At 40.6% G+C, this 72,089-nt stretch overlaps 1 protein-coding gene across 2 annotated transcripts; it reads left to right on the forward strand.

The window, feature by feature from the left end:
* Nucleotides 1–11,454: 11,454 nt before the first annotated feature.
* TNFRSF11B (TNF receptor superfamily member 11b) lies at nucleotides 11,455–28,062 on the forward strand. 2 transcript variants are annotated; one of them, XM_064706576.1, is made up of 5 exons: nucleotides 11,455–11,977; nucleotides 21,276–21,645; nucleotides 25,127–25,321; nucleotides 25,671–25,895; nucleotides 26,917–28,062. In XM_064706576.1, exons 1-5 carry the CDS (start codon nucleotides 11,948–11,950, stop codon nucleotides 27,303–27,305), a joined length of 1,209 nt encoding a protein of 402 aa, XP_064562646.1. In that variant the 5' UTR covers nucleotides 11,455–11,947; the 3' UTR covers nucleotides 27,306–28,062. The 2 variants fall into 2 exon arrangements, with proteins under 2 accessions (XP_064562646.1, XP_064562647.1); XM_064706577.1 differs by having other exon boundaries at nucleotides 11,461–11,977; nucleotides 25,671–25,771; nucleotides 26,917–27,093.
* Nucleotides 28,063–72,089: the final 44,027 nt, after the last annotated feature.

Raw genomic sequence — 72,089 nt, forward strand, 5'->3', positions numbered from 1 at the left:
TTGATCTTGAACTATTTTCATATTGGTGCTATTTGATCTATATCTATGTGCCTGTTCTTTCCTTGATATGAGCTACTTGAAAAGATTGCCCATTTCTTCAGAGGGAAAGAAGTTGTGTTTATCTGTGATTTTTAAATAGAGCCATCATAAAGAAAAAAGTTAATTTTCTTGTTATGTTTTGAAGACTACTAAAGGTTGTTAGCATTTGCTAACTTCAAGTATTTGCACAGTTTCCATAAAAAAGAAAAATATGAGGTATTATTAATTTTCCCGTAACCTGTCATATAAAAATGAATTCAATAACATGTGAGCTCTGCCAAGATGGCTGTATATTTTTTTCAGAGAAATAACGTAGCTGTTCAGACCAGCCTACATTTTACATGGGGTTTGAATTAGCACTTTTCAATGGATCTTAAAAGCATTTTTTTCTCTGCTATTCAACTCAGTACTGAAGCTCCAGTTGAGAAAGGTACTTCAGTGTGAGTGTGAGTAATTCCCAAGGCAGTGGGCCACTGACACCCTCAGAGCTGCACATGTACTTACATATCCCAGGAATGAGGCCGTGGCTTACAATGAGAGCAGCTGGAGTGTGGGGGACCCTCTCATGCTTTGAGTCTCATCTTGTCTCAGATGGAGTTGTGAGCTTCACTTGCAAGGCAGAAGCAACAAGACATTTTGTTGGTGTGGGACAGTGAGTCACCAAAGCTCAATGGTAAATGTGACAGTGGCTTAACAAGGTTCAATGGCAAGGTATGTGCTGCACAGGGCACAGAGCCAGGCAAACTGTCAGGAGACCCTCCCTTGAGTCATGAGGTTCAGAAGGGATCCCCTTGCATTCTAAACTCCCTCCCAGCAGGGATCTTCAGGTGTGGCTGAATTCAGGCTTAGTCTAAGACTTGGTCAATGGTTTATGTCTGTATGACCATAGATACACAATAAAGCCTTTCTATGACACAGCTAAGACTTCAAAGTTTCAGTACTCCTATTCCCAATTCACCTACTAGGTGTATCTGGTGTGATAAGGATTTTCTCAGCCTTGAGGAGTAACCTTGAGAGGCATGCCCACTCAAGGAGAGATCCTGGCACACAACTCTGCAGCTGTGCAGGAGAGTTCAACAAGTCCTGGGCTGTCCACCAGTTACGGGATAACTCGATTGCCTTATAGTGATATCTGCATACCAGTCATATTTTGGCTGGCATATGCTGAACTAGCCCTAGGCTGCTGAGCAAGATTTATAACCCTTAGCTGTTTTGTTGTTGTCTGTCTCTCCAGAGTCCAACAAACATATGCAGCAATTCTGACCACTACTGATGACTTTTGCTTAAGTAGAAAAAGGGTGAGGGAGTGGCATAGCACCATACACTGGAGTTTCAATCTGATGTTTAAAGCAGTGCCTGACACTCTGCTCTTCATGGGTGGGGTGCCATTGCCTCATCCTTGACCTTACCTAGAACTTATTTATTTGGAAGAAATTCAAGAGGTCACAATCCCATTGTGATGAATGTAAAACAGGGAAGTATGAAATGCAAACAGTCAAGACAGGCCCCAAAAGAGATGTCACAACTTGCAAGGAAAGTGAATATGGTAGTAGCAGCAAAAAAACATCATAGCTTTATACTTCTTCCTTTTTGGATAGAAAGTGGAGTAAGGTGGGGGAGGGAGGGGTGAAAGAAGGGAAAGAAGGTGAGGCTGTCTGAACATAAACAGAGATAAGGAGAGGGAAGAAACAGCTCTTCACTGTGGGACAATGAGATTCTATTAAAGAGATCATTAATTTGGATTCTGACCTCCCCCATTGTTGAATCAACTCCAGCCACCAGGAGGCAGGGAGAAGGGAGATGGAGAGATAACCATCACTGTCTGCATTTGCTGTTGCCAGAGTGTCTGATGAATCTCCTTCACCCTTCTCATCAGCATGTCTGGATTTAATTTGGTTTTCTCTTTTCTGTGCAGTGCTGCTGTGGAAAGCCACGGATTTTCACTCATTTTAACAGTCGGCTGATATATTCAACAGGGAGCTTATTTTGCTAAATAAGCTACAAAGCAAAACACCAAGAAGCACATTGCAGTGAAATAAAATACAGACTCTAATTGATGCAGTAGTTTTGAATAAATCTTTCCATTGTCACAGTCAGCATGCTAAATGCCAAGGCCTGTCAGCACCACTTCTTAGTTACCTACCCAAGGTAATCATACAGCTCTTCTCATTGCAGAACCCAGCTGTTAGCAATACCAGTTTATGATGTTTTACTCAAAAAGAATTTTTAAAAAGGAAAAAATAAATGACAAAATAAATGGCTCCATTTTGCAAGACTGTCAGATCCCATCTCTTCTTGCAGAGCCAAAATAACCTGGAGACCAGTGTGGATATTTGGCTGGGAGTGCATGAGAGCGATGCCCCAGCAGAGAACTGGAATCAGATTGTTCAAAAGCCTTGCACTGGGCCACCCTGCCTTTTTGTGGAGAAATGGCCTTGGGGAAGTAAACATCTGCAAACAGCCCATTCCACAAAAGGTTTATAAATACTAAATTTGCTGCCTTTAGTTATGGAATGGTGATACTTTTTGTCTGTTTGCAATTTCAAACTCTGCATATAACAAGGAACAGCAGCCACTTTGTCCTTGGAGTTCCGAGTCTGTAGGAGAAAGAGGTATCCAATGCACATTTAAGACTGAAATTTTATATGTGTCCTTCTGAGGGGTTACCTAAGTACATTTACACTCTGAACATGTAAAGTCATTATACAGGCAGAATAGAAGGAAAAATGAACATCCAGTTTGTGAGAAATGGGAGGCAGAGGGACCAGAAAAGGGAATGCCACTGATTGCAGTTTTCTGTTATTGCAGGCCAGATATCACATGGCCCCTTTCACAGAATTAATGGTTTAGTGGAAAAAAAATGCTCTGCTACCAGTCTGGCCCCAAACTCTGTGCTGTGCACTTCAGCTGGCATCTCTGAGTGATATTTCAGATTGTAATTAGACCTCTGAAATTAGAAGAAAAAGAAAGGCCTTTTGGCTTTTTGTGCCAAAAAGGTTTAAATAATTTAAGTATTTAACTTTCCAGAAATGGTAGTATTTTTTCAGGGAAAAAAAGGTGATTTTTATATTCTATTTATTTTCTTCTGTTTTTCATGGGTGGCCCTTCTCTTACACTGAAGAGTCAAAATTTGTCCTGGTAAATTTACCTGTTATATCAATTTAGCTCAAGATTCCACCGTTGTGAAAAAATCACATTTTATTTATCAAGGGATATTCAGGCAGGTCCTACAAAAAAGTATTATTGGCCTGAAAAATCTTCCCTAAAAACATTTTAGAATTTATTCATGATAGTCTGAAGAGGATTTTTTATTCCCCAAGCTACTGTATGGAAAGGATAAAATTTTGTATTAAATTCTAACAGCTCAAAAATTGTATGAAAAGATAATAATTTTGTATTAAATACTAAAGGACTTTCCTCCATGAGGATATAAGCAAGTTCCAGAGGAACTAGTAGTTATGCTGCAGAAGGATTTTTCAGGCTTAAGAGAGCTTGGGGAAGGGTGTTTGAGCACATTAGTATTCATTCCACGTTCTTGCCTGCTGTTCCACATGCACTATTTTGTGCCTCCACAAACTGCTCTGGATGCAGATCAAAATTATTTAAAATAATTCACAGAGAAAAAAAAACCAAAGCAGCAGTTTCTATGTATTTCCACATTGCCTTCATTTTCATTGACATTTACTGTTAGCCTTTTTATAGCAATATGAAAAAAGATGGCAGAAGCAGAGAAGGGAAAGGCTTTGTCTGATAAGAAAGGCTTTTACATTTTAGGGAGAAGTTCTCACAACAAATCAGAATGCTGTGAGCTTTCCTTGTGCAGTCAGCATCAACAATTTAAAGCAGCAGCACTGAATTCTTTAACTGAAAGGCCACTTTAAAGTTGTTGTTATTACTATTACTATTCTTTCTTGTTTGCCATATCTGTTTTTACACAGGAAAAAGTATATTGATCTCTTCTGTGTTAATACTTTTTAGTAGGGTGAACACTCACTTCCCCTGATTTTATTTTCCACTTCTGAAGCCTCCTGAGTCAGAAGCCAGTCCAGGAACAGACTGCCAAGGAGCCAAGCTTCCATCTCCTGGAGCTGAACTCGCAGCTGCAGGAACACTTACTGGGAAACCTCACTAAAGATCAAGTGAGCACCATCTCCTGCAATATATATTTATTAATATATTTATCAAGCAAGTTCTGCTTTACTCCCATGAAAAAATAGGCTTCTTACTAAATGCTTGGGAGGAACCTTTAATTTCTTGCTCACTGACAGGAGCCTGGTTCACGGCCCATCACCACTGGCTGTAGGCTCCTTCTTTAATATTTGTCGTCGTAGTGAAATTCTTGAATCCTGATTGAAAAGGAGCATGTTAATGTGCAAACTTGTCTTACAGTACAAAGTTGTATTGCCTACTCTGAGAGCAGGCCAGAAGAATCCCTGTAGCTCTAGAGACATGGAATTGTATGGAGATCAACATGAAAGAAAGAAATTAAAAAAAAAAAAAGGCTAGAAAGTTAAGGGTAAGCTTCAAAAGCAAAATCCCACTGGGAGAGGACAAGCTTAGAAGAAAGCTGAAGGGGAACTTTATACATTTTTGGAGGCATGAATAAGGTGGATTCAGGGAAGAGGTGCATCTTACACACACATACACACACAGAGAAGTCAAATGTCCAATGTTCAAGATTCACATTACATGAAACACAGTGAACTCTCAGTGCTAACTGAGGCAAATGGTAGATGCAAAATCTTTAAATCAGTGTGTTCCCTTGTGGACAATAATCACTGACTCTGGGCAATCTCTTTTAAAAAGTCCTGGTCCCTGCTGGGTGAAGTGCTGGAATCTGTGCTGTTGCTCTCAGGGTGCCACCCTGCTGAGTTCAAGATGAAGAATAAATATGCATGAAGTTGACTTCCACTAAGTTTGGCTTCCACCAAAGCTTAATTTAGCTCACTTCTCAGTGCTGAATAAGATAAATTAAAACCAATAATTAATAGTTCTTTTAACACAGGGAGTAAAGAGCAGCATGTGATAAAAATGCTAAATCTGGGGAAACTTCAGATTTGGAGGATAAAGACTGTACCGTGCATTCCACATTGGCGAGGATATACCACATACTTTGCAGGGCACTGATGGACTAAACAAAAGAAAATGTCTGGTCAGAGGAAACAAAGGAATGCACTGCAGCATCCAGGAAGGATGTAGCACAGTCCACAGCAGCTGGAATGCCTCTCCTGAGGTGTCTGAAATTCCTTCCATCTCCTTCCCCTCCTGTTTTTGGTTTTCAACCTTCTCTACCAGGAAAAGAACGAAAGCTTTATTATGCTTGAAGTCTGGCCACAAACAAAACTACCTAAAAGGTGCTTCAGAGCATTTAGTACATGAGCATGTGCTATTTCTGCAGGGACATGGCAAGCTTTCCCAGTGACTTTTGCCATCATCCACAAATTGCATATTCCTCCTGTGTTACTTCACAAAGGCCCCTCCTTTTTCTTCTTAGTTTGAGCACTGCACTCACTTCCTTTGAAGCCAGAAGCTGCAGAGCTGACATTGTACAAGGAATTTCAAATAAATTCTGATAGCCATTTTGGAGAGGAAATATTGGGTGTTCATTATTGATTTTGTTACTTTATTGTGATTGTTTCTGTGTATAGTTGTAAATGAGGATTTTTTGTGGGTGTGCTGTGCAATCTGCCTGAGGAAGGCAGAATACATAAGAAATTCTAGAATGTTTTTCAAAGTACAGCAAGTCCAAGGCAGAGAAGTATGCATTTTGTAATATAAAGATACATATATACTACACATATATTGCATATACTTATGCCTGCTCATCAAACACTCATTGCTCCCAGCCAGAGAGGGTGGGTAGAGCAGTAAGTAAAGAGTCTTCAATATTCATTCAAGGGTGATCTATGAATGATGAAGACAAAGAGGTGGCTGGGGGAAAATGGGCAAGCTGAGGCTGGCCTCAGTGGCATGGAAAAGGAAACAGAAGCCACATGAAAACAGACATAAAGATAAATAGTAAGGGAAAGAATCAAGCCACTCTCTAAGGTGTGGACAAAATTCTTAAACTCAGTTCAGTGGGAAAAGGAAAGGTTGTTGGAGAAATTCAAATCAGCATGGCATTGATATGTCAGACAGCAAAGCCAGGAACTTTGTATAAATAAGGAGAAAAGTAATGCTCTGTGTCTGAAATCACTGTATTTCTAAATGCTATCTAGGTAACTCAGAATTGTCATGCAGATTGCTTGATGTTTGCAGCTGAGGGATATTGCTTTTATACTAAATATCCTTATTTTGTTTGATTCCTTTGAAAGACTGTACTCTCTCACAGCAGCTTTTCTGTCCAACCTCAGTAAAGTCTACACTTGAGGTTCCAGTCTCTTACCTCACCTGTATTTCAGATTGTACAGCACTGAAAGCCCCTGCAGTACTGTAAATGTTTACTGTCACAAGAAGCAGCCACGGTCCTGTGTCCAGGAGGAGCCAGCTTCTCCTCACAGATGACAACTGCCTTTAATTGCTTTCCTGGCTGAAAGGGGAGAACCTACCAATCCACAGGTGGTGAAACCATTTGGATGTAAATTATACAGGCTGTCCATCAAGCTGCACAAGCCAATAGCTGGTTCACAGCTGTCTGAGTCTGTGTCTGAGAGATTTGAATTCAGAACATGTAGAAAAAACCCTCAGACCTCCATGCAAAATTCATTGAAGGCCGAAAGTGGCATAATTTCTGGCCCGACAATCCTGCGTATGCGGAAAACCAGAAGGAGGGAAACTTGGTGCCATGTTAATGCTGCCCAAATATACACAATGAAGTCAGACTGAAAGCAATGAAATTGCAGACGCTCCTCATGAGCTAAGAGGACCATTTTCCTTAACCAGTGACCTTCAATTACAGAGTAGCAAGCAAATTAGTAGAGACAAAAAAGAAAAACCTGTTAGCCAGAAAATCTTACTGGCTAAAGCTTGTCTTGTTTCAGTTCCAGTTTCCATAGCTTTTCGGTAAAATATGTGCTGTCTCTTTCTCTTTTGGAGTACTGGTGTTAACTGGAAATGTTGATTCTGGGAACAATGAATTCCTTCTTATCAAATGGGGTTTACAACTGAGTTTTTCATAAAACTTCAAAGGTTTCTGAGTACTTGAAGGATCTGAATCATTGCCTTGAGCCTACTGATGTCACAGAGATCAAGTTAGGAAAAAATTCAACACAAAAAATGGCAAGGGCAGGAATGGCTAAATACAAGTGTCATTTCTCAGTTCACAGATCTTCAGCATTCCTTGTGCTCATGCTGGTTTGTCTGTAGGTTGGAGTGACTGTGAAGCAGGCTGGGATGTAAATTTACAGTGCAGCAGTTTGGTGACCCCTATACAAAGAGGGGGGCTTACCCTGAACTATAGTCTTCTGAAAGGCAGGAATCTAATCTTACCCAGTTCAAGTTGTTCATACAACCTGAAAAATTCACAAATCCAGCTGAATTACATGGTGTCAATCCACTTCAAGAGGGAACTAGGGAAGATAACATCATCTACCAGCAAAGGGTGGCCACACAGGGGACCAGCACTCTTCAAATTCACAAGCTGACTTAATTCCCTAGATAGACAAGCCCAGACAGCAAATAACATATGTCCTTCTTAACTGTGAAATTAGAGATGTTTCTATTTTTTTTCTTCTTTTTATGGCTGATATGCTATACATCTTTTGTGACCTAATTTACCAGTTCCTCCACCGCAACCTTCAAATCCTATAATCCAAATCAAGTATAGGAAAAGCTCCATTCTTCCTTCTCTGGATGCAGTTTGACAAAAGGGATTTTCCTTTTTGTATATTAGCCCCATGTATATGCCCCAGATCTACAAAACAAGCCAAAGTCTCAATAAAAAAAAATTAGACACATCCACTTAAAAGATAAAACAAGCCACACAGTTAAAACAAAGATAATCATGTAGGTATAAGCTTTCTCTTGACAACATTATTAGCTAAATATATTTTCTCTTTCTTCAGTATATATTGGCATGAAATCTTTTCCCCGAGATTTCTGAGTGGTATTAGAGAGAAAGGTTGGGGCAATACTGCAGGTTTTCTCCTACTTGGTCAAATCCGACACGCGTTCCTGCTACCAGCACCCCCACACTGCCTGCAGATTAACAGTTTTCTTTAAGCCTCCATTTTCAAAGTGTTCTCAGTTCAGATCATCAGCTCCTACAATTTACAGAGAGAGATTCATTTCTAAGGGACAGTTGTAATAGCGTGGTAGAATGCCAGATTGTTGCCTTTTTGCTACTAATATGTTTGTTTTCAGAGCCAATCGATCTTTTTAAGATTCCTCTTCCCCTTAGTTTGACATAAATCTCTTAATGACGAGTCTCTGAGTGTTCTCTAAATGCAACATGTGGTGAACTCTACGTCCCAAGACTGAAGCCACAGTCTTCCCACTGTTTGTTGCTTGGGCTCAATAAACATCACGCTGATATATTGAGATGACTCAGTGAGGCAGTGTTCACCTGCCAGCACCAACTCACTGGTTGGGACTTGTGAATTTTTCCAGATATCAGACAGGCTGGAAGAGCAAAGCCATTTATAGACCTGGTGATTATAATGATGCATGGGAACAAAAATAGATTTACAACAGTAATAACATCCAGGACAGCAATACAAATAGTGAGGATAAAAACCAGAGAAAGATAAATACCTGTCTGGAAATATGTCTACTAGTGAATCAATAAGTTGATATTCTAGCCAAAGCACATCACTGCAAATTGAAAGCAACGTAGTGTTGGTAACCTTCAGCCTGCCCAATGCAAGTTGTCCTTTTTCTCCAGTCTTATGTACTGTTACAAGTTGCAGTGAACCACTTCTGTTAACTAGAGGGCCGTTTCTACACCATTTTAACTAATGACTATTAAAATAAATTAGTTGTATTCCCGTAACATGGAATGGAGTACTTAATGCCTGTAATACTCAACACTGCAGATTTGTTAGTGAAAGAAGAAAACCTGATTTTTTAGTTTCTTTTCCTATAACAGTTTGCAATCTTCTATGAATAATGAATACTTGAAGGCACTTAACTTTCAAAAAATAATTTCAGGCTGTGTCTCTTCTCTGTTATGGCATGTAGTCACAAACGTGGTTCTTTTAAACACTGCTGAGAACAACTTGGTTGTAGCATGGACAAGTGTTTATTACAGGGTTTACTGCCTTGTCCCATGATTCTATGCTCTGCAAACGCAGTTCTTAACTAATTCCCAAAGGCAAAGTGGCAACGTTGTAAAACACTTGTGAAAACATTCAAACTGCAGTTTAAACCTTGTTAAAGCACAGTTCTTCTTTGGAAAGTGACACTGAAAATGGCAGTGTGGGATCCTGTATTTATTGTGTATGTGTGATTTCAGGATCAAACATGCTAAGTACAAGCACACAGTTCTCTGCTAACATCCACAGCCAGCTCTACAGAGATTAGATGGCCGAAAAGTTCATGTTCATGTCTGGTAAAGGTGATGGTCTCCTTAGCAGGAGTCCCAACACGCTGTCATCATTGAAACAGATACACCTTGTCCCCCTTCCATTTAGCTGAATGAGCTTGAGGAGGATCTGTTTTCTTCTGATTAACCTCTGCCAGTTTTTTTACTGCTTAAGGATGAAAAACATCTTTTCAGAGAAGTCAGCACATGTAACTCTGAACAAAAATATACACAAAATAGTAGTGTTGAAGAAGATCCCTCTTCTTAGCAACAGCACCATTTTCAGCTGAAGAATTTCAATGGCTTTCTAATTTGTTTTCTGCTCTGGTTAATTGCATAAAATATTTCCATCTCTAGAAAATTCTGATATGAACGCTATTGTCCATACACATTAACCTGTTTAAATAGGCTTATGAGCTATAGTTTTATTTCTTGACAGAGCCAGCTGTTGGGCATTTATGGGTAGTACCAGCAATGAGAAGACATAGCCCCATCCAAAGCCCACTGAAATTTAGTTAACAGTGTCAATTAAACACAAGGAGCTTGCTATGCAGTTGCTGCTTTTCTTTCTGCTGTATCTGACATGAGAGCAATCAGCCTCACCTCCCTCCCAGGATCCCCTGACCTGACACCAGAGCTGCTTCCAATCAGAAGAGACATGACGCCATGTCCAGCTCTTGGCCTTTGAGAGGATAAAAGTAGTTTAATGTAAACTTCTACTTATGAACTTAACAACTTCTGCTGATGGAGTTGCTGTAGCATTATGGTTGACACTTGAAGTTGGTCCCTGCTTGGAGAACACCATACTCACACAAAGCTATCCTAACATGCTCAAAGATGTCCATGTCAGGAACAATCCTTCCCACTGCTCCACAATGAAAATGTGGGAATGTACAGGTAAAATCCATCTATTGGCACTACTGTGCTTTTACCTGGGTGATACATTCATAAATATATTTAAGAATAAATGCTAAAGTATTAAAAAGTTGTGAAAAGATTACAGGAACATTTGCATCATCCATTCCAGGTACAACACTAATCAAGTGGTGACTACTACCCATCAAATACCAGCAATGCTACCTCAGGTGGTCAGCTTTCTGTGCCAGTTTTCACACCATTTCTCACAGAGAATTTACCACTAATTCAAGTGTCTTGAATTTTTATCATCCTGGCAAATGTAACCAGAATCTGTTTCAATCTTAGGTTATGCTTGATGCCCGTTCAAATGGCTATAGATTTGTAAGGAGGCACGTGTGAGGCTGTCCTTGAAGATGATGGTTTCCAGACAATACAGCTGAATTTTTATGAAACAATATGCAGACTTTTTCCACCTAACTCTTGCCAATCCTGCTCAGCCTTGTGACTCAAAGGGGAGAAACTGCACACCCACTGCCAACAGGGGCCCCAGTTTTAAATGCTCAAGAGCTGGCATATCCAGAGCTGAGGTTTTGGTCTGGCCTGTGAAAAGGGAGAAAAAACCATCTGTGAAATCTGGAGGCACATCAGGTTTGGCTTCTTCCCCAGGATCCCACAGGCTCCCATAATCCTTTATAGCTATCTGCAGGTTGGGAAAATAAATCCTTTCTCTGCACCTTCCTCTGCTCCACACCTGGCACACACAGCCTCCCCGGGGCTTCCATGGAGCCCTCGGAGCAATCCCGGGAAGCACGAACAGCAGGGTTTGATCCTTATGGCTTGAGAAAAATGGCCTTCTCTAACTTAAACCGGGGAGCAGGTAAAACAGCGCCCTGAGTGGGACTTCTCCTGGGGCAGGAGCATGCTGAAGGCACGACTGTCGCTGGAAAATCACAGCAAGGGCCCCGTGTCGCCGCTCGCCCGGGCCTCTCCCGAGCCAAGCCCCTCGGGCCGGCGTAGGCCGGAGGCGCCTCGGAGAGAGGCGGGCGCCGTCCCTCGCATTCCTGCCTCAGCAGGGAAGGGAAGGAACGGGGACCCTCCTTCTCCTCAGCCTCCCCGCCCTGGCCTTCGCTTCCAGCCTGCCCCACTGCTGGGAGCCCCCGCGGAGCCCAGCCAAGGGAGCGGAGCCTGCCCTCCGGCCCCGCTGCAGCGCAGGGCGGCACGGCCAGCCAGACAGACAGGGAGCAATTAAACCCTCCCCTGGCCAGCCCCCGACACTCCCTCCTGCATTTTCCAGTCTGTGGTTACGGCGCTCAAAGGGTTCCATTAAGTCACCAAGTTTTACAGGTTCCTTAAAAAAAAAGAAAAAAGAAAAAAAAAAAAAGAGGGGGGTGGGGGGAGGTGAGGGGGAGTGCGCGAGAGAAAAGTTTGGTCACGGCAGGGAATGTGTGATCAAAGCTGAGCCCAGGCTTCCTGTTACACCGGGACTATATATATATCGTGTCTTTAATGTTGGGAATGTGAGCAGCTGCTGGAGCCTGGCGCTGGCTCTGCCTGATTCCCAGCGCGCTGAGGTTTCTTCCACCGACCACAATGAACAAGTTCCTGTGCTGCACGCTTGTGGTGAGTCCCTTGCAGAGGTAGATGGGCTCTAGGATGCATTGCAGCTTCAGACACCAGCCTGGAGAGACACACGGCTTTTCTTCTGGGCTTTTGTTTTGGATTTGGGGGTTTTGGGGGGGTTGTTTGTTTGTTTGTTTGTGGGTTGCTTTGTCTTCTCTCCGTTTTCTTGGTAAACCCTTTTTGTTTCATCTCTCCAAACGTTCTTGGCGAGTTTGGAATGTGATGGACACGTTCAGCTCCAGGGAGACAGCAGGGTTTTTCATCCCATTCTCAAGGTAGTGGCATGAATTGCTTTTTTTTTGCTTTTTTTTCTGACTTCCTCCTTTTATGAGGCCTCATCAGACTGGTCTGCAGCAAAAGCCTGTATCGAGTAATGAATTTAGAAACTGTAGGCTACGATGTTTGTTTCTGATTACAAAAGCTCCATCCCTGCCTGCCTCTAATCTCCGCTGCAGGGGCACTCTCAGGTACTGGGTTGGATTTCTTACCCGGGAAAACCACTGTGAACACCACAAAAAAAACCCCACTAGTGTGTGGTTCTTGTCTTGGCTTAGAAAATTCAGCCTCATATGCAAGAAGGGGATGAATTAGTAGCTGTGTCAGTAGCTATTACAGAAGAAGTTGGGTTATTAAATCTGGTATAAGCCCCTGCTTTAATAAGTCTTTGTTTACTTGGTGATTTAGTAAGATACTTCCAGATGCAAAATTAGAGATGTTAGCAGTGCAGTAAATCTTTCAAAATGTTATTTAATCCATTTAGTCATATGGAATAGTATATGAGTTCAGTTTAATTAAAACCTGCCTACAGACAGATCCTGTGTAACATCTATTTGGAGGCTCTTCATCTTTTGCATAAGGAAACTTTCAAAGAAAAACATTAAAAAATAATAGTCAGAGCAGGCTCTTGCCAGCACAGTAACTTGCTTCTGGGTTGTTTTGGTGAGCACACCGGCATTAATGTTGTGGCAGAGCATTAGAACTGAGATCCATTTATTCTGAAAGCTTTTTATAAATGCAACGAGATTTCCAGGATTTGATGAGTAATGCATGTTTATTACTCTCTGTACAACTTTCTGAAAGAGCTTTTTGAGAAGGAAACCCAAAGTAATTAATGGTGCACGGGAAGTAAAATTTGTCAGGCTTGTGGTCAGCAGATTGAAATTCAGGACAGCTTTTTCATCCCATGTCTGATGTTGTGCCTGCTTTGTCAATATGAAATCACAGGAAGTTAATCTGGGAGTTTCAGCAATATCTGGTTATCAACCTGGCTTCTTATCTGTGGCTGTCATAAAATAATCACATCAGGATTTTGATTTTAATTAAATGCAATGTGCCTGTTCATGTTCTCCCACAAAGTAATAGCATTTGGTGAATTCAGCATAATCCTCTGGCAGATGAGTCTTGGAGCTGAAATACATCAGTGGCAGTGCATAGCAAAGAGATCATCATTCAACTGCATTATTATTATTATTGTTGTTGTTGTTATTAAATTAATTTTAAATTATTGTGAAATTAAAGTAAAATTAGTGAAGTTTAAGTACTGTCAGATGTGCTAGAGCTCAGAAAAGTAGCTTTAGTATCTGTTTTTAGGAGGTACAACAACCCTTTTAGGAGGTACAACTATAGATAAAAGTTCTATGGGTCTGGCTCACATATCCCCCAGCCTAGTTTGGAGACATTGTATCTGGGGCATGATGTACTTTCAGCCTTGGCTTCTTTGCTAAGGTTTCAGAAAGGTTATTCCTGATGTGGAGGTGCACTCATGTTTGTGTTGTTTGCTTGGAACACTAAAGCTGCTTACAAACATTATGAAATTGGACTGAATGGAAAGAAATTCCCCAAAGCTGAATCTCATTACTTGTCACGTAACTATCTTGACCCTTATCCTTGACCTTTCTCTATTTTGGATCTCTGGGCACATGTGACATTCTTTTTCTGGCCTGCCTGTTGGGTTTGCTGTGTGTAGGCAGCAGTGGCTTTGCAGCCTGTGAGGGTAGGAGTTATCTTTCTGTCTGACTTTCTTTCTGTCTGCATGTCTGCATGTGTCTTTGTTAAAAATAAAACACTAAGGTTACCAGAAGAATTTTTAAAAGATATTGTGACAATTGAAGTTATACCCACTGTTCAAATCTCATGGAAAACTTAATTTTGTTCCTTCTGTAAAAACACCTGTTTGCACATGGTACTGGACATACATCCTCTAGCTAGCAGGCAGCTGTTAGTAGTTCTGTCAGTGCAAAGGCAGACTGTAGTTGCAGTGGGAACATCCCAGGTTTGGGTTAGCTCTAAATATTGCTGTCACTCTGGTGAATAATGTTCCAAAATGTAAGACAAATATTTTGGAGAGTTATCTGGTTCGTTTTCCCTGCTTTGTCCCTCTACAAGTTTCAAGGCAAATGTAACTCATAGAAATGAAGACTTTCAATTTAGCCCTGCTTTGATAAAATGTGAAACTGCTCTTCATCTGAATTTCATTTTCATACCACTGAAAATGAAACAGTAATTTAGACCCCTAAGTTGGTGTGAATGACAACTAACTAATGGTGCCTCAAAAAGTCTCTACAAGACTTGGCATTTTGACATATTCCTTTACTGGCAGAGAAATGACGACAGTGTTTCATAGCCTCAGTTTTGAATATGTGTCACTCAGGAGAGTCACCAGTTAAAGTCCTAATGTAAAAGAGGAGCCTCCACTTCATAAAGTGTCTTCCAAACAAAAATAGGTCCTGTTATGTCCAAAGTGAGTGGATTACAATGAAGCAGTTGGTAGAATGGTAGAAGAACTTTATAGCTGAACTCCAAGCAGTGAAGATGACTCCATGTCAGGTTTCATTGTGTACCTGGCCCTTGGCTGTGGTCTGCAGAAAGGTCCCTTGCCTGGGCAGTGCTCTCGTGAGCCTGCAGTCCCCACAGGGCAGGTCAGCAGTGCTGCAGAGCTGCTGGCCCAAAGAGCTTAAACCTGGTGATTGCATGGGCCTTCACAACAGCAAGATGAGGTGGATGAGAGCTAGATGGGAGTCATTTCTGCCAGGATGGCAAGCATTTTACAATGGTGATTTTCAATAGCTGGATGTGGATCTGATCCAGCATGGCATTGTCACATACTGGATCTGAGATACAAGCTATTGATGGAAGAGGACCTTGATAATATCATCCAGTGCTATATTTTGCCAGTAGGATTTCTCTGGGCCTGTGCATGATTTCAGTGAGGAATTTTGCCTAAGGGTTGAGGATATGTGAAAGCCTCCTGCCTTTGCTTTGTCCAAATATTTTATATAGAAGGCAAAGTAGGAGAGTTGTGAGGTTTTACTTTGAACCCAATGCAAACACTGGGAGCAATCTGACAGATGTCTTGAATGATTATTTATCACACAAGAAAATATGCTTTGGAATACTTGTGGAATGCAAAACAGAAACAGATTTATCTTTCTCAGCAAATTAAACATTCTCCTTTGGTCTACAACCCAAAACCACAAAGCCAAGCTATATAATAATATTTTCATATGCTGAAAAGCCACTCTCTTTTCTGCCACAAAGCACTGATTTAAAGGGATGATGCTTGAAGGATTTTTACTTCATGTGCTTTGTCTTCTAGTTCATTTTAATTCAACAGGAGAAATCAAGCAGCTCTTTGCCTTACATTTAAAGATGAAAGAGAAGGGTGTGTATTGTTTTTTGCCCAAGATCTGAAATGAAATTTTACAATCACTTTATTTCTCTTTCAAAAGCATCTTCTAAGGAATCAAACAAATGGACTGCACAGGCCTTTTATATGTATGCTGACATAAGGATGGTATGGAGAAATATAGCTTCAGGCCTAATGTGCTGAGTGACACAGTGAAAGAACTGCTGTCTAACCTTGGGTAATTCATCTTGAATAAGTTCTCAGCATTTGCTTGCATCACACTGACTTACACTAGGCTTATATTTCAGTATTTACAGTTCATCCCAATTCCTCACACTGAGCCAGCCATCCTGAGAGGTGCCCAGGATTTCCCCCAGGGACATGGAGGAAGATTGAGTTCTTCAGTCTTTTTAGCAGTGAGCCTATGACACTAGAACTCCATTTCACCCAATAGGTTGTTAGATGTAGTTAATTATATTAGGTTTTATTCTAGTTTTGGTGTGGGTTTTTTGTTTGTTTGTTTTGTTTTTGGGTGTTTTTTTTGCTACTACAATTTTGTTATTGATAGAATTTCATACTCATATAACAAAAAACCCCTAACCATTAGGGTTTTTTTTTTAAATTGAGCCTTGCATTTTACTAACCCTAGGAAAACTGTTTACAAATGAATCACACTAGCAATTAATTTGTCAAGATGAAAAAGATACTGAGCATTATTTTCTTCCCTTAGTGCTGGCATATAAAGAATTGGCTGAGGGTTTAAAACTGAAAGAAACTGCCTAGATCTCTTCAGTCCATTTGCCATCTCTTCCAGGAAATGAAGTGGGGTATTTGCTTTCAGAAAGGCATTGAGAGCTATATTTAGGACACATGGGTTTCTTGCACCTGCTTCTCAGTGAAAGGCTGTTCCCAATCTTCCTCTGACAAGAGAATCCCCTTTTCATTTGCCAGTATTATCCTTTAATGGAGAAAGTTCTCTCTGAGTTCACTGGCTGTCTGTACTGAGTCCATGGCTTCTCTTGTGACTTGCCAAGCTATTCAATAAGTCCAGATCCTCTCCAGGGAGGAGCTCTCCATTTCCTTTGAAACTTTCTCTGTACTGCTTCCCAGTGAATTATCCTTTCCTAAACAAGGATGAACAGAATTTTACACAATCTTCTGAATGACAAATCCATTAATTTGGTTGTATGCAGCACTGATGGATGCCAGCTTTGGTTTCAGAAGGGTTATAGAGTGAACATACTCATTGTCCCTACTTCTGATTCCAGTAGACTGAAGCTGGACTTGCAATTTCTTCCTTCTTTCAAATTGGCACATTACACTTTTTCCAGCAAGAGCAAAACAGGCCAGGCGTGTTTATGGAAGAAATCTTTCTTTCTATGAAGCTTTTGGAGAGACCACTGTTCAAAACTAGTAAGTTCAGATCATGACACTTTGCTGTGCTCAAATAGTGCTTAGTGAATAGAAGACATTCAGGTGCTTAGTATATAGACTGCATTTCAATATGGACATTCAGATCAATCAGAGGTTTGTGTAGCTAAGAAACTGCTATCAAGTTGGTCATAGCATAGTTTAGGAGAGGAAATGTCAGGAAGGACATAAAATGCATTTAAATGCCGTTTTAATTTGTCTTAGGAACATGCTATTGAAGGGCCTCTCCTGATCATCTTTATTTACTGTGTTTTAGTTTCCATATCAGAGCAGCCCTGGAGTGCACAAAGTGGATTTACCAAAGTAAACTGAACTGATGAAAGCAAATCTAGAGATGGGCCCCAGAGACACCAGATGCACTGTAACCACTAATGCATGCTTGTCCATGAGAGCAGATTGAAGTTAGTCCAAAATATCCCCTCAGAATAATACATAATGTGGATGTCAGGTGCTCAGCACCATCTGTTTTGCTCTGCAAATCTGCTGTAACAGGTGATGCAAATTCCTAATGTAAGCACAAACTAACTGTGTGTTAGGCCAGGAGAAAGAACAATTTAGTGATGTTCCCCTCCAGCTTATTCTGTGAATTGGGGGACAAAAGAGTATTTTCATTCTGCTTGTGCCATGTTGCTACAGTAAAAATAGTGACAACTTTATTTCATTATCTTCTACCATTACTACTGAATTCTTGCAAAACATCTGAAAAATAGATTGAATTTACCTTGGCACTTGATGTAGGTTTAAAGATAACTTCTGATTTGCAGGTTGCATATCAATATTCAGAATACTCAGTTGTGCTGTGTGTGTTTGGACTGCATAGAAAGCAATTGCAGATCTTTTTTATTAAGTATTATTGAGTAACCTACAGTAGTCTTATGAAGTGTGATATTGGGGATTGAGGTCTAGAAATGTACTTAGCAACATACTGATGGCTATATTTGGTCTAAAAAAAAAAGTCCAGAAAAAATGCCCTAAAAGGACGCATGTGCTGTCTATGGCTGTGGTTGATATCTGATGCATAGAAGAGATGGCAGAAATATCACTATTTTTGTGAATTCAGTTTTTGGCTTGGAATTTCTTGATCAAAAGCTGATGTTTATGTTTAATAGTCCTTTATTATTTTCATCCATTACTATGTCAGGTATCATCTTGAACTCGGCTGTTTGCAATCTCCTATGGCAGTGAGGAGTTGCACAGCTCCCTGTGCCAATAGGCTCACAGTAGTCAAACAGTGGTAATGGTGATCTAGTTCTATGTTGAAAATTATGTATAAAATGCTCTGGTAAAGTTCAGAGATATTCATTGCATATCTTTAGTTTGACTGAAGGATCTTTTTGTCATAATATTTTACTAAATAATATAGTGGACTCCTGCATACATGTGGCTCAGCCACTGATCAATGGATTACTGCAGCTATGTAATGTATTTCTGGGAAAAAAAGAGAAAACAAGTGTGATGTACTTTTCTCTTAAAAGCAAAAAGAAAAAAATCAAATGGGAAGACTGATTGTTCTTTTAGTGATGCTAATTTATTTATCCTATTATTATGGTTTCAGAAGGGTTATGCTCATTTAGATTAATAATATTCTCGTTGCCATTATTAGTTTATAGTTATTGGTTCTTCCAAGGACAAAACTCAGTATGTCTCACACACATATGGTTCAAGTATTGTTTTGCTCAATTTTTAAAGTTAATTCCTCTCAAATTGTGTTGAAATGTTTTCAATTTTTGTTGGCTTGTTTCCCACAGCTGTAGGTCCTTCAGGGAGCAAATCCCTCCATTTTTCCCTACAAATTCCTCGGCTTTCATACCCTGATTATTGAATTTTAATTAATTTTAATGCTGAGTCATCCCCTGCAGCAAAACTCTTTATTTGCCTCATACATGGTTTCCCATGTAAATAGTTGAGTAAGGAAAATAGATAAAATCTTGTTATTCTTGCTCCTACATGTTGCAGAGTAGAGTTAATAGTTATGAAATTATTCACCTACCTTGTTCATTACATGAAAATGTGTCACCATGGGCAGAGGCACAACCCAGAGGAGCAGATTCTACTGCCATGACAGCTCTGGATTTGTGGGGAGCTGTGCATTGCAGAGCAGGAATACTGATGTTTCTGCACAAGGACTGCTGCCCATATGACTGACTGGTTGCTGTCCCTAATAATTTTCACAGTGTCAGATGTTCACCTCTGTTGGGAATTGTCTTGGGTTTCCACAACAGATATCTGTGTGAAGTTGATGAGGGTTGATGCTTATCTTTGTAGTGCCTGTGCCACATGTTGTAGTCAGATATGTTCTGTGAAGGAAATGTTTGTGTCCATGCAAGTCTTGGACTCTGGGATGCTGTATTATCTATTACTGAACTAAAACCATAGAAGAAAACTTCACTGTTCACATCAACAATTAATGAGATTACCAGGACTTCCTTATTACTAGTCATAGCTGTAGATTTACCAAGGGTGGGGGCATTTTTCCTCAATGTGAAGCCACTCACTATTAAAAAATGTGCTGCACCCTCTTTGTTAAATAGATCACATAAAACAGATCCAGTCATTTAAGGAAAATGGAGTTGTTCATCAAACTTCAAAGACTAATAAGGAATTTCTCACAGTGAAAGGTATTGTGCATTGAGACCACAAGAAAAGTGAGATCTCCAACCTCAAGAAATCTGATAAGTTATCAGTCAAGGGCATTATTAGTCAAGGGTAGCTGCAAGAGGTTGTAGGGAATATCCATACTATCTGCATTTCATTCCTCAGCCCAAGTACAGGTGTATGAAAAGTGGATTCATAGATGTGCAATAGGAGAATGCATTTAAGAATACTTGCTTAAGCAATAAGAGTTCCTAAGCTAAGCATCTCATATCACTTGTTGTTTACTGTGAATTGTGTTAATGCAGATGAAGTTTTAAATTGCCATTTCCAAACTTAATGAGACTATGGCTTTAGAAGTGCCTTGATATGGCAGAAGTGAGGCCCTTAAATGAAGCATCTCAAGAAAATACAACTTAAAAAAAAAAAAAAGTTAATTCCACTTATACTTTGGGGACATTTGAAAAAGAGGAAATACATTTTTGAAATTAAATTGGCAACTCTGTGTTAGCTGACAAAGATTAAATTAGCAATAAAGACAAGTCAGATCTATAATTTTATTGGATACACTGAAAAATATCTTAGATCCAGTTTACTTCATCTTTATAAAATAATGTACAAGCTTTGGAAGAGCAGTGGCACATGTAGCCATGCATGCAGTGCAGGGACAGAGCTGGGTTATCAGTGAGGAGAGTGAGCTGTTGGCAGACCCTGTGGGGATCAGGGTGGTTCTCAAAAATTATTTTTGTGGTAGACTGACAGAATCACAGAACCAAATTTTCAATTATAAGACCAAAACAAAGTGATATGGAGGTTGTCTCTGCAGCAAGGCAGGCTGTCTCAGCTCACCAGGTCCCCAGTCACACCAGCAAAGCTGACTGTTGTAGGAAGCAGGAGGACTCCAGCTGTCATGGCATGTGCTGGTACTGAACCAGCTTTTCACAACATCTGTGAGCCTGTGGTTTCAGGTAGGACATGAAAGCATTGGCCTGGTCTCTTCGAGCTCACACAATTGAGTCCTTAATGTGCCCTTCGTACCCTGCATCCTTCCTTACCTTTGTCTCAAGCTGTGTCTACTCCTTTGATGTAGTTGCCACATTACATCCCAAAAGCTTCTGCGTATCAGTGCAAAATTGAATGGAAGGCATTAAAAAGTAACCTCTATTGTTCTAGCCAATAATTTCTGTAAAAAGCATAAGAGGAATAGTGTAAGGAATCACCTTTAAAGGTATCTGTGGTGATGGTGCACTACACTGGTCATATTCATATGTTCAGGCACAATTTCTGCTTAAGAACACAAAGATGTATAATCCCCACCTGCTGTGCATTGGACAAATTTTCTGGTGCCAGGCAGTAAAAGGTCATTGCCCAGTGATATTAAAAGGGTGTAAATCAGAGAATAGTATCTACATCTATGGAAGGAATCACTTAGGTCGGGAAGATTTGCTAGATAAGATCCTAAAACTTTCCCATTCTTAGACATAGGAGAGTCTGGAAGCTTGCAGGTATCTCAGAAATTTCAAATGCAAATATCTGTTTGAAGATGAGTGACATGAGTAGACTCATAAACTCACTGAAGTGCAGGTTTCCTTGTGATCACGGTGCTTCCCGGAACTAAAAGGAGACGATGTTTTGTTTTCCTGTTGCTAGCTCTTGGACATTTCTGTCAAATGGACCTTCCAGGATGATTCTCCCCCCAAGTACCTCCATTACGACCCAGAGACATCTCGGCAGCTGCTGTGTGACCAGTGTCCTCCGGGGAGCTACGTGAAGCGGCACTGCAGCGCTAGCAGCCCGACGCAGTGCGCCCCGTGCCCGGCTCAGTACTACGCCGACGAGTGGAACAGCAACGAGGAGTGCCAGTACTGCAGCACCGTGTGCAAGGAGCTGCAGCTCGTCAGGCAGGAGTGCTCCAGCACGCAGAACCGCGTCTGCGAGTGCGTCCCGGGCAGGTACCTGGAGCTCGAGTTCTGCTTGAGGCACACGGAGTGTCCGCCCGGCTCCGGGGTTGCCCAGGCAGGTGGGTCCCGCTCCTCCATAGCTATGGACAGGCGTAATCGGAGCTCGGCAGCGCGTCCACGAGTCGTGGCAGTGACAAGATTAGGAAAGAGGCTTGTCCAGATGAAATTGCAGGACAGTAAATTGTAAAACCAATTGAACTTGTTCTAATCTGCATCATTTGGACTGTAGCCAAAGGAAGGTTTCTCAGTGGAATACCCTGCTCCTGCTGTAATATATAACTTAATGGCAGTAGCAAATGTAGCAAATTGCACTCTAATGAGAAACATGATGGATTGCCTCTTTTAAAGGAACATTATCTGGAATGTAGTATTTGTGTGTGTGAAAAATAATAATGGTTTTCATTTTGAAATCCGCTGTTTCAAGCAACCGTATATCTTGACAAACACCAGGAGCACTACATGTTTGACACCAAGTATATAATTATAATAACATTAATATAGCTCTGGTGTCACTGCAATATGTGGTAATAATTAATTATCAGCATGCTAAGTGGAATTTTCCTTTCTTAGGGAAATTGTTACTATTATCAAGCAAACAACCATTTCTTTGTCAAGCAAGCTGGCACAGTGCTGAAAGTCTGGTGGGAATATAGAGCAAAGCAGCACTTTTCTGTCGAGTGTATTCTTCATTTAAAACAACATAAACTGTTAAACCAATAATTTGTTCTTCCCTCAAAACCAAATACATCATTTATTGTTTGGCAAATGCTGTGGCCCAGTTTAGCTCCAGTATTTAGCACAACCTGAAAGAATTGTAAACTGTCATTGTACCAGATCTTGATAACTGCCTGGAGAAGAGCACTGAGGAAGGAAATGCAGAAAATCAAAGTGTCTCAGACACCTGCAGGCAGAATGATTTCCCTAGGAATGATGTACCTGCAGTGAGAAACACTAGGGCTGCCCTGTGCATTTTAGTGCTGAGCTGAATGACAGGCTGGAGGTCCTTTTCTGGGTTATGAACCTCTCACTGGAGAGCAGCTTTGGCAGAAGGAGAAATGTCGCTGCTGTAGCTGCTCACTAGTCCTTGAGTAATTGGTTGATGAAGCTTTACCCTGATGCCCTTCCACTGTCAAGCATTTCCACCTGGCAGTTATCACATTTCCATATTATAAACATTCATTAACCTAAACCATTATACCCAGGGGCTTGGGTTAATGAGGTTCCACTGTATCTCAGCAGCAAGTCAAAAGGGACCAGAAACAAAATCCTCAGAAAGGCTTTGGGAGATGAAAGCATAAATTGTCTGAGCAACCAGCCTGCTGCATCCCTCCGAGCACAGTGAAATATGGCAGACAAATTTTAATCCCTCAGATCAGAATGAAGCAAACTTTTAAAGAAGATAAAATGTTGAGTTTTGTAACATCTTGAAAAGTTTGTTTCCAAAAGACCATCAGATTGAACCAGCTAAACCCAAGCAGACCTCAGAAAAGGAATGAAAACATTGTAAAAATAATTGCATCCCCCTGTGTCAATACCACTTTTTGAGGTGAGGCAACAACTAAGAGTTTAATAAGCATATACTGCTTATTTGTAATAAGTAACTGTGTTATTGCTTTTTGCCATATGATAGCCTTGAACTTTGTAATGAGGCACATTCAGGTGAAATAAAACCTAAAAGCAGAAAAGTATGATTCCATTCCCACACAGGCAGATGGTGTGGTCCAATGCTTCATTTAAGGCTTAAAGCATTAGAATTCTGTTTCCCTGGTGCTCATTGCTCGTGATTACACTGGGATATCACCTTCCTTTGTAGTCTCTTTTTGTGAGTGAAGATTAAGGCTTTGTTCCTTTCTGCCGCGGCGGGCCCTGGATGAGGCAGGGTTTCGAGCAGCATTGTGCTGGGAAAGCAGGCAGCTCCGTCTCCCCCGTGGCTGCTGCCGTTTCCCTGGGAAGATTGGGGGATTCCAGGAGGGTTGGAGGGAGTGGCAGAAGGGCAGGCAGACAGCGGCAATTCGTGTCCTTAACAAGAGCGGCGAAATAAACAGTGAAGAAGCTGGCAGAGCTGGAGAGTGACTTTATGCTCAGTCCTGAGAGCACTGATGGAGAACGGGGTATATTCCTCCCTTGTGCTGCAAAGATGATGCAGCAAGCTGTGAGCGGAACGATGCACCATTTGCAGGAACACTCCTTCCTTCCACTTCCCCGCTGCCAGCACACAGCAGAGTCTGTCTATGGCAGGGAAGTTGCTGAAATGCAGCTGCCTCAGGCCAGCTATCGCTGCCCGCGGGTGCAGGTGCTGCCCGCAGCTGTGTCCAGCAGCGCTGCAGGCAGCGCGCACTGCGCGGGGCCGGGCTGGGGCTGCAGAACGCGCAGGCTTTGCCAGGGGCTGGCGCATACAGGGACTTTGGCAGCTATCAACTCCTTTGTTTCCACTCGTTGTCTGATGAAGTGCTGGGTCAGGTTGTGTGCAAGCACTCTTCTTGATTTCACAGCTGATTGAAAACTCGAGATGCGTAATACTCTCTTTCTCTAAGGATTTCCCGAAATAAAGAAAAGATTGCTAAAAAGCTAACATTAAAATAAACATCCACATGTAAATACTAAAAAAATACACTAGATGGAGGTATTTTCTTATTCAAATATAGTTTCCAATTTTTTCAAATAAATTTTAAGCATGTGCTTAAGCTCATGTTCAATAATGCAGTATTAGATACCAGACTTCAGGCACTTGTTAAATGTTGGATGAATAAGGATGAATTAGGAGTGAGTATACAGCAGTTATTGGTGCTGTTACTTTCCTGCCACTGGTGGTTAGACTGCATAGTTTCAGATTTCATGGATTTGTTTTCTTACTATGTTAGAACCATATGTTGTGATTCTCTAGTTGTATGATATATTTAGTTCTGAAGTAAAACTATGCATTATAAATCACCAAGTAGAACATGTAAGTCTATTAAATATTTTTTTTAATATTGGACACTGCTTTCTTTGCTTTTAATAACACTTTATTCAAGGCCCAAAAAGAATTTCAAAATTGTTGTCTTTAGTTGATATGGAATTGGATTGTATTTTTATCTAGAACTGAAGTAACCCATTCAAGTCAGGCTCTGGGCAGTTACTGCAGAGTGAAATTCAGAATTTTCAGAGTGAAAATTTTTTTCCACTTATTTACTTTACAGAATGTTTGTATAGGTGAAGGATGAAGATCAGACATAGTGTAATGTGTGAATAGACTTGAGTAATCAAGGTTATAAAGATATTACTTTACTAAATTACTGATTTAATCAGTAATCACCAATTTTAAACTTGGTAACATATTTAAGAGTACTATTTACTGTATTACATCAGCAGGAACATCCTTCTCCTAAGTCATCTTCTGTCTCTTTTTCTTCCAAAGTGATTCCTTAATAGATCACAAACATGAAAAGCAGAAGCATGACAGTTTAGAGAGGAATGTTTTTTTGCTGTTTTCTTTTTAAATTTTTTTCTCCACAGTTGAGGTTATATGTAATTGGATGCATTGTTTTCCTGTTTCCACAGGTACCCCTGAGAGTGACACTGTATGTGAGAGATGTCCAGAGGGATTTTTCTCGAATGAAACCTCCTCCAAAGCAGCCTGTCTTAAACACACAAACTGTAGTGCCCTGGGTTTCAAAATAGCTTTGAAAGGAAATGAGGTTCGTGACAACATCTGTCAGGAAAATACAGATACGACACCTCAAAAATGTGGAATAGGTGTGTATCATATTAAGGAAGAGTCCTCTGAAAACATACCTTTAGTTATTGTTAAAATTAATTTACTAAAACCCAGGATAAAAATACCTAGCTTGTTAGCTCTTTGCCTGCTATGGTGATGGCCATAGTAGAACTTTAATTATTGTAGCTCAGACCAAAAAGAACTCAAGCACAAGAGAAACAGCACTACAAAGACAAGTTCTTAGTCTGTTTTTTAAGTACTGTTTCTTATCATTCTTGCTGCTTGGTTGTTGTTGTTTTTTGGTTTTGGGGTTTTTTTGGGGTTTTTTTCCTGAGACAGTTAAGGTAAGAGATCAGAACAATTGACATTTTCTCTTTCTCATTTCAGATGTAACCCTGTGTGAGGAGGCTATGTTCAGGTTTGCTGTTCCTACTCATGTCACACCTAACTGGCTGAACATACTAGCAGACAGCTTGCCTGGGACAAAGGTTAGCACAGAAAATATTGAAAGGATTAAACAAAGGCACAGCCCTCAAGAGCAGACCTTCCATCTTTTGAAACTGTGGAAGCAGCAAAACAAAGAACAGGATATGGTCAAGAAGATTATCCAAGGTATCTTATTGTGATAGCATATGCATTATAAAAAACCTTCTGAATAGCACTTAAAAATTGCTTGGATCAAATACCAAGGGGATGTGTTGTGCTTGGAGAGGGGCCTGCAGGCCTTCACTGAGATACATCAATGCCATAAGCATAGGGAAGTCAGAGGGAAGCAGGAACAGAATTCCACTTCTCCAGATCAGTCAAGGACTGAATTCTTTCCAGACTTGTTGCGTACTTTGGAGTGTGTGTTGTGCCGTGACCAAGGTCCCCTTTTAAGACTGCACAACATACAAAGAATTTTGATCAAGTGAGGGGAAAGTGTTTCCCACTGTAATATCTGAGCAACCAAGGTTAGAGGGAGCTGGTTCCCTGCAGCTGAGAGTGCAGTTTGTCTTCTGTAAAGTAGAGGTTGATATTTGTGACTTTATGAATACATAGAGAGGCTTTCCTTTCTTTTTCCCTTCTGGTATCTTTGTCATGCTGATTCATTTGTTTATTTGATTCGGCTTTGTTTGTGCTGAACCTACCAAGACACGTTTCAAAGATGAAATAGTGCTGCAGTATTAATAACAAGATTTTTTACAGTAGTTAGGCCAGGTCTTTTCATGTAAACCGCCATCAACAACCACCACATCCAAATGACATTTTGTCCACTCAGAATAGATTTGAAAAATGCTGCAGAAATGTTTTTTTTACCCCTCTGCTATTTAGTATGTATGCTTATGTCAGTCTAGGAAGTGTCTGGAGTACTTCAAAATTCAAAATTGCTATTTTAACAAAGCTTGCCTAGGCATTTCTGAAGAGAATTAGCTAAATTTTCATTCACTGGAAACAAATACTAGGAGTCCTATCACGTACACACAACATTTTACAGGATAGATGGGCCCAAAAAAGCAAAGATGAGAGAATTATTTGAAGCAAAGAAATTTGGAAAGCAAATTCAGCTTGGAATTTTGGAAGGTTTTTTTGCAGGCTACAGTAAAGTTGTAATATGCTGTACTTAGCTGTATTCTCTTTTTGCTTTCTATAGATATCGGTCATTGTGAAAACAGTGTCTTAAAGCACGTTGGCCACCTGAACCTCACCTTTGAACATCTCAACACGCTGATGGCAAGCCTGCCAGGCAAGAAAGTGGGAAAAGAAGATGTTGAGCGCACAATGAAACTATGTCAATCCACAGAGCAAGTTCTGAAGCTTCTCAATCTGTGGAGAATAAAGAATGGTGACCAAGACACCATTAAAGGTTTAATGTATGGACTGAAGCACTTGAAAATGTACCACTTTCCAAAACGAACCATCCAAAGCCTGAAGAAGGTGATAAAGTTTCTTCACAGATTTACAATGTATAGATTATACCAGAAACTCTTTTTAGAAATGGTAGGGAACCAACTTAAATCTGTGAAAGTAAGATGTGTCTAATTCAAGATACGTTTCTATCTCCACTGACTATTCTTCCCTAATTACTGCCAGCAGTAATTAAACTGGAACGTTATTTCCCTACATTTTGATTTACTATTTATAGAAATGCCTGACTGGAATAGTTCTAAGTCTCCTGCAGTGGTTTTGAAGGGGTTTTTTTTGCTGGTTTTTTTTTTTTTTTCTTTAATAAAAATCACTTTTGTAAAAGCTATTAACCCAATGGTAACGCTAAGGGCCTGATTCTGCAGTTTTGCACATTCAGAGCTGAAAAGTCCCACTATAGTCACTAGATGAGAAAGGAATGCCAGACCAGGCTCTACTCCAGTATTTGCTATTTATATTCTTCAAGGAATAAACATTTTTGTTGTACATATTTATTAAGTTAAATGGATATGAGACTGAATTTTAGGAAGAGAATTGGAAAGCACAGTGTATATTTTCTAGCTAAACAAATATGATTCCATATATTTTTCTGGCAAAATTTTGTAGCATGCCCTAAGAGTTATTAATTTCTTTACATTTTGTATTTAAAAAATGTATTATTGCTTAGTATTATTTGTATAAGTTGTGGTATCTTTTGGTAAGGATGTTTTAATTTATCCAATGATTTTAACTCAAATACAGTGAAAATATAGCTCAAGTGACCTGAATATTTAAATATTCTGTGAGGAAGTGAATGTACCATATTTAAGAAGCTGGATTTTTATATAGAATTTCATAATCTTATTTTATAAAACAATTAAATTTTTCAGTTTAGTTTTTGACTGGTGTTTTACTCTTGATTCTAAAGTAGGAACTAATTACAAAGACAGACTATGTGGATTTTGCACTTTATCTTGGGCTAGGGTCTCTGCTACTCCCTGTCTGGTCTAGTAGTTAATATGTGAACCAAGTAAATATTGATCATGGAATTTCATGGTCACTGCAAAGGTGTAGAAGAAGCTACAAAAGTCCTTCTGGTCCCAGGCTAAAAGGCCCAGGTGGTTGTGATATGACCAATTAGAGTTCCATAGACACATTTGGCCCAGCACCGCTCTTGGCCCAGTGACGTTCTTGGAGAGCTCACAACCTCTGCCCTAACCACAGTAATTTCATGGAGGAAAGATGATGCATGGGCCTGACAGGCTTGGAAAGCCTCACATATTGCCACTGTGTTTAAAGGAAGGGAGCACTGAGAGGTCACATAAAAAATAGTCATTCACCATTTCTCTCAGCTACAGAATGAGACACCTACAAAGCCCTAAGCCCATAAAAGCAGAACAGAGACTGGATGAGTGTCATTATCAAAAGCTCTCAATTTTAAGGACCAGTGGTCGTTCACAATGCAAGCCAAAGGCTTTGGTGGCTTCAGAGAAAGACTGTACTCATGGTTTTTTTTTCTTTAAACCATGTGAACAGAGCTTGAATATTCAACATATTCTTTACCATTGTGTAAGGAAAGGAAATCCATAAGCATTTAGCCTTGTATGACAAATATTCTTCTATTAGAGATGAGAGCATCTTAACCAAAGAATGAGAAAGAGATTTCTGCTTGATACGATAGGTGTTCATCAGAATTGCTCTCTGTATAGCAAATAAAAATGAGACATACTGATTTAAAATACTTGGGACTCATTTTTCACTGAATTCTCACATCACTTTTTTATCAAAAGGAATAAACTCCCTTTTAAATTTCACATGCTATTAGCATCTCATTTATTGCTGTAACTGAGAAATGGTGCTGAACATGAAAAAAATTCCTAGTTTTGTGTTGATTCATTTGGGATAATTTACATACTTGTACAACAGAAAGTGGTTTTATATGTAATTAAAAGATTATAGCAACAGACTCTCAAATTTGCAAAATAGATACCAGATGTTTCCATGACTCTGACAGGTGTGGAGGTTTGGGGTGTTTTAGGTGTTAAAGTGAGAATAATGATCTTACTGGCAACAAAATGAAGATCACACACACCTTGTAAACAATATCATCTTAATCCTTTCTACATATATTACAACAATTTTGAAATTGATAGTAGAAATCCAGTATCAAGTAGCACTATAATTTAAAAATTTATCACAGAGATAGAGCCCTCTAGAGAAAAGCATGATTGCTTCTTAGTACATGGGTTTTATTTTATACATTTATATTTATATTTTTCAAGTAGTTATATGTAACTCTCTGTAAACAATGCAGTGTTTGTGGTCCCTCAGGAGTGGCAATAGTGAAGAAGGTGCTTGGAGCCAGAGCCTACAGTTTAAGCTGAAACTACCATGTGAACATGATATGCTTCACTACAGTAGAGTATGGCCTGGACTGGATTTCCTGGGAAAATTTAGCATAGAACTATAACCTGTGCCTTCAAAATAGGATTTTTTCCCCCTAAATGCAAAGTTACACATGCTTAAAGAACTATACATCTTAAAGCTGATTCAGTTGATCAGTTGCCCATGCTCAAGTAAACACTTCTCAGCCAGTATGTCCCTCATTTATGAACTTCACTCATATGAAGTTCATGACTTGAATGACTTGAACACATCCTGAGCAGGAGACATTTAAACTGTATTCCCTTCCCCAAAGAGCCTCCAGCCCAAAATAGCCAAGACAAACAAAAGCAAGACCCAGGATAATGAGGGAGAGGGTGAGGCAAACAGAAAGTGGGAGGAAAGCTTGGAAAAAATGTGGGTTTGGGGGTGGTAGCTTGTTTTATAAGGAAGGCTGCAGGAGGAGGAAGATGTGCAATGGGCATCAGGTAGGAGAGGGGTCCCAGTGTCCCTGGCTTGGAGGAAATGCTGCTGTGGAGGGCAAAATGTGAGGTGTGAGGGCTGGGGACAAACAGCCAGAGCTGGGCCTCGGGGGTGACTTGAAGAGGGATTTTGTGCTCAGGGTGCCCTGACCTGCCAGGATTACAGTGCCTGCTCTCCTCCCAGCCTGGCTGCTGACCAGGCTCAGGAATCAAATGTTTTGCCATCCTCTGGCCAGAGATGAGGCTGGCCTTGCCTTGGGATGGAAAGGAGTAGAGGAACAAGGAAGCAGGAGAAGTGTGCTGTCTCTGCTGCCCCAGACAGGGGCAGGGATTGTGCTGTCATGGCCTGTCAGCTTCCCCTTCATTGAGAGAAAGGAAAAGGAGTTTTGGGAATATTTGAGGGAGACAGTGAGATGGACTTTAAGACATGTTCTTTAGCTGTCGTTTCCAGCTCTGCTCTCGAAGTGTGGAAACAACCCTGAGCTATCAAAAAATACCGTGGGTTTAAAGCACAACTTATGATTCAAAAATCTTTTACAACCCTGCTTTTTAAATGGTTTTTATATGCCCTTGTCCTCCATCAAGGCAGTCTCTAAAGTCCCAGAAAATGCTTTGGAGTATGGGGGAAATTAATGAAGAAACTAGACACTAAGTTCTGCAATAATATTTTTTATGCTGTGCACATCATCAAGCACAGTAGACCCTGACCTGTTCCCTGACCATGGCCCAGGAATGCTCTCAGAGTAAAAATCCATAGCATAGTCTGCTATAGAATGAATGTTTTAAAAATAAAGCTAGGTACTAGAGAGCTTTTAAAAAGTGTAGAGAACTAAATAATGACGTTTGAAAGCGATGGTTGGGAATGGGCACAACACAGAAACCGGACACCACGCTCAGACTCACACACACTTTACAGCAGGAACACCCCTTATCCCTTCAGCACCCTGAGACACCCACCCTGCCTGTCCTGATATGGGTCAGCACTGCCACATCCAAGGCAGAGGTGTCTGGTTTGCTCACAAATCACCTTCAAAGTGCCCAAATTGTCAGCCTTAAAGTAATTCAAAACCATGGCTCAGAAATAAGCAAATATTTATAGAAAAAGGTACCAGTAATTTCTGCAGACTATCGGAAACTATTCAATTTTGGACAAATGTCAAATATGGGAAAGGCCCACCCTTCAAAAGATTTCTTTGTTGAAATAACATGGAGAAATAAAAATTGGTCAAAAATAACTGAAAAAAGTGTTTTTTCATTTTTCTTCCTTTACCTTAGTTAGGTGAAGAAGCAATATTGGCAATAAGCTCCATAGTGAGGAGACAGAAAATATGTACAAAGCTAAGGCTGTTGTCACTGTGTGACTACTCCCAGTGGAGTTCAACGACAAATCTAAGGGAAAGAATTATAAGAATGGATGCAGAATTGCAATCAATTGAATAATTCTATTTTTATATTAGACTTTTGAACTGAATAAAACTTGAGACAAAATAAAGCAGATAAACACAATATGAACGTAATTTATTCCACTCATCATCATCTTCATCCCTTGTATTTATGGCAAGTTTGCGTAGGATTCCTCTGTTTGTCTTTTTGCATTTAAAAAAAGTTCTTTCATACTACCAGGCTATTTTTTTAAAATCATCCTGACCTTTAGTACCTAGGAGGTTATTTAAAAGGAACCACATGATGAAAGACTGTGGCTTTGGCAATATTTCTTCTGTGAAGAATGCAGGGTGTGGTTCAATAATGGTGAAGACAGAACTTTCTGGAGAATATTTTTCTCCTTTATTTCTTTATCTAAGAAGAAAAGTCTTCATTCTCTTTTTAAATAAATAAATAATTTTTCTGGTTAGTAGGATATATATCATTCTGGATATGCAGAACTTTGTCAGCAGACAAAACAAAATTTCTCTCTATTGACAGTATCGGTGGTTTGGTATTCAGGGTGAGCTACAGCTCTGCCTATGGCATTTTAGATGAGTGAAATGACACATCCTAAAGGATAACTAATCCCATTTAATACAATGGAAATTCAGTGTCAGTAAGAGGTAGATCAGGTCTGTGCATTCTTTGATGGGGAGAGACTGAGACATCAAAGACCAAGGTGCTTAAACACCAGCAGTTTTGCAGAAGCCTCTTTCTCCTGGCTGCAGTTACGGAAGACTAACATAGGCTCATATTTTTGGGAAGGGTGTCCACACTTGGGAGATGTGTCAATGCTCAAAGTAGGGTGTGTTTTTGGATTGCAGCAAAACAAACTGAGAGTAGCTGGCAGGCTGGTGGAGCCATGGGGAAACTGGACTATTCCAGTCTCTGGAGCTAGAGAGAAGCAGCTTGGTTTGACGCCGCGTGGGTTGGGACCCAACACAGGGATACAAGGAGCGGGTAGTTACTGTCACTGAGAAGTGTTTTTGAAAGTCTGAGAAGACTGACATGTTGAAACCTCAAGAAGACAGAGGAATGATGCAGAAAAATTTTGCACTTTGTGCCTCAAAACCAGACTTTACCTCTTGAAAAATTCACAAAAGCCAAGCGCTTAGAAAATAAGAGATTTCCTTGGCAGTTATTGACAAAGAGCCCATAGCAGTATTTGGGTGATGCTGTGTGGACAGAGGATGCTCGCAGGCAAGCAATGGCAGCATCAAGGCAGTTCAATACCCAGCTATAGAACTGACAACCACTGATGCTCCCAGGCCCTCTCTGTACCCTCCATGACTTGACAATTTAAACGCAGCACAAGGGAGTTCAGACCCACCAGAGAAGTTACTGCAAAGGTTTGTGTGCTGAAATTGGGTCCCTGCCTTCCCACCCCATCACTGTCTCAGTGAAACATGGACTTACAGCCCGGCTCTCCCTTGGGGTGCAATCCAGCTGAGTGATTCCTTTGGGTGCAGGGAATTGCTTCACTCTCCTGCCACTCAACCTCTCCTTGTCCAACAGCACACACTGTGTGTGTAAGGGAGGTGGCACCAGGAGTGAACTTCTTCCTCCCCAGCCTCAGGAGATCCTATCCACCACTGCTGGGAAGGGGCCCTGACAGCCTGAAGACAGGGCAGGACACACCAGGCTCCAGCCTCCATCCTGGAATGGGGCCACACAAGTGGCTGAGTGCATAGTAAACAGTCATTGAAAAATGGGCAGGCAGGAACTGCATTTGCATTAAACAGGAATAGAAAAAATGTGTCTGCTTAGACAAAAAGTGATGTCCAGGAGCCACAACCAGGGAAGTATTAAAAACCCTTTGTACAGCTCTATGAATTCAAACTCTGGGTTAACTATTGTTAATTTAGTGTTCTCTTCAGTTAAACTAATTGCAGAGTATTTCTACATGCACAAAGAAATGAATTTCAAAAAGAACAGTATGGGTGAAACACACAGGTCTGACTGTTCATGTCTCATCTTCGTTGCTCCCTTAAAACCATTCTAATCACACAATAGCCCTATTACAGCTCTTTCTGCTTTCATGCTCCTCAGTTTGTTGATGCAATTCTTTCCCCTGCTTTGGCAGAGAGAAAGGCTCTGTTCTTACATTGCATTTTACCCCTCTCCCATTCAGCCATGCTGTCATCCTTATGTCACCATGCAGAAAATCTGCAAGGTACCTACTGAGTCTGTAAGGAGCAGCAATTAACCACAGAGCCACTGCACTCTAAATAACCAACCCTACAAAAAATATTTTGCTTCTCAAAGGCTCCTTCAGCAGTGATCAGGATGGCAGACAACTTTGCTATTGCTCTGTGCTACGCCGTATTTACAAGCTGCTTTGGAAGTGCAGAAATTGCACCTATTCCCACAGAAATGTCCCTGCTCCCTCTCACATGATGATAAGAGAGTGGTTATTGCAACATCCCACTGTGTAATCCTGAAGGGTATAGGACAAACTCAAACACCCACAGAATACAAAGTAAAAGGATTCTGACAAACAAAAAGCCTGGATTATACATCAGGTAATGACTAGGAAAACCCTTATGCTAGGAAAATACAGCCCTGTGAAGAATCATCATTGCTCCCACAGTGCAGGTATTGTAAGACACATGCTCCAGTTTTGCTGAAGCAACAATAAGTCTGACACACAAAAAAAGCATCAGTCCTGTTGCCTGGTTAGCCTTGCTTAAGGTTAAAATACCTACAAACCCGTTCAGTACAGTATGTTTTCAATCAGCAGTTTCCTGGGTTTGCTCTCATGCCCCAGAGAAAGTTCCATTCCCACAGAAATTTTAACTGCAGAAATAAATGTATCTTTCCAGAGGTGGCTATTTATACATAAAATCAAAATAATTACAACAATAAGAATAAAGAAACTACAGTTCTTTTATAGCCATTTCTGTTCTTTTTCTGTAGGAGAATGCTGAGTTTGAAATTCAGCCCTGAAGATATTTTTCACTCTCTCTAGACTAAGTTAATGTTCAATCCTGAGATGCCTGAAGGGAGCCGCTTGCCAGCACTGGAGGAGAGCTTGGAGTAATTTCCCCACCTCCTGGGCAATTTACTGCCTTCTTGGTAAGGTATCCTTTGGGAAGATAATGGGTCCTTGGCCCTCATCTACATAATGCTCAACGGTTGTTTTTGATGTTCCAAATGTAAGGTGTTTTCCAAAAAAATTCCCATTGAGACATAACAAGCTGGCAGTATTTCCCTGAAAAATCCCAAGTACTGAATCTTGTGGGAAAGGATGCTGACTCACTGGTTCAATACTGAGCTCTGATACGAAGAGTTAGGACAGTGGCATTATTCAGGCAAGAAGAAAGCAATAGAAATGAGAAAGCAAGAATAAGGAAAAGACAGTTCTATGTTTCTTATGAATGAAGACATATTGTAAGAAGCATGAGGTTAGACTCATTTGTCATACATGGCTTTAGCTGATCTGCATGAATTTGTTTTATTCAGGTTCACTGTGTTGTGCCTAGGGAATACAAATTCAGTGTTGAATTTTAAATTGCAGGACATCTAACTCTGCTTTTATTCCAATCTGTGAAAAAAGTATTCCTCTCCTTTCTCTCCACCAGACTCTGAACACCCTGCAGTACTCCATTCTCTGAGTAAAACCTGAAATGGAAGAGAAAACCCTTCTTTAAATGAACATCTTAGAACTGCCCTTTCTGAATTCTGGCATCGGAATTATGGTATGGTTTTATTTATGTATGATTTATCATGGGTTCGGGTGCACAGTTTATTTTCAAAAGTAAAAGGCAATCTTCAGGCCCACATCAGGCATGAAAATATGTCTTACTTTTTATAGTTCTTTTTAAATTATGATTTAAGGTTTATGCCTGGAATTTTTCACATGCCCAAGGCTTACTTGTTTCTGTGGGATTTGTAAATGTTTTAGAGGAAGGACCTACTGAAAAATTAAATTTCCACAGGCAAGTAAAAAGAGCCCGTCTGCACCATTGCCAGTGCAATTATTGCCAGCATAGATAGTCATTGTACAAAAGGAAATATTTTCAGCTACAGTGTTCAGACAAAGAATTATAAGGAAAAAACACTATTTCGGTGTTTATTCAGAGTAAGAAAATCTCCTTGCTTCTGGAAAGATGGGCCGAGAAGAAATGGATACAACTTAGTTTTAGCTCAGCTATACCGTGGGGGATTACCCGAGCGATAACCGCAGGCGCTGGGAGCCAGCCCAGCAGCCGACATCCTGCCCAGCAGCCTCCTCATCCCCCGAAGGCAACGCTGAGCAACGACCGGAGAAATTCTTGTGGAAGCTCAGATTTCAGATCCACTGGCTTTTCACTTCTACCTCCCAAGCAAACATTGGCTGGTTGTGCCAGAGGGGAATTTTTATTCCACAGAGACAGACACCTGATTATCCAAAAACTTTCTGGGTTATGCTAATGTGTCTGGTTGCAGTCTGATCTCTGCAAATTTTCTGTGAACCCTGTTTCAGTTCCCCTTTTCTTATGAATTTCTCTGTGAACAGAAATTTCAGCGGATGCCTGGTCTTGCTCAGACTGATGTTGCACAGCAGTATAGCTTGCTTTGTAGCTTTTTTCATTTACAGACAGCATAAGTGAATGACCAGGATCTGCAGCCTACCCCAGTTCAACCTTCTCTTCTTGCTGCTAGAGCTCCACCAGTAGAAAGGGGCCCGGGGTAATAGGAAAGAATAATGAATGAACTGTCTAATTCCTGGAGATACATTTCCAGCTAGAGGACAAATCAGGAGTTACCACTAAGGAGCAGCCTCTGGGAACTCCTGTTACCATAGCTAACTTGCTTCTGAAAGTAGCAGGAAGCTCAAAGAAAGGGTTAGTGCCTGCTTGCTGCTGGTTGATGACAAGAACAGAGAAAAAAAATAATCTCATCTTAAGTCCCTCGGTCACTTCACCAGCTCACCCTGAGTCAAGAGTCTGGTTTTCTTTTAAATTCTTGATTAAATATCAATATGCTACAAGTGGAGAAGCAAAGTATTTCTTATTGCCTCTGTCAATTGCAGTGAACACTTCACATTTCTCTGCTCAGTCCAATGGTTTTGTGCTCAGAAAGATTTGGCACCAAGGTTTATTTGAATATGGCCAGAGAGGGAGTTTTGGCTTCAATGGTCACTAAGTGCATCTGTCTGGCACTCTGCTCTGCTCCTTCCCGCAGGCACAGAGCCACCTCACTCACAGGGCCCACTGCAACCACGGGTGGGCAGGGCCCAGAGGGGTTCAAAGATTTCATCTGATGTGAAATTTCCCCTTCCTCTGTCACCAGGGGTTGAGGGAACCCCAGCTGCAAGTCAAAGAGTTTAGATCATTCACACAGGAAAATTTGAAAGCACTTCTAAATTCAAAGCAAGAGGTTAAACTCGGCTTTTCCTTCTGAAAATACTTATTATTTGAAGTTAAATGGGTAATTTTGTCTCCCCCCAATCAAGTGAAACAAAAGCAAATGTAGTATGTTTATGCTTTAAAATGTTTAAAGCATTTTAAATTAAAACAAAGGACAAAAAGCATCAATTCTTTTCATAATCCTTTTTTTACTTTCTAAGCATAAAAGAGATGAGATGAAGTGTAACATGGATGTTAACTCCACTTGGCTGCAGTAAATGGAGTGGTTTCCATTCACACAAAAGTTGTATTTACCTGTAAAATTAGGGGGAAAATTATTTAAACCTTCAGAAATAATTAAATTGTAAGTAAATTGTGTGCATTTATGGTTATACAACAAGTGGTTAGATCTGTTTGCTTAGAAGGCAGGGGGACCAAAAACAAAGTGGGATCTTACATAGTGTAAATATATTGTGGATATATTTTCTTAGTTTAAATGGATGCAGAACAGGTTTCCTTTAGCAGGCACTGTCAGATACAATTTGTGGGACACAGACAGAACTATTTAGTTGCTCTACGCAAAAAGGACTAAAAGTACTGGCCTTAAACTGCCTACAATGAAGAAAGACTAAAGAAAATGGGGACTGAAGGTACCCCTAGGTTTCTGACTGTAGCTAGTCTCTTCTGTCAGTTGCCTTCATATTCTGCCTTAGAGGACTGGGAGGAATAAAATGAACTCTTTTACCCTTGGCTTAGTTAATTTTATTTTTAAGCCCCTATTATGGTAGGTTCAGTTCGTGTAGGTCCCCTGTTCCTGGTGTTCCCTGTTTTTCTCTGTCTTGCAGGCTGTTCTTTGTGGGATACCTTGTACAGCCTCTTAATAAAGTCAGATTAGTGAATCAAACCCACTAACCATCATATCCAAAACAAATAGGGCCCAAAGTTGCAATGTAAGAAGGATTTTGCCTGCACTCCTGAATCTCTTCAGAAGAGAAGCCAAACTTTTAAGAGAGCTGGCAGAAGGTAATAAAGGAGCTTTTCTTACCAAGTGAGAGCAAAAACTGGGTGTTGATTACCTTCAAAGCAGCTCAAATACAGACATTCTTACGTGGCTTTTTTTTTAACCTGGGTTATCCATTACTTTTTATTTCAGGCAAAATTAATGTTCAACAAACAGTGAAAGTGTCCTTTCTTTGTCATTGTGTAAGACTGTTTCTTTCTCAGAAGTGTAGCTGGCTTTTATTACACAAATGAATAATTCTGGAAAGACCTTGCATGAAGGAAATCAGTTATTTAGCCCGTTCTGGAAGAAAGGTCCTGCATTTTTTAGTAACTGCTGATGTTTCTGCTTTAGCAGCCTATGTGCATTCACACTGTCCTGAATCAAAAAAGGCCTTTACACTTGCAGAGCATAACGTGGCCCTGGAATAGATGATGAGGAATAATGTAGTGATGAAATATTTCAGAAGAGCTGACACACTGAAGATATTTGAACCCAGACCTATATCTTGGATCTGAGTCACCTTTTGACTCTGGCACATCTGTGATTAGGGTCCAGGCTTTCAGCTCTGCCACAGTGTCTATGACAAAGTACACCAAACCCTCTCCCATCTTTTTTCTCCCAGCCATTCACTCCTCAGGCAGGCAGCAAAAAAACCCCTGTGTTTCCAGTCTGAAGCTTTACTGGCTTCATGGACATGGAGAAGTAGTCTGAAATGTGTCTTCTGCAGGCAGTTCCTCCAATTGTCCATGCTGAACAGCAGTTCCATGGCTAAATAGTCTTCTATTAGAAAATGGCAGAAAATGAAAAGAGGTCTGAGGGAAGTGCAGGAGACTAGGACTGCAAGAAGAGTAGAAATAGTGAAGGAGCAAGGATTAAACAGGAGTCAGTATACTAAAGGAGCAGTTTGGAATACAATGCTGTGTTGTAGCTCTCACAAGGAGCATCTCATGTGTGTTAGAAAACCTCCTGGACATAGAAGAACTGTTGCAGCAGGGGCTGTTGGTGACCTGCATGCTTAAAGGCGAAGACCACAACTGCACCCTGAGAAGGAAAGGAAGAAAGTAGAAATGAAACACACTGACATACTGAACCAGAATCCAAGCAGAAGGAAGAAAGCAGCAAATTTCACCTTCTTTCACCAAAAATATGAAGGCTGAATATGCATTGACTTTACATATACTCATTTATTATATGACTTCAGACAGAATATCCCAATGGGTAATAGGCACAAACAGGAGATCCCTTATGAACATCAGGGGTTTTATCCATGTTCTCCTATGAGCATGAAAAAAAGAAGAAAAAAAACCAAACAAACCTTTTTTTTTTTTTACTGTGAGGATGACTGAACACTGGAAGAGATTACCCAGGGAGGTTTTGGAGTCTCCATCCTTGGAAACATTTTAAACATTTCACGATGCAGTCCAGGATAATTGGCTCTAGGTGGCCCTGCTTCAACAGGGGGGTTATATCATTTGACCTCCAGAGACTTTCTGTCCCAAATCATCAGGTGATTCTGTGATTCTGTGAATGCCACAGTGTGTCTTTGTGCTATGTTGGACTTGGCCAGGAGGAGCAGAGGCCATACATGGTGTAGGCCTCTGTCACCATGGTCACCTGGCTCCATCTCCAGAGAGGTTGTGGCACACGCTTCACAGTCACTGGGGAAGCAACAGTGCAACAAGGTGACAAACACATCTAGGCTCCATTTTCCTCTGCCTCTCTGGGACTGTTTTCCCTCCTCAGGAAAGCCATTTGTATCTGCTTTTAAAGTCTCTACTTGGGGAAAAATTCATCTATTTATTCTAACAAAGAGGACCTGAAAATACATGGTGTGCATGTATGCTTAGGTCAGAAGTGCACCTGCCTCAGATGATAATTATTCTGTATTTTTAGCATCAGGGTGGACAAATCTTTCTATTTTCTCCATTGAACATTAAAAAAAAAAAAAAAAATCCTTCCTGTTACACACCCAGTACTCACAAGGATTGTTATTCCAAAGGCACTGTCCACTTTGTTAAAACATGCGCAAAGGTTGCTTTCAAGCAGACGGATAAACACAGCCTGGCTTTATTTTAGGCCTTTCATTTCTTTACTAATGTGACATTTCAGCTTGGTTGGAGTGACTGCTAAATTTTACAGTCCCTAATTCTTCAGTTCAAATGCTGAAATTCTAATTCTAATCTATTATGCTCACTTTAACATTCAGAAATAGGCACTAGGTATATTCAGAATTGCACTATTGTTTATTTTTATTTTGCTATTAAACTTTCAGTTTTAGTGAACACAATTTACAAGAAAATCTCTCATTTACTTATGTAAAACAAGCTTAAGTAAATGCTTTTATACTTCTTTCATGTTTTCTTTTTCTGATTAAGATAAAGTAGTGATAAAAATTAATCAAGAATTAAATGATTTCTCACAGAACCCTTTTTTCCAGACAGTAGAAGCTTCCAGAGATTTAAGATGAAGGGATTCTACCTCATTAGACAGCTCAGTCTTGCCAATCTGTTTACATGGATAACAAATGAAATGCAAGAATTAAGATGGCTTCAGAATTCAAGTGAAACAGCTCTGCAAGATGCTACAGAAAGCAATGCAGCAGAGCTTCTGTTGCAATTTCTATTTAGTAAGATATGATAAATCCATTTGCCTGATCATGAATCTCAAGCTCTCCAGTCTGGTGGTAGAGATTTGTTCCACTTAACCAGCTGTAGCAAGTGTGACCTTGACTGGACTGAGGCACTCGACAATGGCTGTGAGATTGTGCAGAATATCCACACTGCTTGTGCCATTTTTTTGCCCAGCACAGGCAGACCAGGAGTCTGGAATTCTCTACTATTCTGTCTACAGGTTTAGATATTAGAAGAGTTATATCACTTCCCTCTTCCTCTCTGTGTGCTGGCCTGTCCTCCATTTCTCATCAGCACTCTTTATGAGCTGTGCTCAGTAACACTCCCAGATGGTTTTTAAAAACATGCTGGTTTAACATTTCTTTAAAAAAAACAACAGATTCCCATCAGACATAATTTTACAGTCTTATACAAATGTTGAATTCCCCTCATTATTCCTATTGACCTTGGCTTTACTTAAATCCTGTGGTTGTGCTTTAGTGCTTCTGCATAATATAAGATCATTTCCCTTTAGTAAGATTTACACTGTAGTGCTTTAAAAATGACTAAGTATCTCCTTGTTCTTGCAAGAAAGCCAATAAGGTGTCTTTTACCTGATTGTCCATTTTTATTCATTTCCAATTTAAACAGTCCTGTGATTATTTGCTCTTTGGTGTAGTGCTTTGCATAGTCCATGAAGATAATTTCCAGATTAGAGCAGAGTCAGGCAAGAGATGAGGAAAATGGACATAGGAAAGTCAAGTATGGAGAAACTGAGTATAGGAAGGGCTATGAATGACCACTGAAATTCTATCTCAGTATGTTCTTTTGACATAAAATTTTTTTCTGGGTGTCAATGTATGCATGTTCCCCAATGTGAGTGGCAGATAGCCTTTGGTGAGTGGGACAAATAAGAAGAACAAAGAAAATTGGAGATAATTCAATATTTTGAAAATAAAAAGAGAGGTGAGGAAGATCTGTTGGCCTGCCTGATGCAGTGGGATCTAAGGATCTGATTACCAGTTGCAAAGGAACTCCAGACAAATAAAGGTGGGAACAGACCAACACTGTGTGTTGTTTTGTTCATCAGAAGTGAGCATGAAGCTTAGGCAGAAGTGTGGTTTGTCATCTTGTCTTTCTGGCTGACCACAATGCTGTTGGCATGTTATGAATGATGGCTTCACACTTAACTTTTCTCTTGATTTTTGAGGTTGGGTTGGGGTTTTTTTCTTCTCATTTTCTTGGGGTGCTAGGCACAACTGCATTCAGGCAAAGTGCACTTACATCAGCATCTCCGCAAGTACAGGATGATCATGGAATTTTCCATTTTGTTAGAAAGTGTGTATCTGTCAAAAGCAACCCATTTCAGTGAGTGTTTGCATGCCAGACTTCTAGGGAAGAATTTTGCAGTGTCTCCCTAGAATTTCCAGTGAAAACGGGCGGCTCAGTTTCCATAACTGTTTGTAAAGGCACATACTTGGGGTGTGAGAGACCTGAAGTCAACTCCTTGGCTCCCAGAAAGATATCACTGCTGGTATAAAGCAAAATAGGAGAGACTGAGAGAGTGCTAACTAAAGAAAGAAAAGAATGTGGTGTGAAGGCACTTACAATGGAAAGAACAATCTTCAAGTCCATGAATTGAATACAAAATACAGACCTCCCTCAAGTCTGACACAATTTGTGTGTATTTCTTAAACCTCCAAGGTGTTGAATTATGGTAATCAATTTCAGTAAAGAACATTGAAAAAAAGTCAATATGCCCTATAATTCTGGATTATCTGACCTCCATGAACTAGCATGCAAAATAATGTCTCATCTATGCAACGTGATGATATTAACATGTCTCTGTGTAGCTGAACCTTCCCCAACATTCCTTGATGGTGCTCACCATACACTACCACTTTGGGATCTTGTATCTTTTATCCAAGAACAGAACCCAAATGAGCAACAAAACAGATTACTGTTGAAATTATTCCTGCCTAAGAAGGCAAGACTTCAGAAAAAGCATATGCTGAGACCCAAAAGATGCATTTGTGATAACAAAGCTTTTATGTCAACCTTGATGTTAGTAACATTGTCTTTTTACTTAGGAAGTCCTTAAACTCTTTCACTAAAAACTGGCTTAAACTTAATTGAACTTAAAAGCATAGCTCCCAAGCAATAGTGATGTTCATTTTGTTTTTATTGAGATGCCCTCAAAAAATGTAACATGGCCTAATTTATTGTGCCCATCTCAGTCTGAGCTGTTTGTGTCTGCATGTTTCTCATCTCCTTCCAAGATAAAATCCAGTCAGCTCTTCCAGCAACCAAACTATCTAGAGGCCATGATGCTGTCTTTCATGTTTTTACTGTTCAGCTCCCAGTGAGGTACTGGCTACTGTTGTCAAAGTACCACAGGTCTGCAAATAGACCCAAACTTGTTGCAGAGCTATTTATTTCAATAGCAAACCAGAAGTCTATTAAATTTTCCTCACAAGCAAATGATAATCCATCTACTTATCATCATAAAATTTTCCTTTAACATGAAGGGTTACATAATATGTTCACTGCATCATGTTTTCCACTCCATCATCTCATTAAAATATCTACACCTGAATGCTTGGAGAAGCAAGTGGGTCCTGCAGCCAACCATTAGGCTGAAGCTAGGCATCAAAATTTCTTTTCCAAGAAGATTAAAAAAAATGGCTTGAAGTCTTTTGCAATTTCTTGCTTTCACTCATTTGTCTTGTTCTCCCTTTGCCACTTCTGGTTATCTCATCTACTTTGGGTCTTTGAAACAACAGAATTGCTACAGCAAGAAGGAAACCAAAAATACCATTTTCCAAGAGGCTGACAGCTCTGTGACTCCTGTGCACCTGGAAAAACCAAGCTATCAGCATACTTCTTTGTCCTCTTGATAGTCAAAAATGGTGAGCATAGTCTATACAGACTATGCCAGTCACTCTTGCATGAAGGCCTGATGACAAAGTCATGGTTTGGGCCATTCTGCAAAAGAAATCTCCTTTCTGCCAGGAAGAAAAAATATATTTATGTCTTGATCTCATATAATGCCCAAATCTTATCCTTGAAATGATACAGAAAGTGCATCTCTCTGGGAACACTTGGATCACACTGGAATTAAGAGTTGTTTCTGGCACCAGACCACAATTTCTCCCACTCTGTGGCTCCCATCAGCAATTAATCTCTAATTCAAACTTGATCAATTTAAACAGTATTTCAGAAATATAATGGAGATTAACACTGGTTTTCCTACTGACACATCAAACTCACCTATTACTAAGAATCATTTTGCAAGACTGAATGGTATTCCTCGAAACTGCATCCCCCAATCATGGCTAAATGCCCTCTTTCATTGTATGTCCTGAAGTACAACCCCCTTGTCCCACTTGGGAAGGTGTTTGGAGCATGTCCTGGCCCCATACAGACATGGTCTCTGGCAGTGGTGGCCTCTAAGCCATGTCCCAACCTCAGCTGGGCAAGTACCAACTGGCCCTGACTGTCCCCATTCTGGGGACACAACCAGCACTGGGAACAACCATTTACTGGTGTCCAAGCTCTGTGGATTTCCCAAGCAGCCTGAGGGCGCTCTGTATTTTTGGTGCCTTGGCTAGATTACAGAAGGCCTTGTGCCTTCCCCTACACATCTCCATTCACCTCTCCCACTCACACACCACTGTGTCTTCCTCCCTGGCTAGAGATGTCCCTGTCGTGTCAGTCCTCAAGCTCCCCACATCTCACCACCCCCACATCTTTCACTTCTCCCTCACACATTAGTTGATAACCAAATCATTAGGCTCCACAATCTGGATAAACAAATCTGAGTTTGTGGTAATAGTGGTGAATCAGGGGAACTAACACAGGTTTCCCCCCTAGTTATATCTTTCCATGATATTTATCTCCCAGCTGCCTCCTCTCTCCTGCTGTCTCTTTCCCTGCACCAGAGAGAAGGATGCCCTCTGCACCACCACTGCAGACCCTGCTCAGCCCTGTAGACTCTCCAGGAACCAGCATGAGGATGAGTGTCCAAGCACCACCAAAGCAAACAGCCTTTTCAGCATTCATTTCTCAACTGATCCACCACAGCCCCAGGTGCTCAGTGAGCAGCCTGCTGGGTGGGGCTGCCACAGACCAGGGCTGCTGCTTGGCCTTGCTCATGTCAGCTCTGCCCCAGTGCAGCAGTCCCTGTCCCAGCAGGGCCGTCTCAGGGGTGTGACTGCGTGTGTGAACATGTGATCTGGGTGAGCACGGGCACAGCCTGAATGGACATTTGGCCTGGGCAGCCAAAATCATCCCTTTCTGCTGAGCAGTGGCTATGGAAGCACTGGAGTTTGTGAAAAGTTCACCTCTGCAATTTTGCAGGCTGAAATTCAAATGTTGCCCCTATCCACAGTTGTGAAAGCTCTCTCTTGTTTCCTGTGCTTTACAAGGGACTGAACAGTTGCTATCTGGGTCAAAATTTAATCCCAGTGTTGCAATGATGGACCATAACAACCTGAAGGTGTTGTGGACTTGTTTTTTCTGTAGCAAGATGGACAGAGAATAGTGATTTTTCCTGGGGGTTCTCAAAGGAAAATTAGATTTTGTTAAAGATCCCATAGAGTATGATTAACTCTTTCTCATTTTATTGCCCCACTCTGCAATGACAAAATACATGAAATCCAACCACATGTCTAGTCATATAACAGCAATTAAAAGCACATTACAAATAATATATTATTCACCACAGTGCAATATCATTTATAATACAATTTTAATAATCCCAGAAAAAAATGAAATTTTGCAGCCTATGAGATTTTCCTAACTTGTGTGTAATAGCCATTGGATTATTTTTCATCCAGCCTTCTCTCCATGAGGCTGACACAAAACAATATTAAATTAATTCTGGGAGAAAGCTGGACTTAAGAGTATGTGTAAACTGAGTACAATAAACTAAAGAAAAGTAAATTTAGAATAAAAATAATATTAAAATAATAAGGAGGCTTGACTGTAAATCAGAGATTTAGTAAATTTTGTATATTCAAATGTCTGCCCTAGCCCAAGAAAATTAAAATCTGAAAGTGGTGGAAAGTGTTCATTTTTTTGCCATCTGGCAAGTCTGGGATCCAAAGACAATTCTAGACTTTATTAAAGTCAATGGTCTGGCTGGATCATCGTCCAGGTACAACAGAACAGCCTGGGCAAAAAACACCAGAAATGAATCAAACCAGTTACTGATCCATAAATAAATAAAAATCCATGAGCTATTGGAGAAATGCTTTAGAAATTAAAATCTCTGAAATGCTTCATGTTTTCTTTGAACCAAGAAGTAAATTGAGACAACTCACTAATTGACAAGTCTATCCTGCTCATTTCCCATGCTGGAAAAAAAATCATGAATAGGCACAATTTCATGGCTATGGGCCCATGACTACATTTCAGCAATGTCATACATGACCTGCTGGTTGCAAAGGCCTGTACAAACTGGCTTTGAAAGTTAGGAAAGGCATGGCAGAGAACAATGGTTCCATGAGATGGACAGACAGCACAAGCATGTTTGAGTGGATTTAATGCCCAGCTCCATGCATTGTCAGCTCAGCTGTGGGCACCATTAGAAATTTTGCTGATGATAGCAAAGTGGGAGGTGTTATGGAGTCACTTCAGAGACAAGATGCCTTGCAGGGTATAGACACATTGGAGCTTTGAGCTATGGTTAATGGGATAAAATTTAAGTATTGGACTCCGCACTTAGGATGAAGTAATGCCAAGCACAAGAATAAATTGGGAGAGGAGTACCTTCCTCAGGAAAGGAAGTGAAGAGGGAAGTGATAATTTTTTCTCCCTAGTATCCATTGATAGAACATGTGGAAATAGTTCAAAGCTGCAGGGGATATTTAGACTGGACATTAGAAAATACTTCTTTAGTGAGAGGTGTTTAAGCACTGAAATAGGCTTCCTTGAGAGATGGTCAATGTCCCAAGCCTCTGAGTGTTTAAGAAGCATTTTGACAATGTCCTCAATAATAGGCTTTAACTTGGTCAGTGCTGAATTCTTCAGGCAGTTGGACTAAACTATTCCCTTCCAACTGTGCTACAGTATTGAAATCTATTCTATTCTATTCTATTCCATTCTATTCTATTCTATTCTATTCACTCTTTTCTATTCCATTCTATTCTACAGAGTCTGGTGAACTGGTGGGATGGATGAACCTGCTGTGTGCTCTACCAGCAGTGTGCAACTCCTCAGCTTGGACATTATCTGGATACAGTGATTAAATATTAAACATGAAGGTGCTGCAAATATTTTCCCTCTCTCCTTGCCAATCCAGCTTCTGCCACCCAGCCCTCCGGTTATCATACAATGACGTTGGGGGACGGCCCCTGGTGTAAACTGTGAGACAGGCTGTCATGGCAATCAGCTGAAAGCCAAGTGCTTGGTGTAAAGGGGAAAACCTGAAAGACAGACAGGGGAAAAATAACAGCAAAAGGGAAGACACCTCAATGGAAAGTTGAAATATAGCTGCCCATTGTTGAAGATGGATCAATAGTCACTATAACCTCTAAAAACATCTCAACGTGTTTCTTCAGGCTACAGCTGGATTGAGCAAAGCTCTCAGCATCTGCATGAGTGATGCAGCTGGAGCAAGGCCATGTGCAGGGCCACATGGGTGCCAAGCTGGGATGAACCAGTAGGGGAAGGTGGGGTGACATTTCTGGCTGTCTGGCATGAAGGCGCCATTTCATTCTTTGCACCACGGCCCATGCCAACCATGCTGCAAGGCTACCCAGAAAATTATGTTTTGAAGCAAGAACAGAGCCTGCTTAATCCTTGTTAACGCAAAGCCTCTGTTAAAAATGATGTGCACATTTTTAAGAGTTTGTTTCAAGCTGGCTAAACCATGAAAAGGGGACATTCTTTATTACCATTTCTCTTTAAGTGGATTAATTTCCATTCCTCCTGAAGTGAGCCTTAGGGAGTGAGGAATAATCACTTCCTAAGAGCTAATGGAGAAGGCGTCGCCTATATAACACCACCAAAAATATTCAGTTACTCTTTCCCCACAAAGCCACTGAGTAATTTTAAAAAAATAAAACATCAGATCACAGGGCAGTTTGCTTCTCTGTAATTTAGAAACATAAAAGGGAACTGATGCTGTAATTACAGGCTGAAAACCCAAAAGCCTCATTTTTTAAAGTTGTTTCAGTGAATTTTTTTTAAATTGACATTAGCTCCTCCAAAGCAGGGACAAAACCTCCAGTCAAGGGCATTGTTAAAATTCGAATTGACTTAGGAAAGGTGCTGGAGGGGACCCTGGCAGATCAGAGGAGCTTAGTGTGCCACAAGGCAGAGCTCCAAGCGAAGGCTAGGATTTGCTACAGAAAGAATTAAGTGCAGAAGAGGAGATTTGCCATGTTGATGGTATTTTCCATCATACCAGATAAGTATTCTCAGTTCACAGATCAGACACTTGAGGCACAGAAATAATAAGATTGATTTAAAAAATGCTGCTGAAGAGAAAAAAAAAAAAAAAGCTACCCTAACACACCTTCTGTGTTTTTCTTAAACCTACTAATCCTTTGGGTTCTGAGGTAGCTAGTGCATATACAGTCTAGTTAGCTATGTATGTGTATTATAGTTATATATGTGTGCATACATAGAACAGCTCAAAATTAGCTAATTCTAGTATTCTAGTAATCTTAGTATTCTCAAAATTAGCTAATTTAAGCTCAAATGCTGCAGGACCATCACAGCCTTTTGAGAGATCTGTTGCTATATCTTCAAACAAATGAAATCAAACCTAGAAGGAAAGACATATTTGCAGTGAATATTTTCAGGGAAGCAACATAATTTGGTTGGACAACATAACTTCAAGATTATTGTGTCTTTTCCAGTGAAGTTCCCTGTTCTGAGGTAAGAGAAACCCACCTCCTGTAACTCTGTGCCCTTTCTCAGTAATTCAAGCTGATGTTGTTGATAATTTTCTGTTAGAAGGTCAAAAGAGATGGTCTCCTCCCTCGCCTCAGGAACACACTGTCTCTTGCTTATGCCAGAACACTTTTTTAGGCAAGGCTTCTGACTTTCTCATTTCCTTTCCTGTTTTGTTTTGCAGGGATTTTAAGGTCTTGGCTTCCAAGTTCTCTTTTGCCTTTGTTTATTGCCATTTAGATTTTAGTTGTTTTTGTTAAGATGCTTCAGGCGTGGATGCCCATAAATTAAAATGCATTATTATTATAATAAAGCTGCGTCACTGCTGAAAGCCAGACGCCAACATTGACCTCTAAATAGAGGGCTAAGTGAGAACTTGGATGGTATTGACCTGTACAACAGGCAACACAGCAGAAAGTATCTAATCTGGGAGGTGGAAAATATGGAGAGGAAATGTACAAAGGGATGTTCATATAAGCTTCTGGTGACCTGTAAAGTTAATCTTTGAAAACTGGGATGACCATGAAAACCTTTAAAACTTTCATAGGAAACTGAGATGAATTATATGCTTATAAAACTGTGGTTGTTCTAAACTGTTGGGATTAAATGCTAAAACAGGCAGCATACTTAGACTCCCATCTTAAATGAGCCAACCAACTTGAGACAGCAGCGACTGTGCACTACCACAATTACAGGGAGAGATTGCTTATTGCAGCAGCCATTTATGAAATGAAGAGTTCAATGATCAAATAAAACCGCCTGCTCTATTTTTCAAGCTTCTCTTTGAATATTCAAATAAGAAGTTTTCACTTCAATGTTTAAAAAAAAAAATACCCCAGGTAGTTGTTCTTGTCGTTTCACTGCTGTGTTTAACCCAACTCATGGACAAACATTCAAAAACTTAGCAGTTCTCTATATTAGTGTGAAAACACTAGGTAGGAACCATCCTGCACAAGAAGGGGCCCTGGAAATTGTGTTATAACTTTACAACCTAAAAAGTAATTCTTACATGCTGAAGTTGTCCATGAAGTAAAGGAAATGCCTCAGAAGACTTTCAGAACAATATTCTTCCTTCTAATGCAGATGTGCAAGGAAACCTCCATACAAAGAGTCTTCAATAACTTGCCTTTCTCCATTTATTATACGGGGAATGTTGTTCCCTAATATGTATTAGATTCCAAAGTTTAGCTACTAGTTAGTTGCCTAAGTTAGGTGACCTGGATTCAACTTATGAATGTTTTTCATGTACACTTTTATTCTGGGGTGCCTCCCGTATGGAGACCTAAAGGCATTTCTATACATAAAGATGCACCACATTACTATGAAGAAAGCAAGTATTTCTATTTCCCCACAAGAAAATTGACCCCAAGAAAAGGGACAAAATTACTTAGGTTAGATATGCAATGCATACTTACAAACTCAAGTATAATCTTGTCCTTTAATTTTCAGGACTGAAAAGGAATAAAGTCCAAACCTGTAGTCAAATGCTGTCTGAAAAAGACTTAAAATGGAACAAATAATCTCCCAAGCTCACAGAAAATTTACTGAGAAAATACCTCCCAAAGTCTAAATTCTAGAACCCACAATCTCTCATGTTAATGTGTCTTTTTAATTTGTAGCTTATTAGTCCTGTTCATGTTCCTCTATTTTAAGTAAAAATCCATGAACTACCAGTAATTTAGGCCATCTGGTTGCCCTTAGGTCTGAAATGTTTTCTTACCATTTCTTGGCGGGTTTGACTTTTTAGCCTTTTCCAATTGAAACATTATGGGTCCTGGTTTTTGTTTGGTTTTGTTTTGTTTGTAAAATATCTGCTGATCTAACAAATAGAAAAGCTTAAGAAAATGTTCCTTGGAAAGAAATTCTAAAAGTCATGTAATTGCCATAGGTTTTCTCCTTGATATAAATAACATTTCTTTTAGCTAATAGGAATCAATACAGCAGATATTAGAGGCTGATCTAAAACCATATGACAATGACACTTGAATTCCTGTTACTTTATGGAAAGTCTTACTTTAGGTTTTGCTAACCAGGAAGCAGGCAGCACTACAGACTTTTTTAAATGCCATGGTTGTTAAATTTCTGCATTAAGTTCCCTTTCTTCCTATTTTTAGCTGTGAAAAGGTACTCTGGCTTTTATGCATACATGGATGCCTTGCATTGCTATCCAGAGAGTATGACAGTAAACATCTCTTTCTGCTGAGAAGGGAGCATCAATCCTTCACTTCAGGTTTTAAATATAAAAGCAACTGTGTGGTATTATTAAAAAATATATTAAAGCCAACTGAAAAGATAGCAGTAGCTTCTTCAAGGAAAATGAGCATCATGGCTGATTTTACTGCTGCTCCTTCTGCTAAATGCAGCTCTCAGCTGTTCCCCTCTAGGCTTCTGTCAGAACCTGGCCACAAGTGCAACTCGAAGGGCCTGTCCTGGTTACTATAAACACTGACACAAGATTGCTTGCTATCTCACTCCCTCCCTCACTGCACAGGAATCTGAAATGTGCAGTAGATTCTGCACTTTAACAACTCTTCCTGTCTGGACCACTGCTGTGAGTGGGTCCTACTAGAAACTGGAAGTCCTAGATCTCTCTGATCATGGCTCTGATCTGGTTAAACACACACAAAATTCATTAAGGTTCAACTTTTTGTAAATATTTTGGGGCAAGATAATTTGGACCATATTAACTGAATCATCTGCCATGGTATTTTCCCCTTCTACTGAACTACAATTCAGTTATTCATACATATTAATTAATAATCCTTCAAGAGCCAAAGCATTAGTACATCATTTATTCCTTGCTGCCAGGAAAATTATACAAGAGACTTTGTATTCATTGCTCTGTTGCCAGTAGAACTTTATGAAAAAACAGAAAATCAGGGAGAGACAGACTGCCCGTTCTGTAAGAGCATTGAAGGCATACATCAGACTTTGCTTATCGTGTCCTTTAACAAAAATACACAGCCTTGATGGTCAAATGGGAGGCTTCAACAAACAAAGCTCATAAAAACTGCCAATTCATTTGGGAAAAAACCAAGTCCTTCCCAGGGCATTTTTCTTTCTTATCTGATATTGGAACTTTTTAACAGGCTCCTTTAACCACAAGCCTCATTAATGAGGACTACTCAGCAATGGCTGCATCACAGCTTTGAGATAAAGTCTCCAGCTGTGATTTAAGGAGGGCAAATACATCCCTCCTGCAAAGATAATCAAAGTGAAGCTTTCCCAGCAGTCTCTGTTCCAGTCTGATGGAGAGGACATAACTCAGTGCCTATGACACTGCTCCTCTGCTGCAGCCACTTGTGTGACGCAGCAGCTGAGCTGAGCGTGCAGCATGCAGGGTGGTCAGGCTTGCCTTCTCAAACAGGCCATGGAGATGACATTTAGGTCAGTTCCTTTAATTGTTCGCATCTAAACATTCTCCAAGAGTGGTTGGCTGTTTTCTTACATCAGTCTAAAGGACCTGTTTATTTTTTGTACATTTCTTCTCGCCATGTGTCACTGCAAAATTAATCAAATGGAAAACTTGCATAAACATTTATTAAAATGTTCATTCTCATTCAGCAAAGCTATCTATTTATCAAATTAGTCTGTTTTCTCATGTGAAATGATCTTATCTGTCCACATGAGAAGCTCTAAGAGATAATGAAACAAAATTAATGTAGAGGTTGATGAATTCATGATATAAAATTCTTGCCTGTGAGTGAAGAATGGCTCATCTCCATCCTAGGATGTTTATTTCTCCCTCTGTCCCCAGATAAGGGACAAAGATAGTATTTGTTTTGAGAAGGTTTTGCATCTATGTCCAAGTGACAACTTGACTATATAAATATAAGGGTCAGTCCTCAAGAAAACAGTTTTTCCTACAAGACTGTGTACTATTTGGAAAGCACCCAAGTAAGATCTTCTTAAAACTGTCTATTTTCTGGTGGTTTTGTCCTCAAACAAAACAGATGTGCTCAGGTTTTGCTGCCCTCCTCCACTGCAGGCACAAGTACTGTGGTAGGGAAAAAAAAATCTGGTAACCAAGCCTTTGATATAGAAAAACCACATTGAGTTGAGTCATAAACTGTGGACACAAGACAACTAATTATGGGTTGTGTTAGGCATGAGGAACAGGTTAACTGCTACATAATTACAATTGAGATGGCTGTAGACACAGTCAAGGAAACCCAGTTAATAGAAAGAAGTAAATGAAAATGCATTGGTACCAAAGAAGGAAAGCAAGTCCTGTCTGTTTTGTGTAACTTCTTCAGTGATTTCAGATGTTCTCAATGTTTTATTGCTGCTTAAACATTATACTTATGAAGCCTAAACAGAGGTTTATATTTCACCTTCTGCTTTTTTTCATGTGAATGGCAGGGAAGGATTTAGCAAAGATTTTTTTAATAAGTGTCCAGCACTGCCAGTTGAGTGAAACTCCAGAGATGAGTGACACAATACAAACTGGGAATCTGTGAAATGGAAACTCCTGTGAAACAGATCACCAAGTGGTGAAAAGGAGATGGGTGGTCATACCAAAAGTGTTGGCAGTCAAAAGGCTGTGGGTAAAGGAGGGGCACAGGGAGAAGGATGAGCTGCAGGATGCCATGGACAGCAGAGCTTGTGGCTGCCCTGGGCCTTCCTGCCCCAGCAGCCCTGCCAGAGCTAGGGCAGAGCTGTCTGCTCCGAGGCCACCCCTTGTAGAGAAAAACCTTCTTCTGACAACATCAAAGGAGTGAGGAAAGTGAGGTGAGCATCCAGACAGGCTGCTTCCCCGAGGTTTCCCTGAAGACCTGACTCAGAGTAGTCTGAAGGTTTCCCCATTTCCTCCTAGCTTGGTGGAAACTTTTATCCTGGTTCCTTGAACTCGCCCTCTGAAAGTACACACCATTTCTGAGTATTCACCTATATATAGCCTCCTTCTGCAATGACACCTCACCATCACAGGCTGTTTCCTGTTGACACCAGCTAAATGTGGCATTGAAGTCTGAGGCTGAGGGGTCTCTACCTGAGTGAGCAGGCAGACAGCCAAATGGACACCCAGTGTGCTTGACCTTTCTGTGGTGTCACAACTTGCGCAGTGGAGCTGCAATCAAGCACTGTGGCTCTCTGGGTTTCTCTGTTTGCCACAACGTTTACACTTCTGGTACCACTGTGGGGATGCCGTGGGCAAGCCTGGGTGGCACCGTGCATGACAGCAGCACAGGGTATCCCTCTGCCACACCAGGCATTTCCTTCCAGCTCTGTGGCTGGGAATGTACTCTTGTGCAAGAGACCCAGGTGTGATCCTGATCTTTCAGGCACTTGTCCCAGTTTTTGATCGGCAGCTGTAAAGACAAGGAGAATGTCACCCTGTCCTTGAGCTTTTCCATAAATTTTTTGGCATTTTCTGGGTCCTACATATACAGAAGAAGGTTTTTCTGTTTGAAGTACATTGACAGCAATGTATTTACACAAGTTAATCATGTGGGAAATTTCCAATGTGTACAAATTATTTAGCATCTCACAAACCCCCATAGTTTTTATTACTGAAAACAACTTAGTCATCTGCAGACTTTAATTAGCTGGCTGCCTGCCTCCTCCTGCAGGTCATCTATGCCTGAGATACCCCCAGTCCCAGAAACAATACCTGGCTTTATACCATGATTCACTTCTTTTCTAAGCCAAGGAACAGGCTTCCACTGTTTAACCATTTCCAAGGTTAACCATTTGCCAAGGGTTTCTTGCCCTAAGGTTACTTATACTACAGCCATTTGCACTGTGAATATTTGGAGTGTCTGTTAAAAAATTGTGAGGGGTCTCTTTTGAACACTAGTGTAAATTGTATTTTCCAGATCAACTTTTCTGCAACTTGCCTTCAGGCTGTACTATTCCAGTTACTGACAAACTGCTGGTTTTCCCCTCACCAAATCTGTGATTTAGAAAGACAGAAGCACTTCTGATTCCCCTCCACATGAAGAAATGTCTTGTTTCAAGAAGTGAGGAGTGAGTTATGAGCCTGTGGAGTTTTGCAGCCACTGTGTATTAGAAATAACAACTAATTACAAAACTGCAAAGCGAAACATAATTACTAAGGAAGAGTATTTAAATGTCACCATAGTTTATTTTGACAGATGAGCCTGTCTTGAAAATAAGGGATTTCCCAGAGAAGAAATAAAGATTCTCAGGTTATTTTTTGATCTAAAGGCAATTTCTATACTTTTCTTTTCATCACCTCCTTTAAAAGGAACCATGATGCAGTGAGGCCCAGGGTTAAGGGTGGAATGAACATTAAAGGCTCTTGTCACTCCAACAAGACACTGGAAACCTATGAATTTTTTTGCTGTTTTTCCTAGCTATAGTGTGATAGGATTGAAAGCAAATTTGGGCCCTGATGGATGACAACTGCAGCTCCAAGAGAAAAAAATAGAGGTGATTTCAGAAAGCCTTTCTATAACATCAAGCAAGGACTACATACACCAGGGTTCAGGGGTGCACTTCCAAGTATTCTGACTAAGAGAAAAAGAAAAAGGTAAAAAAAAAGAAAACAAGAAAGCCATCACTGTGCAGTGCCTGGGAGATGTTAGTCACCCTGGCTACTTCTTGTACATGAAAGTGAAGGTACCAGCTTTGCTTTGGTGATGTCTGCACTCATTTCTGTAGCTGAAGTATGTGCTTTCGCATGTGTCTATCTGATGCTGTCTGCGTAAATTATTAAAGTTTTTATGAAATGCAGGTGATCACTCCCAGCTGTGTGCTGTGCCCCTAACTTCAATGCTTTTCTGGGAAATGATCTTGAAATGACACTCAACCATAAACACACAGCATTTATTTAATTATTTTAGGGACCTGAAGTTGTTTATAGGCCGTTCCATGTCTTGGTTAAACTAGTATGTGTTGCAACACTAAAGTCATCTGATTGAAATATCCATCCTTAAACACCCACCAAAACAGAACTATCTGTCACTCCTAGATGCCACAGAGCAGGTCTCCCAAGACAGTTCACAGAAGTAAAGCTGGTAATTTCATATATGCTTCATAAATCCTCTCATATATCTTGCTCAAGTTAACAAGAATATTTCTGACACTCTCTAAGCATTGGCCTTCCTTCCTTCTCTCTCCCTTTCTTTTCTTTTTTAACTTTCAAGTTTCTCTCCTTTTACAGTCTTATTTTGGTTGCAGGCACCCATTTCCTTCATGTTCAATTTAGGTACGGGCCACTTTCCCAGAACTAAAATGAAGGCATGAGTCAGGAAAATGGCACGCAGAATGTGAGCACTGGTGAGGAGTAGACACTCTCCATGACTAAAAGTGAAGCCTTTATTATCACCATGACAAGCCAATTCAGATTTACCATTAAGGCAGCTTTATTTTGGCAGAGGAGAAAATAATCAGTCAGTTCTTAAATTGAGTTCAACTTTATAGACTAGCACAGTGAGTAAAAAAATTGTCTCTTCATTTGGGCCAGATATGGAATGACCATTCATCTGGGTAGTACACGTCTCTCATAGAGCCCTGTTTAATATTTAGGCCTCCTTCAGAACATCTGGAAATTTGTGGGATTGACTTCAGCACTGTTTTCAGCCTCGGCACAAATGAGGCCATTTTCCTTGCATGGGGCTACCTCACATGATATTCACCTCTGCTGCCTGGATGAGTTCATCACCCAGTCTCCAAAGCCAGAGCAGCTGAGAAGTGCGCACCCGTATTTCATCCTACTGCACAGAGAAGAGAACCTGGCATGCTTTAAAAGTACCATTGGTTCTGCATCCCACAAGTGTCCTCCTCTGGTGATTTGTTTTCTCTGTGGGATATTTTATTTTTCTTGCCATTAACCATATCAATGGACCCAACATGGGGTGGCCATTTCTGTGAAGTGCAGTAGTGGCAAATGGAATTTGGAATTATATCAATGAAACGAAACTGCAATTTCTAAGGAAGCTGAGAAGTATGTGCATGCAAGTGCTTAGGGGCTGAACTACTTATTCATCCCATAATGGAGCAATACGTATCCCACTGAAATTCAATTACAAGGGGTGAGCATACATTAAAAAAAAATAAAAGAAAACCTAATTCTTTTTCCAAACCCATTTGCTTATTTACTAAAACAAATGGGTAAAACTATCATCAGGAAAACACTGCTACATGACCATTGCCTGAAGTGTATTCTTACCACTGGATCATAATTCCCTTTCTTTCCATTCCTTAAAAGTTCATTCAGTTCTAACTTCTACAGTAATGTTTATCTAGGGTACCTAATTATATAGTGCAACCTGCATCTGGAGTGCTGGTTCAAGGTTATTATAGTTCTCCACAGACATAACAAAAATATTATTTTAAACTTATCCATTGAGGAAAAATGGCTGCCTTTTACCACTGATAGGAGCATATGAATGTAAAATAAAATCATTGGTACATAACAGTGTTGTCTATTCAGATTAATTTTCTCCATGACACTTGCTGTCACAGAAGTATCTCCTTTTCATTTCTGCTGCAGACATAAGATCTTTCAAACTAAACTTAAAATAAATAAATTAGATGTAAAAAATGATGGATTATAGTGATAGGCAAATAAGAAAGGTGAATTTTTTGGATGCTTGTCAGTACATATTCCTTGTTGGGTAGATTTGATAAGATTAATGAAATATGAATAACGGAGTAGAATAATAATTTGATAGTTTCTTAGTACTTAGTATCTGAAAAAGAACTTCTATTCCATCTATATCATACTGATTATATGCAGAGCACCATTACTTTTACTACAAAGAAGAAAAGTTTCTTTGGCAACAGTAGAAGGAAAGTGGGTAGATAAAACAAACTCTTTAATTCATATGTCCTTACTCATAGGTTTCCCGTCAAGCATGGTTTCTTCTTTATTTAGAATCAATACTAAGTAAGGAAAGGATAAATATATAAATCGCAAAACTCTTTCTGTGGGTGTATTGGTAGCCAAAGTAAATTGCCTGAGGTTTGGAGAGACCATGGGCTTGTTCTGTATTTGCTCTAAAATTCAGAAGTGATGAAGAAATATTTTGCTTCAATCCCTAGAATGAGGCCCACGAGCTCTGCTGGAGCACTGGCCATGTTTACAACATGCAGCATTCCCGACAGCAATGCTCACTCCCATAGCATCCATGGCCTCTGTGGAAAGGGTGAGGTCTCACACACAGCCAGAAATGGCAAGTCACGAGCCTTTGGCTGGAGCCCAGATATCATTTCTGCCATGCCAAGTATGTGCAAGGCAGGAACACTATAGGACCTTCTCCTAAGGGGTTTAGAGTGTGGAAGTCTCATCTTGCTACCTCAGGTGGCTATTCAAGTGCAAAGGTAAAAATAGTCCTTTAAAGCCAGCAATGTCTTTAGATAAGGAATGTGATTACAGTTCTTTTACTGACAGTGGACTGAATTAATTGCACTCATACCAGCCCCCCCACACCACCAAAAAAAAAATCACTGTTACCAGGCAAGTCACTTCTATTTTGCCCATGTCAGTGCCCTTATGTGAAATGGATGCAGTAAAAAGCCCAGGTGATGATGTGATAGAATTGTGAAAGTTCATATTTTTGGCATATCCTAAGAATTCCAGAAAAAAGTTAAGCAAGAAGTATAGAAACTCTGATTTTTTAAATAATGCTTTGGTTAGTTGTTCAGGTAAGGCAGTCTTCAGATAATGAAGTCAGTTGGAAGAAATCATAAGTTTATTAAAGGTATGATTTAATGCTACTTGAAAGCTCCTGGGACTTTATATGTGTGCCAATATTTTTTATTCCTCCTAATGATCAGAAAGAACTTTCACTTTTACTTGGGTAAAGATAGTAAGTATCAATATTAAAATAAGTTTGGGAACATGGGAATTGATACTTCAAGGTATTTGAAGTAAAGTACGTTTAAAAAATAAGGAAGTATGAAATACATGTGTATGGCTTAGCTACTCCTCCCTTTCTTTAAAATCAGGCATTTTTTACCATTTTACAATTTACCATTCAGGTAGGTAAGCCAGGTCAAGTCACTGCAGAAAACTCCTTCACCATTCATAAAAGGTTTTAACATGAGAGGTTAAATATCACTTCAAAACATCTGAGTGTAGCCAACTGACTGGTTGCTTAGCAAAAATTGTCAGAAATGGATCAGTATCCTAAAGAATTATTGCTTGAAATATGTTAATGTACTGTTTGATCAGTCTTCCTTCCTTCCTTCCTTCCTTCCTTCCTTCCTTCCTTCCTTCCTTCCTTCCTTCCTTCCTTCCTTCCTTCCTTCCTTCCTTCCTTCCTTCCTTCCTTCCTTCCTTCCTTCTTGCATTCTGAAAACGGTAGGTGCGCGGGGCGTGAACGGCCCTGGAATCCGGCTATCTGGTGAGGGGCGAAGGCCAGGGCCCCTGCGCATCAGAAAACAGCCCCCCTCGGCGGCTTTGGCCTCAGGCTGAGCTGGCTGATAGCTCGGAGCAGCGCGGTGAGAGACGAATTAGGAGGCGACCACTTGCTGGGGGTAAACTGTCGGTTTATTACAGAAGAACCAACAAAGAGGGGAAAACACCCAGCAAATGGCCCCGAACAAGGGGCAGGAGAGGGTTTTAAGGGAAAAGGGGGGAAGAAGGCAGGGAAACCCGGCTATCCAATAGAAATACATATTTGGAGGTACGAAACATAACTGATACACTAAAGTAACCAACTGTTATAAATCATAGGAGGGGCTCCGGGGCTACAGCCAACCATACCTCCCAGAGAAAGGAAAATTCTCGAAACCTGGGAGGAGAAAAAGAGTGATTGACTGACCCCAAGGAGGAAACAACTTTCACTTTATAAGAGAAACCAAGGGAGGAGCAGTTTCATTTCCATAGCAACATAACTGGCAGGGTAGCAGCAGGAAGTAATACAGAAAATGGGGGGAGCAAACTAACGAACTTAAGAACACACCACAGCAGGTAGGAAAATCATCTGAGCACTTAGGATGACTCAGTTCCAAAGGAAATTAAATTGCTTTGAGGAATTTTCAAATTTTGGATAAAATTACCTGGATGCCAACCCACATGTTTAGATATGGGGCAGATGAAAATTACTGTCACAGGAGATGTTGAAGGTCAAATGACGAGACAATGCACTCCTTCTTCTTGTGTCCAGCAATGACAAAAACAGGAAGGAAGTGGTAACATAAAGGGGATTATCTGGGATTACAGGCTGCCAGCACTGGTTAAGTGTTTTGTTGCATATCTATCCATAACTAAAAACATAGTTCAATTTTCATAAAATTGGTCCTTATGCATGTACAAAACATTCAAATAAACGTATTTCTGGAATAATTTAGTTTCAGGGGAACTAACACTGAATTCACAGAATAATTTCTTTAGGAGAAAAAATGCTAGTATTAGAATGGAGATGACGTGAAAGCAGTATTAGGGGTAGCTGGGACAGAGAAGTGAGTGGTTCAGATCTTAGGTGACAAACATTCAACATTTTGATTGCAAGATTTTGGAAGAAGGTTGCAAAAAAATCTCAGCCAAGATATCTTATGGAACAAATACAAGAAAAAAAGGTCATCATTCTAGAGTGGAAATTCTGAAAGATAGTGACATTTCCAATCTTGTTTTCATTGTTTATTTCAACCTTTAGAAATATTCTAAGTATTTACTCTCTACACTACAGCCCACTGTACACAGAATAGGGCAAATAGTAAGTATGACCATGTTTAGTCTAAAATAATACAGGGGTCTCTTTTTTGACATTTAAGACCACCCCCCAACCCCTTAACAGCCCCATGGGTCATAAGAACACAAAAGAAAGAGAAAAGTAGGAAGAGTTTGCAGCAACAAGATTGGCAGGCAAAGGGAAGGTGGTGGCATGGACCTCTTCAAGCCTGGGACACAGTAAGTGATTTCTTGGAGCTGATGAAGTGCCTTATTAGAAATGCCAGGAAAGGAAAGAAATGTTGCAGCCCAGACACAGAGTAGGACTAGTGGACACAGGCCAGACTGGAGCAGATAGGATGCAGGAGCTAGGGATGAATTTGTGAGTGCAAAGTGATACATGAAAGAAAACATTTCAGGCTGTTAGTCAGAAAAAGGTGGGAGAATTTCACCCCCGCCAAATAGATCATAGGAGAGCTTGTGGTGAGATCATTATTTACCTAGAGGGTGTGGTAGCACCTCAACCAAGCAGGGTGCTTTCAGCCTGGGCTCCATCCACAGAAAGATTGCCACAAAGTCGAGTACTGAAAGCAGCCAAGCTGAGGCCAGACAGGTTCAAATTTGCTTAAATCCAGAGATACCCCGCATTTTTTCCAGACTTTCAACAAAGCTATGACAGAGGTGATTGTGAGAACTGGCAAACTGCTGCTAAGACATGAAACCCTTGCTGAGCCCAAGTGAAAGGAAAACAGCAATTTAATTTTTAAAAGTCCTTTCTTCCACTCACAGTAGAGAAATCAGGGAAAGCTGAAGTAATCAATTCAATGCAGTACAATATCAAGAGTTCCTCTTAGTCTGAGAGAAAGCTCTACAATTTGTACACTGCATTGCCAACAGTATTTTTGAAATTACAAGGAAAATGGTTTTTCATATAAGATTTGCACATGAGATAAATGTTCACATGACATCAAAATATTCCCAACTACACTAGGAAGGCTAAAATTAATTGCTTATTGTCTGAGCTCACAGAGCTCTTCCAGGCCTTCCTGCCATGCCAGCAGACTGCAATAGATATGATTTTTTTTTTTGAGAGTTTCACTTTGGTGTCTGTCTGGCAGGTTTTAGAGTGAATTCCCTTATTGTCCTTTTCACGCCTACCATCAAAAGCTCCTGAAGACCATCACTGAATTCCAGCGAGAACAAAGGAAAAAGAAAAAAATGAAAGGGATGAAACACCAGCCTCTTGTTTTCTGTGTTTTTCTACTTCCAATAATATCAAAATATGTGAGAATCATTTGTTCCAAAGAAGTAGTAATGTAAATGATTAATTTTGTTCTACTTCAAGCTAGGGGACAACGGGATTACTGTGGAAAATTTGTCCCAGTTCTTTGTTTTTTCTTGAGTTCCAGTAGCAAAAACTGAAAACATATTGGAATTTGTTTTTTTCAATTTCAAATGCTTGAGAAGTTTTCACTCAGAAGACACAACTCAAACCATAAAGCATGTGGGTACACTGGCAACCTGTTTGGGTTTTAATGAGCATTGTGTATATTTTTACTGGGGAGAAAGAAGTTCCTGTGTTTTATTTCCAATATACCATGGCTTTAGTGGGATTCAAATGTGAAATGAAACCATAGTGTTAACCAAGAGGATACCAAGATGATAGTGTTCTTCAGTTGTTCCCAACACTAATACCCACTTGAAAGCAGTTAGGAGACCTTTTTTCCTTTTCAGGGGGTTTATTTTAGCATTTGAAATATGGTAGATAGCATAATTGGATTTTAAATATCTGATCCAAATTTATTTCAGGGGACTGAGTCAAAACAAATACAAATACAAGTTTGTGTAGTGCATCTAAAAACTGGCAGCACATGCATTTCAGGACCTCACCAATTACAGCACTTCACTTATTTCTGAAGTAGTTGGCTGCAGATTATTTCTATCTGAAACCTGGTCCCACACTTTCAGGCGTAGTTGCGGATTCATAAGTGTTTGTTCTATTATTCAATTATATTATAAAATGGACCACATTTTCCAATAGCTACTTCATGTTCCCTATTTAATTTTTAATTGCGGCATTTCTTCAAACATCAGTTCTCCCACAGGATTTTGGTTTTGGACCACTTTTGCAAGCCACTAAAAATTATGAATTCTTGAAGTTTGCAATCTGAGCTCTCTTTAAGTCCACATACCAAATTCTTATCCAAAACCATGTCAAAGAAGCCAGAACCAACCATACCACTTCCTAGGTCTGAGTTGCATAACAAATAGGTCTGAACCCTCCCAAAAAATAACACAGGTCCCCTCGCTGACTGCTTTTTTAACACACAGAGAGTTATCTCAATATCCAAAGAAGTATCTATTGTCTTACATCATGTAAAGATGAGCCTTTTGACAATGTATCTGGTTTTTACTCTTGTATTTTAAATAATCTGATTTCCTGTGATCTGATGGCATTATTTGTCCCTCAAATACAGAAAAAAAAAATTGCGATGACTGACAGGGTAGTTTTTGTCAACTAAACCACCTTTTAATCTTTGTTTTAATTTCTGAATGTCCGAAACTACCCAGATGCTTCTCCTCCCATAGCCAAACACAGTCTTAAGGACCCTCCTCTGCCCTGTGCTGCAACCTCTAAGACATCCTACGCTCCCTCAGAGAAGTATATGGGTCTTTCAAGAATTCACAGAAATACCTCAGGCTAGTAATTCAGCTTTCTGAGGAAAAAGCAGATCATTATTACAAAGTCCACATGTGAAGAGAACAATTAATTATCATTTTCTGGTGGAATAAGAAAAAAACTGCTGGTGAGAATGAGATTGCTGCCATACGACTTATGGTGGCTGGGATCCAAGCAATCACCACATCTCAAGCAGGTCAAAAAGTACAGGTACCTCAGCTACACCTTCCATCACCATTCTGTTTGTAGCTTCTTGATGCACCACCAAAAATATAAAATTTTATTTTTCTTCTTTGCTGTAAAACACTCTGAGTAGAATTATTTTTTTTCCCTAAAGTCTCCTGAAGGCTTTTCGTTCTGGCACCAAGGTAATGAGGTTGTCACTGGATTGCATTTGAAATTGCCTCCAGGCTAAGATTCAAAGCCAGCCTCAGGTGCTGCTGGAGATGCAGCAGACAGATCACAGAGTCACAGAATAAACTAGGTCAGAAAAAAACCTTCAGGATCAACAAGTCCAACCTATGACCTAACACCTCCTCATCAATTAAACCATGGCACTGAGTGCCATGTCCAGCCTTTTTTTAAACAGGTCAAGGGACAGTGACTGTACCACCTCCCCGGACAGATGACTCCAGTGCCCAATCAGTCTTTCACTGAAGAATTTTTTTCTTGATATAAGAAGCTGCAGCCTCTTCCAACTGCCACCAACCACTGTTGGTTCAAGGGTCCTGTAACCCACTGAGCAGCATGTGGAGGCAAGTAAGGAGCTCTGAGGTGGTGGCAGTGCTGCCCATCTCCAGTGTCTTTGAGCCTACTGTTCTGCACATTTCTGCCAGGTTCTTGCCATAATCCCTGCTGTGTCATGCATGGAGCCCATGTTTTGGTGATATCCCCTGCATCCAGGTTGGGGAGTACTTGTGAACACTTAAAGAAGAGAAACTGGGGAGATTTGCTGAAGCTCTAATATCCATCTAACCTGGTCCATATGGCAAAGCAAAAGCAAGCTCAGTTTTTGCTGAGCAAACTGAGTTTGCAGTTCATGTTTCCATACAGCACTTGAAACCCTTAGTCTGTATCTCCACTACTTTCCTATATTACAGTTACAGGCTTCTTAAATTTCCCTTCTGTCACACAGTTGCTCACAAAGCTTGCCTCCCTACAGCACAAACCATTCCTGCCTCTTTCAGGCCAGGAATCCTCAGATCTTTCAGGAAGGTCAGTCAGAGCAACATGAGACTGTGTGTTTTGCTTTCATGTCCAGTAAGAGGCCAGGTGCATTTCTTCCTACACTGTAACAAAGAATCTGGTATCTTTGCTAATGGAAAGGCCTGGGCTAAATCCCTTTTTTTCCCATTGAAAAATATCTCTTTTGGGATCTGTAGTCCACAAACAGCAGGTGAATAAATGTGTCTATAAGGCATGAATGAAACATCTCAGAATATTAAAAAAATCTATGTCCATTAATCTCAGCAGCAAGAAAATCCATTTGCATGTCCTGCTCCCTCAGATAGGAATCTGTAGAGTCCCTTGGCTTGGGAGGGTCATGTGAAAAGTTTGTAAATGGAAGAAATACAAAGGAAAAGCAAGAAAACTGCTGAGTATAGAGAAACACAGTTAAGGGTGGACCTACACTCTGGTTCAGCAGTTAGTTCACAAGCTTTTAATACATAGCTCCATTCAAGCCTCAGCAGTCTTCACAATCTTCAGTATATTTATGACTCCTCATAAGAAGAGTATTACAGCAACCTCCTTTTGGGTGGCCAAAATGTTGATGATTGTTACAGGCTTGCATCTGGCAGAGAAAGTCCTGTGTGCCGTGACATGACCATAAAAATTGGTTCTGGACCGAGTTGCTCCTGGAGCGTCCAGGTATGCAGCTGGAATACGCTGAATGCTGTATTTCACCATGCTGCAAGAGCCAGCTACGCTTTCTCAAGGAGGAGTGCTGGCAAATGCTGCCAGCTCTTCTGGCTGCCTTCTCTATTCAATTCCTCCTATCTGGCATGAGTTGTGAGATCTCAGCCAAGGCTTAAGCCTCTCAAAGTGGTCTATCACTCATCATCCATGTCAGAAATGACAGTGATGTAGGAACTGAAAGTCATCAGTGAATTGGATACACCAAAGTCAACATCCCTTCATAATCTTTCATATAAATGTCTTCACACAAAAGCTAAGTCAGAAACAATGGGATATAAATTAATTGGGGAATACAAATTATATAGGTCCCAGCTAATCTCCTCTCCCAAAAGAAAGACTGGAGCTGCAGATCATTATCACAGGTACTTTCCCAAGATTTCCTTATGTTTATAGATAGTCACACAGTAATTCTATGTGAGCTTCCAAACACAGGTACAATGCCACACACTATAATGGACAGTATAAACTAGTGCTTAGTAAGATTGTTCTACCACGGAGTGCACCAGACACAGCATCTGGGCTGCGTCCAGCTGGGCAAGGGAGGGATTGTCCTGCTTTGCTCCTCACTGGGGCAGCCTCACCTTGAGTCCTGGGCGCAGTTTTGGGCACCACATTATTAAAAAGACTTTAAAGTGTTGGAGAGCATCCTGAGAAGGGCCATGAGGGTGGTGAAGGGTCTTGAGGGGAAGCCTTATCAGGGGCCGCTGCCATCACTTTGTTCAGCCTGGAGAAGAGGAGACTGAGGGGAGACCTCACTGTCATCTTCAACATCCTCATCAGGTGAAGGCCAAGTACTGATGCCTTCACTCTCATAACCAGTAACAGGACCCTAAGGAATGCCCTGAAGTTATATCATAGGGAAGTTTAAGTTAGATATTACGAGAAGTTTTTTAATCCAGAGAGTGGCTGAGGACTGGAACAGGCTCCCCAGGGAAGTGCTCACAGCATCGAGCCTGCCAGATTTCAACAAGTGAATTCTTGGGGTGTTCTGTGCAGGACCAGGAGCTGAACTCAATGATCCTGATGGGTCCCTTCCAACTTAGAATACTCTATGATTCTTTGGTTATTCTCTTTTCTACAGTGCAAAGTTCTTGATGATTTCTATGTACATATCTATATCTGGTTGAAAATGTAGAAAATGAAAGCAGGAAAGTGAATTCCAAGCAGAGCCATTCTGCAAGCAGCTACACAGAAGCACATTAAATTACAGTTACAGTTGGTATCTGTAATTTTGATGCTTCTTAGCCTCTAATAAGCTGTCTTGCAGCAAGCTTTCTTTATATGAAGGCGGGGGAGTGTTGTTTGCAATTTTTAAGGTTCTTTGAAAATCCAGCAAAATCCTCTCCTCTATCCCTCCTTGTGGAATCTTATTGATAGCATGGACCATTGGCAGGGCTGATGTTTCTACCCAGAGAAAGTAAGACCAGCCAGTCATCTTCTGAGTGGGCCAGCTTTCTAAGGGAGCATGAGAGGAAGTCTAAAAGTGAATTTTACAGATACTTTTGACATGAAGACAGAGCAAGTCTCAGCTATTGGGTGTAATTTCAAGTCTTCATGGTCACAAATCATGTGTACCAATTTACAAGGCTTTCCTTTCTTGTTTTTCTTTTCTCCCTTGACACATTCAAGACCTTTTTTGCTTTATTCCCTCTAATCCTTTCTTATCACAAAGCTTCTTTTTCCTGTCTGTCTGCATGGGAAGTCCCATACACAAACATTATTCAGCATAACACTAAACCTTCTGTTCCCATCCACACTCTCCCCTGTTTCTGCTTCTTCTTCCAATTTCATTATTCTTTTCTTCTCCGTACATGAACATGGCTCTACACCCAGCCTCACCAAATTAGTTTTGTATCTAGTGAATCTGCTTTCCACCCACTTTTTTCATCACCTAGAGTTCTGTTTTCAGCCTTTCCTTTCCTCCAACCAGTTCTCACAAACTGCCATTCCTAATACTCTCTTTAGGCTGCTCAGTCATCTCTCCCTAAGTCTCTCTTCATGCAGACTGACTTCTCATCTGCGTTGTTCTCTTTTGTAACTGGCTCTTCATTCCTACGGTGTATAAAGGTGACCTGTGTCCTTGCACTTACCCTTCTTTATGGCTTTTCAGATGGATAGCAGAAATTTCTTTATCCCTGTCTTTGTTCTGTTCTGATATTGCCAGTCTTACCAGTTTTTCATATAGCCCATTCCTTCTTACTGGTTTTAGATTATAGTCTCCTTATCCAACAAGTTTATCCATTTATTTTCTTTTTAACAAAGTCTACCAGCTCTTATGCTTTTCCAGCTTAAGCTCTTGGTCCTCCCTGGATATATATCTGAGATCTTGGTCTTTTCTCACCTGGGCTGAAGAGAGATGGTCACTTGCTCTCTGTGGACCTGGCAGTGCGTGGGCACAGGAGGCACCAATCACAAGCCTTGCTGAAACTTTTAAAAGCACCTGCAAGGAAATCCTGGCTTGGTTAGAATGCAGAAGGCATAAATTACTCTGTGGAGATAATGCAGTTGGCCTGCAAAAGGTAGCACATGCTCAGGACAGACAGAAATTTTGAGGAATTCATCTGCCAAACTCTGCCATATTACTAAAGAATAGGGTTTAACACTCAGCCAAATATGGGCAAGTGCTTATGTGTCTGGCACCAGGGGGCCTCCAGCCTGCCAACCTCCAAGTCAAAGCGTGGAGTAGCTAGCATTTCCAAAAAGGAATTCTTACAACCAATTCATTAACATTGGCAAAACAATGTCTTTTTTCATAATCTTTTTTCTGGGAAATAGTATAACCATTTTTGCTGAAACTTTCCAAAAAAAATTGAAACATAGGCAGACACCCAGCATAAAAATTCACAAAGTTATAAATAACCAGAATAGGAATTCATAATTAAAAGCATTGAACACATTTGCAGTATTGGGTAGCATAGTATGGATAATAACTATTTTCACCAAAAATGCTACTCAGGGACCACAGCTAAAATGCATGCAAATATGGAACACAGATAAATCTGCAATATTGTGTTTCCAAAGAGTTTATAACTCAAATTTTAGACAAAAGAACACAAATAGTTCCAGAGACATGGAGAGCGCAGGAAAACAACACGAAAATCCTATTCAGTGTGACTGGCAAGTCATCCCAAGGTACCAACAGTCTTTATATTTCCCAATTATCATTTGGAAAAATAAGAGCTTTTAAATAAAGTGAGGCTTGATCAGAGGACAATGAGGTAGTTTTGCAGATACTTACAGAGGTGTGGGGTCAGGATAGGAAGAAGTACGGAGGAATTTAAGTGATAGTACCTAGTCATGGTGTGGACCTGTGGGACAATGACGTCCAGCAGTAAGAAAGAGACAGTAGGTAAAGGGACAGGGGACTGAAAAACAAGCTAGTCAAGGATGGCACCCAAGGAGTCATCCTAATTATTGGGATTTCCACATGTGAACATCCCTGTGACTAGAGGGGACTGTAGGATTTAAGGACTATAATTTCTCTTTCCTTTCACTTTCTTGTGAGGGAACCGTCTGCTTCTCTCTTGTGTGCATTGGAAGGATCTCGAAGATCCTATTTCTTTGTCCCTCAAGGGAGATTGGTAGGAGGTAAAATAAAGCCCATCTGTAGCTCTAATTAAAGTGGGTTCTTTTGGGATAGAAATGACCTTATCAACTTGCCTCCGTGAAACTCTCCACCATCCTAAGCGACGCTGTTCAGCGGGGCTGCCGCGGACCCCGGGGGCTCTGGGAGATCAGCTCGGCCCTTCGCGGGCGCCGGTGTTGGACCGGCAGGGACGGCAGGCCGGGTCACGCTGCGAGCGGCCCTCGGGCCAGCGGGAGCAGCCCGGACACCGCAGGCTGCAATGGGAAAGCCGAAGGGAGCGCGGTGAGGATCCTGCGGGACGGGACCGAGGGGAGCGCGGTGAGGATCCTGAGGGACGGGACCGAGGGGAGCGCGGTGAGGATCCTGAGGGACGGGACCGAGGGGAGCGCGGTGAGGATCCTGAGGGACGGGACCGCGCTGAGGCGGGAGCGCGCGGCTCGGGCGCCATCTGCTGGGCGGGGGGCGGCGTGCGGGGGCTCCGCGCTGCCACGGCCCCATAACGCGGGCCTGAGACTGCCTGCCCTGTGTGACATGTGGCCAACACCGCCCTGTACCATGTGCCCAACACCGCCCCACAATGTGTGCCTGACACCTCCTGCCCTGTGTGACATGTGCCCAACACCGCCCTGTGCCATGTGCCCAACACCGCCCCATAACGTGGGTCTGAGACCTCCTGCCCTGTGACATGTGCCCAACACTGCCCTGTGGCATGTGCCCAACACTGCCCTGTGACATGTGCCCAATACCACTCCATAGCATGTGCCTGGAACATTATTGGAATAACGGCACACACTCGTCGGATTTGCAGTCTTTGTACTAGGTTGATTTCAGACTAATTAAAGTTGCACAAAAAAAAAAAAAAAAAAAAAAAAAAAAAGGAAAAGTTGGCAAGTGGTAAAATATCCCACTGAGATTTTAAAGACTCTTACCCATGATTAACTGCTTTCTTAAAACCATTCAACTGAATGGTTGAAGCTTTACCCTTCTGAAACCTTACCCTTGAGATCCTTCCCCATACAGAAGACAAGTACCCAAACTTCCACTTGCAATTGTCTTTTATTAATGTTCCTTGAAGCACCTTTTGGAAGATACATGAATGGTGGTTTCAGACCATTTGTAATGATCTTACTCTTCATCAGAGTCTCTGGATGCATCCTTCCACCATACTGTGAGATAAAATTGTGTTGCAAATCACTGGCAAAAAAACCAAGACAGCAGAGATGAAACTGGGAGCTTAAGGCAAAGGATAAAAACTGGTGCTTAACTTGGTGGGACATTCCTTCTCAGTAATAGAAATTAAAGCTGGCATGTAAAAGCTTGCTTTTTCTGTTTTACTCTGCTTTTTGTTTTGTTTTAAATAACGAGGTAGCCATTATAGCTACAGCTAACACAGTAAGGGGTTAGAGTTGGCAGAGCATGAGCACTGTCACTAACTGCTTGCTCTGGGTCTGCCCATTTCCAACTTCAGTAATGCAGTTTGAACTGCCTACACTCTGGGTCCTAGCAGTAATATCCCTACCTTCAGTGCATCTGCACACCTAGAAATATGAAGGTGGAAAACCTTTCAAATGGATGTAAAAAGACTGAAACCACAAGGCTGCTCTTCTCTTTCAAAACATGACCTTCTGAAATCTTACATGGAAGGCATTATCCAAATTATAAACAGGGTGAAATAACCTAGACTTCATCCTTGGAGAGAACCAGATCAATTATTTCTTGTTAGGAATAGAATGTTTTCTTACATTTGTCCAGTTGCTCAGTGATTTTGTCAACTTTGCTACATTTAGCCCAAGGCTGTGGGCATAGGTGAATGTAGGGGCAGCAGTGCACTGCTTGATTCAGTTGAGTGCACTCTGACCTGCTAAATAGGTACAAGGAGACTCTCTACAGCTACTTGTAAGGCCAGTTTTGAAGATAAAACCCTACTCTACATAGAAAATTAAAAAACTGCCACTAATCTCTATGAGACTGTGTCTCCTCAACACTGGTGCAATCAACTAATTCAAATTTCTTCATTGCTGAGAACATTTTAATATTGTCCTGTAGGGAGAATGATATTTCTACTCTACATCCTGCTTACACTTCTCCTTAAGAAATAATTGATCTGTCTCTTCCTTCTCTTCCCCTTTCTTCCCTTTTCTGTGTGTGTTAAGGCAGTCTACCAAGCTTATTGTGAATTACTATAAATAGTAATGTTATAGGAACCTTTCTAATTGTCTTAATTCTGGTGCCTAGGACTCCCTGCATGCACTCAGCACATAGATTGACCCAAAGAGATTAGTCTAAACTGGATGTAGTGCATCTTTCAACTTTTTTTTTATTAAAAAGACCACAAGCTATGGTGGACCATGCCTGGAGCTGACAGGCGTGGCTTTGGGTGGTAACTCCTACCACGGCAAGGAGAAATCTGGGAGGAAGAAGCCATCCTGATGCTCAATGCTCTGCTTTTTTGACTATTTGGAAGCATTAAGCAACCTGACAGCTTGTCCATAATTAAAGGATTTACTAAGATAGGTCTGTGATAGAGTGACTGCAAAGCAGAGATGCAGCAGCACTTTTTCTTTCTGCTATCATTTATATTAACTCCCAGAGGAAAATCACTCGTGCTAATTAGGACTTGTAAGTCTAAATGCCAATATGTAACTGCAAGGTAGAGAGGAAGAAGCTCTTCAGGAATTTTTTCTTTCCTGTTCAGAAGAACACACAGCAAAACATTTATGTAAAAGGTTAGTCAGAAGCCAGCGGAAAGGCAGGAAACAACCATTTTTAAAATATATTTGGTAACACTTATCTGTTGCAGAATGAATTTTATACATGTCCTCTTCTTGAATAAACATTTGTTATTTGTTCATTTCAAAATATCCTGCAGTACAGCTGAGTCGCTGTTGTTGACATCAATGGAGAAGGGAATGCAAAAGAAGGTAAAAGACATTTTGACTAATTCCAGTGCTAAAAGCTGGACATTCAAGAACACAGAGATTTGCTTTTTTTTTATCTCCCTGAACTCTTACCTTTCCATGCAACTGAGATATAAAATAAATTACTTAAGAATAGTGAGATAAAAATAATTTCCAGTAAACTGCATTTTCATTAAGTGGTTGGTTAGATATTGATGTTTAAACAACTGTAGAAAGAAAATCAATAATGAATGCAGAAGTTTTGAGGAAAGTTTTTAAAAACAGCATTTCCTTTAATGTCCATGGTGAAGGAAAAAAAAATGAGTGACATTATTACCTGTCTAAAATAGCCAACCTATAGCTAATTTCTTTCGTTTGATTAAATATGATCTTGAACAAGTTATTTTTTACTTTATTTGATATGACATAGCTTTAAATCAGTATTTATAGAGTGTGACAGCCAAGAATTGGAGGCACTGATTAAAACCAGCAGCAACTTAGGCCCAGGAAACAGGGTGAACTATAAAGTGCACAGACCCCTAAAAGCTGTGCAACACAAAATTGTCCTACAGATTTGGAAAAAACTGAGACCTGCAGATTATTTGCAGCATTTTAATGCAAAGATTCATGCAACTAGAACAAATGTTCCTTTAGTGTTATGAAAATTGGGATGTAGCTTTCTTGAAACACACCTGACATCTATGAGTCTGTTCCTCATGCCCACCCTTCACTGCCCACTGAATCAGGTTCTCATCTGTGTTAGTCTTAGCCATTAATTTTCTCCAGTCAAGCACATAAAACCCACTGACCCCAGCTTGGATATGCCTTAACTCAAGATGGATTTAACACAGGGAAGAACCTGCTAATGTAGTCATAGAGACTGGGAAAATCCTAGTGTGTCTCAGCAGATAACACACTTGGACACTCAAGGAATGCAAAGCCATCCAGGTAATAGAAATATATGTTGTACTTTGTTGTCCATTTTAATCTGGGTTAACCTAGATTCTCAAAACTAGGTATCTGTCATACAAGGAAGAGCTAAAGTTTGCTCTCATCCTCTGCCTGAAAATCATGCATTGTGCAACACTGCAAGAAAGGACTATGTTAGGAGATTTGATTCTCAAGAAA

This window comes from Zonotrichia leucophrys, chromosome 2, assembly GCF_028769735.1.
Source record: "Zonotrichia leucophrys gambelii isolate GWCS_2022_RI chromosome 2, RI_Zleu_2.0, whole genome shotgun sequence".
Taxonomy (NCBI): Eukaryota; Metazoa; Chordata; class Aves; order Passeriformes; family Passerellidae; genus Zonotrichia; species Zonotrichia leucophrys.

Coding starts and splice junctions, on each gene's coding strand:
- TNFRSF11B (XM_064706576.1), top strand. CDS start 11,948: ATGAACAAGTTCCTGTGCTGCACGCTTGTG. Junction 21,646..25,126: donor CTCCGGGGTTGCCCAGGCAG/GTGGGTCCCGCT, acceptor CTGTTTCCACAG/GTACCCCTGAGAGTGACACT. Junction 25,896..26,916: donor GGTCAAGAAGATTATCCAAG/GTATCTTATTGT, acceptor TGCTTTCTATAG/ATATCGGTCATTGTGAAAAC.